Here is a 72089-nt window from a genome sequence, read left to right as displayed (position 1 = left end):
TAGGACGATTACTTAATTTACGGATGACAAAAGGTTTCATCAGCAACTACAACATCTAAATGAACTCAATAGAGTCACAACCCAATTGAGTTATGTTAGAATAGAATTTGATGAAGAAGTACAACCATTGATACTTTTGTCTTCCCTACTAGAAAGTTAGAATGCTACTGTCACAACTGTGAGTAGCTCATCAGGAGGTAACACGTTAAAATTTAATGATGTTTGTGACTCGGTTCTTAGTGAAGAGATTCGATGAAGAGAGTTAGGTGAATCATCAAACTCTTTAGTTTTGCACACAAAATATGGGAGAAGTTTAATTAAAGGATATAGACATGGTAAATCTAAGGAAATGATATATAGGTCCGAAAACCCTCGTAACTTTCATGACTCAAAGACAATTGAGTGTTGAAATTATGGAAAGATTGAGCATTACAAAAATTAGTTCAAGAAAGAAACAAAGAATCAAGATATGAAGGCAAAGGAAAATCTTGCTTTTGTTGTAACATATCAATATTATATTGCAAAAGTTGGTTTTGGAACGTTAGTTTTATAACGTTGGTTTTGGAACGTTGGGTAGAAACTTTTGCAACATTTAATTCATTTTCTTCAGTGCTCCAATGGTAAAATATTTAATGGTTTTTATTTTCTTTTATTGATTTTATTCTCTCCTAGCTCTATAAATATAGAGCTCTTCCTTCATTCCAAAACACACAAAAAAGCAATCTTCTTTCATTTTCTTTTCTTCTTTTCCTCTTCTAAAAATATTTTGGGTTTATTTTATACTCTTTTTTAGATATCCTTGCTAGTTCTGAGATCCTCAAAGATATTCTGGGAGGTTCCTGTTGTATCTTGGGGGACTTGCACAATACACCACGGATAAGTCCTTAAAGACATTGAATCTACACGCCTCAGGAAATACTGTTTTATCAGCTTTTCTACAACAATCTTAAGGACTTATGACTGACATCAACAACTCAATCCCGAACGATCAAAAACTTTATTTCCAAACCTCAAACGGTATTTATGAAAACACTTACGGACGTGTCAAAAGTCGAGGATCTTCTCTAGGAAGAACTTTCGGAGGCTAGTAAGATGCTCATAGCAACAATGACATCTTATTGCATTTGTAGGGACCGCGAATGAGGATGAAGAAGAGGGATATGAGGCGACAAAACTCTCATGTGTCATTCCTTTGTAATGTTTGAGGAAAGGTGGAGAAGATTGTCTCTCTAGAGAAAGGAAAAGAAATAAGAAGATGCGGTACTTGAGTAATTTTTCGTATACTTTACCTACAAGGAGAGAAGCACAACCAGGTATTTTCTCGTTTACCAATCTTGAAATTACGAGGGTGTAGGTAATTTTACTTAATTACTTCAAGAAATAAATTTGGTACATGCAATGAGATTGTCGCTAGAATTAAATTGTTTCTAGGATTAAAATATGAAATGAAAGACATGGGTAAAGCCAATGTAATTTTAGGTGTTAAAATCATAAGAAAGGGAGATAGTATATTAATATCCCAAGAACAATACACTGAGAAACTTCTTAAGAAGTTTGGGTATTATGATTTCAAACCCATGAGTACCCTTATGATGTTAACTCTAAATTAATGAAAAATAAAGGAGAATTATTATCTCAACCTCAGTATGCCTAGATAAACGGGAGCCTATTTTACTTTATGAGCTTTTCTAGACCTGATATTGTTTATACAGTAGGTAGACTGAGTAGATACACTCAATGTCCAAATCAGGAACATTGAGATGCACTTGCTAGGCTTAAGAGATACTTAAGAGGTTCAATAAATTATGCCATTGAATATAGTGAACTTCCCGTTAAACTATAGAAGGGTGCAATGATGCTAATTGGGTCTCTCCTTCAGATGAGACAAAATCCACTAATGGTTATGTATTCACACTTGAGGGTGGTGCAATTACATGAAGATCAGCCAAACAATTATTGCAAGATCAACAATGAAATCTGAGTTTGTTGCTCTTGAGATGGCTGATAATGAGGCTGAGTGGTTGAAAAACTTCTTAGCGAACATTCCACTAGGAATGAAACCAACCCCATCGGTATCAATACACTGCGATTGCCAATCGGCAATAACTATAGCTAAAAACAAGAATTACAATGGAAAGAATAGACATATACAATTGAGACACAATTTGGTGAAGCAGCGGCTAAAGAATGGAACTATTTCCATTGATTATGTGAAGTCAAAATGGAATCTAGCATATCCTCTGACAAAACCCCTAAGAAGACAAATGATATTAGAAACATTGAGGGGAATGAGACTTAAGCCACTTGCAAACAAACAAGTGATAGTAACCCAACCTTTATGATTGGAGATCCCATGAATAAGGTTCATATGGGTAAAAAAAGTCACTTGTTAGTTCTAATAGCACTAAATTAATTTTAATCAATTATGTCTCTTCCTATGGTGTGTGTGTGTGAAAATGCTAGAGACTGCATTATTGAGAGGCTTAACTTTGTCATTAAAATTCTATATGGTGATAGAATTTTATCTTAAACAAAGTTTTTAATGATTTTCATGTCCCTTATGGGTGGTGTATGATTTGCAGCATACACTTTACTAAATCACCTACATGAGTGTCAAGTGGGGCCGCTTGTATGAGATCTTGGTATGATCTCTAGAGCACTCATGAATACTGGGCACACTCATGGCCTAGTAAGCGCAACACAACAATAACAACAAGGATTGTGGGGTGTATTGTGATTGATAAACCTCTAACCACATGTCAAGTGTCTTTGGTTCATATAGCTTGCTATACCAACTACACTGTGTGTTAATTATCTCAATCTAAGACTGGTTCATATAGCTTGCTATACCATCTCTAATGCATTACATCATATGAGACCCAGGATAAAAGTTTCTTATCTTTCTTTTAATGTTTGAATTAATGACATTTTGTTCTTTGCAACTTTTGCAATATGTGAGGGATTGTTGTAACATATTAATATTATATTGCAAAAGTTGATTTTGGAACGTTGGTTTTGGAACGTTGGGTATAAACTTTTGCAACCTTCAATTCATTTTCTTAAGTGCTCCAATGGTAAAATATTTAATGATTTTTATTTTTTTTATTGATTTTATTCTCTCATAACTCTATAAATAGAGAGTTCGTCCTCCATTCCAAAACACAAAAAAAAAGCAATCTTCTTTCATTCCCTTTTCTTGTTTTCCTCTTCTAAAAATATTCTGGGTTTATTTTATACTCTTTTTAGAGATCATTGCTAGTTATGAGATCATCAAAGATATTCTGGAAAGTTTTTGTTGTATCTTGGGGGACTTGCGCAATACACCGCAGATAAGTCTTTAAGGACAGTGAATCTACACGCCTTAGGAAATACTGTTTTGTCAGCTTTTTACAACAGCTTCTACCTCAAGAGGAAAGGATACATTGATATTTTCTTTAGGTAACAAGAAAGAGTCTCTGGTGTTAAACTTTTGAGCATCCTTTCATGTCACTTCATAAAGAGAATTCTTTGAAAATTATGTCCCTGTAATGCTTGGTAAAGTTTTCCTTGGTAATCAACAATCTTCTGAGGTTGTTGGTAAAGGTGTAGTAAATATTAAGTTAAATGGATCAATATGGGAATTGACGAATGTTAGACATATTCTTGATTTGACAAAAAACTTAATCTCAGTAGGCTAGTTGGCCGATGAAGGTTATACAACAGTATTCCATATAGATCATTGAAAGATTTCAAATGGTGCAATAAGTATTGCTCGTGGTAAAAAGAGTGGTAATGTTTACAAGACTACTAAAGCATGTCATTTGATTGTAGTTGAAACAAATGAAAATTTTAATCTATGTACCAAAGATTAGGCCATGAGTGAGAAAGGGATGAAGATCATGCACTTAAAAGATAAATTACTAGGTTTTCAATTAGTAGAATTTGACTTGTGTGAAGATTGTATACTTGAAAAGTAGAAAAGAGTTAGTTTTTAGACAAGTAGAAGAAACTTAAAGAAAGATAAACTTGAGCTTGTCTACTTTGTTGTCTGGGGGCCAACGACTTCCCCTTGGTGGGAAACAATACTTTGTGACTTTTATAGATGACCACTCTAGAAAGGTATGAGTTTACTTTTTGACACACAAGTGTGAAGAGTATTTGAGGCTTTCAAGATTTGGAAAGCGATGTTAGAAAATGAGACAAGATTGAAGATCAAAAAGCTTGGAACAAACAATAATGATGAATATGAAGACAATAAATTTAAAAAGTTTTGCTATGACCACATGATCAAAATGGATAGGTTTGTGTTGGGTATGCCTCAACACAATGATGTAACGAAACATATGAATTGAACATTGACTGAAAGAGATAGATGCTTGTATTTGTAGTTAGGCTTACCAAAGCAGTTATGGGCGGAACAACACAACAAGTTACTTAATCAATCAAGGTCCATCCATACCATTGGAGCATAAGATATGAAAAGAGGTATAAGTGGAAAAGAGGTAAACATCGAAAAAGTGCACTTTCACCAGTTATGGTGAAGATGAGTTTGGCTATTATTATGGAATAATGAAAACAAAAAGATTATTCGTAGTATAGATGTGATCTTTAATGTACAAGAATAGGGACAACACATACACTAAAAACTTAGAAAAAAGCAGTCCAATGTATGTAGAGGTAGATGATGTTCCATAAACTTTTGTAATTGATATTCCTTAGTCAAAGGAATCAATAAAAAATAACAATGACAAACAAATTGATACAAAAAAGCCTTATACTCTAATTCATGTTTTGATAGGGTCTTCTCGACCTCATAAACCTAACAAGAAAAATTGAAATTATATATTATTTATTGATGTTAGGGAGCCTAAAAACTACGAGGAATCATGTTAGACTTTAGATGCTAATGAGTGGAAGTTTGTTATTAAAGATGAGATGAAGTCTTTAATATCTAATCAAGCATGAAAACTAATAGAGTTGCATATGAAGAAAAATGCACTTCACAACAAATGGGTGTATCAAGTAGAGGAGGAGCATAACGACTCCAAGAGATACAAAGCCTGATTAGTTGTCACATGATTTCAACAAAAGGAAGGAATTGACTACACAAAAGTCTTTGCTCCAGTAATTAAACTTAATGTCATTGAGATAGTCTTAAGTATTTTTGCTTATGAAGGGCTCTTTACATTGAGCAATTAGATGTAAAGACCAAATTTCTTCATGGAGACTTAGATAAAGAAATTTACATGCATCAACCCGAAGGTTTCTAAAAATAAAGGAAAATTAACATGGTATGTAGATTAAAAAAGAGCTTGTATGATTTGAAACAATCTCAAAAATAATGATAAAAGAAGTTTGAAAGCTTCACGCACAAGGAAGGTTTTCAGAAGTGCAATGTTGACCGTTGTTGTTTCTTAAAGATGAATCTAGTTATATCATTTTGTTATTTTATGTTGATGATATGCTAGTAGCAAGTTCGTATATGGTGAAATTAAAAACCTGAAGATAAAATTGTCAAAAGAACTTGACATGAAGGACTTAGTTCTTGCAAAGAAGCCTTAGAATGAAAATCACACAAGATAAGCAAAAGGAAATTTTGTAGTTATCTCAAGCAGAATACATCCACCGTGTTTTACATATATTTAACATGGGGAATACCAAAAACAGTCAGCTCACCTTTGGCTAGTCATTTTCGTTTATCCAAGGACCAATAATCTTAAACAAACGAAGAACGATAATTCATGGCTAAAACACTTTCAACTTTTTAACCATAATATTGTTATTGATGGTTCAACAAACAACCCTTAACTAAGAAGATCTAGTCGAAAATTCTTTATTCATTTAAATTTAAATAATTTATTTTGGACTGATTAGTAATAACTTGAATTGGATGGTGGGTTGTGAAATTACAAAAGTACATAATCATTAATTGTTAAAGGATATGAAAGTTGTTCAATGATGTTTGATTGGTTGAAATTTAAGGTGTTGCTACAAATTAAAAAAAAATTGTAACATATTGGATTGATTTGATTTTAGGAGCTATATGATCATATTTTGAATAATAGATAGAATTGTTATTTTTTGATACATCTAATTGTCTTACATCCATTAAGAGTACGCAAATATAATCATACACAATAGATGATTACACGATGAAATCGTTATAAATCACGCAATAAAAAAATAATTGCACTACATAAATTTAATCTCATGATTTATATACGTGAATACTCATCAAAAAATAATATTATTCAACATACACAATCATTTTTTAAAAATAAATTTTTTTATAATATATAATTATAATAACAATTATTTAATAAACTTTTCATTTTTATAATAATTTTCTTCTATTTTCTTTTATAGACCAATTTGTCCGTAAAAACATCCAGAATTTTAGCTTCCTATATGTATTATTGCATATTATTATTTTACAATAAATTTTAGCTTCCTATAATGTCATATGTATTATTGCGTTTTTATTATTTTTAATTTTACAAGTAGTCTTTTCTTACTACCAGTTTACATAAAGCATCAATAATTTGTGGACCCAACACTTGTAAGGTATTTACCTGTAAGAAAAATTCTTTAGGTTAGTTTTAGAATTCAACAGTTACACTAATTTAAAGGGATTTAAATCTAACAGAGGTGACTTTTTCCTAATATTCTTGTTTCCACTCTCTATGCATAACTAAAATCCTATAATTTAGGTTTAATCAACATGACTTTTACAACATAGTTTGGGTTGTATTTCTTACATAATTTGAATTTTGCATTTTGTTAGTTATCTTTGTAATTTGAATTTTATAGTTATGGAGATTAATCATTGGTGAACAAACTTAAAAAATTAGGTGTTATAAAAGAGTTTTTAAAATTTGAGTTTAAGAATTTAATCATCCGTAATATATAATTCAAGTGTAAAAAATAACTAAACACAACCTTTCGATCTTAAATTCTTCGGAGATTCTGGGTGCCATAGTCTAAATAACTCAAATTTTAAACATTATAGTGAATTGAACATATTCAAATCAATTATGTAAGTTCTACTTTATTTAAATTATATGCAATTCACTTGAGAACACATTTAATTATAAAATACATGAAAAAAGAACTACGTTTCTAACTTAAAAAGAAAAGGAAGATTCCTTGCACTTTTTTTAAATATATAGTATTAATAAGTAACAGAAAATAAATTTATCCTAAATCATAATTCCCTTTTTCAGATTCTGTTAGCATAATTAAATATGAGAATCCATTTTCAAATATTTATTGTGATTAAAACATTCATACAATAAACCAATAACAGAATCCATGAAAAATAATAACTGAAATCAAAACTAGATTACTGACATAACAAATATGAAGATTCCCTGAAAAATGTAATAATAATTTAGCACAATCAATCAGCATGTATACATAACAATATAGTCTTAGGCAGCAGATAAGATAGGTTGTCAGAATCACTCAAAACTTACCTTGCAAATTGAAATAATAAAGGTATAAAATAAATAATAATAATAATAACAATAATAATAATTTGGATAATGTCATCATTGTCATGATCCAAAAGTATAGAGAGGGCCCCACTTTCACGGTCATTGTGAGATTTGAGGAACAAGTCAAGTGTTGTCAGTGTCTTACAAGGGTAGGGCTCAGCTCAGCCATTCTATCTACACGCCGCTCCTTCACACTCTCACTCTCTCTTTCACAACTTTCGCCTTACTCTCTGGTATTCTTCTTCTTCCTCTTATTCTTTTTCTTCTTCTTCTTCGTAATCTCATCTCACCTTTCCATCGTCCTGTGATCCATGTACCATTATTTCAGTCTGAGCTTTTATGTTTGGAAATGAAGGATCTTAACTTGTGGTTGATATGTTGTTATTTTGGGTGATCATCAATGTAAAATATAAGGGTCCACGTCTCACCCATCTTAATTTAATTCGAAAGGGATACTGGTTGGTCAGATTTGAATGAAAAAAATAATAAAGGCTTCTTAGTTTAGTTAAGGTTCTATTGATGCTGATGTGGGTAGGGTTGTGGTGTGTTTATTGATTTGGTTTCTCGGGGACTGTTTTTGTGAGCTTTTATATATTTACATCCAATATTCATCCCTTGGCGATCTAAGAAAGAAATCTGAACAGAAAGGAGAGGTGAGAGTGTGACTCAACTTTTTGTGTCCGTATGGGGATTGGATCTGCAAATTCTGCATGTTTCACTGTTTTTTGTTTTTTTCTGTAAATATTTTGACATATTTTCAGCTTCTGATAGGTGTGATTTTTTTTCTTCTAACATGTCTCGACTTTCCCGTTTGAGATTCTTCTATGGATATAGAAGATAAGTAAATCAAATGATTCCTCTGATTTGAGCCAACTATTTGTTAATTGGACACGAGGGTTATTCTGTTCTCGGAACACAGATCCTGGATCTAATTGGAGTAATGATTTCTGTGACTCCAAAACTAGTTCTATAGAATCTCCCGATTTGCATGTAGTTTGTTCTTGTACGGTTCTTTTCGGAGTGCGATTTTCATTGGTTAATTTTTTCAAAATCTGTGCATGGATATACTTGAGACTAATTAAACTGCAAAATCGAAAATTTCTAAGATGTTCTATCTGGTTGTTAGACAGCTAAAATGCAAGGAGGATTAAGAACATTTTTGTCCAACGGGAATGTCATTAAAAATGCTGTTCTGCAACGGGTTCGCATGGTGAATCCCCTGTTGCAACCAATCGCCTCCTCACGGTTTGAATCTGTTACACCTGCTCGCATTGAGGAACATGGTTTTGAGAGCACAACAATTGCAGACATCATGAAAGACAAAGGCAAGGGTGCAGATGGATCCTGGCTCTGGTGCACCACAGATGATACTGTTTATGATGCTGTTAAATCGGTAATATGTATTTGATTTTATTGCAATTGTTTTTGGAATAAATCTGGGAGTTTACAATGGGTTGATGTATGTTCTTACATTGACATCCATTGCAGATGACCCAAAACAATGTTGGGGCTCTGGTTGTTGTGAAACCTGATGCGAATAAGGCAATTGCAGGGATTATTACCGAAAGAGGTATCCGATTGGCTTAATGAGTTCTGTGATAAGTTGTCTAATGGATGATTTAGTTTTCTTTAGAAAACGATGGCTTATGTCTGATGCAATTCTTTACGCTAATGTCTCGATAAAATTGTTTGGAAATGCAAAGTAGTGAACTTAGATTTTCTATATTATAGAAACAAAGAAAGAGGAGGGAAAAGCTCTTCATCTGTTTCTCCCTATCCGTGACATATGAGATCCTAAAATTCTATTTAGTTTTGGGGCAAGATTTTTGGTAAGAATAGTTCAGTTCTATATGTTCTGCATGTTTTATATGTTAAGCCATTGAGCATCATATGCATAATTGCCTAACTGAACAAGAAAAAATGAGATTGGTATGCTTGACACACTTGGCACCCTGTAAAAACTAAAAAGGGTTGTATTGTATTCACTCGATGGTGCTTTTGGCTTTCAAGATTCTGTGTATCATATGCTGTAAGTAGTAAATACCTGCATGTACTCTGATGAGAATGCAAAATGATTTATATTGGAGAAGGAAAATGTCTAATTGGCTAACGAGCTAATAATCCAGGAAAAGCCTTTGCATAGTATGGTCTTTTTATCAATATATTTTTCGACACAGTTAAATAGTCTTAATTATCTACAGCCTGTTTGTTTATCCCTTGGTCATTTGTGTTAACTATTTGCTCCTCTCGTCATTCAGATTACCTGAGAAAGATCATCGTGCAGGGAAGATCTTCCAAGTCTACCAAGGTTGGAGATATTATGACTGAGGAGGTATGTGTATTATGGTACTTCTTGTGTTTACTTCAACTTGGAGAAATATTTTATTATTTCTGCTAAATTGCAGAAAGAGCTTTTGAGAAATAAACTACCGTTTTTCCAAAATTAAGCTTGCCAAACATACTGTTATTCTATAGTGAACCTGCAATTTGTGTTATGTTATGTGTTCAGAGAATTAAACTGTTCCCCTTGTTAGTGGTGTTCCAGATAACTAAACTAAAATTCTATCGTTGTGACTGCAGAACAAACTTATCACAGTCACTCCCAATACCAGAGTTCTACAGGCTATGCAACTGATGACTGGTATGTATGAGCTTTGAAACATTGTTTTAAGCTGTCAACTAATAAAAAAATCATCTTTAATCATAGTTTGTAATTGGATATTATTATAACAGGACCAAAATTCACACTGTTACTACATGTATATATTATTGTTCATTCGGAAAGATATCATATAGGTTTATGATTACATAAGCTTGTAAATCATGTTTGTGATCTTATTCTGCATTTTGTTACAGATAACAGAATCAGGCACATTCCTGTGATTGATGAGAAGGGGATGATTGGAATGGTGTCTATTGGAGATGTGGTTCGTGCTGTGGTGCGTGAGCACCGTCAAGAGGTTGAGCGTTTGAATGCTTTCATACAAGGGGGTTATTAGATGATGGTGATGATGATGATGAAAATCCCTGAAGAGCATTCAAGCTAATTTGGATTAAGTAATAAGCCTGAGTGCTTGTAAATATGTTTGTGATTTCAGTTCTATGAACATTAACCCCAATGGTGTAGCAGCTTGTTAATAATAACAACTGGATGCAGTTTGAATCTGTTTTCAACTTTCGAAAACATGTTTCACTGATGATTGAGTGCAAGTTCAAATCTGCACTCTGCAGATGGTAACTTTTCTTTTTGCCTTATCATGGATGCCACAGTTTAATATGTTACTTTTATACGTAATATTTTCAAATAAGTGCTTGAAAATAATTAAGAAAATAAAAAAAAAAGAACTCCATTTATTTAGAGAAATTATGTATATAAGTTATCTGACCACTTTCTTTCAAAGAGAATAGGTTATATATTGATAGGATAATGTACTGTCGTCTAGGTATATATTATTTCATATGATATTTACTTTTTTATCCTTGAAAAAATAAAATTTTAATTCGTAACTGTTAAATAAATTTATGAATAAAAGAAAATTATGATGTAGTATTAGATAATACATTTATTTTAAAAATAACTTGTATTTGATACATTTATTTTAAAAATCATAAAATATGACGTGATATTTATGTATTTTTAAAATATGACGTGATATTTATGTATTGAAACAATGTATAGTAATTTTTAAAAATATGATAATATATAATTATTATTGTATGAATCTAAATTAAAGTTATATGTAATAAAATTGTTAACATAAAATATTGTACGTTATTATCATTATAAAAATATTTTTATTATTTTATAGATTAGATATTTTATTAATAGTAGAAAAAATTCAAAATTTTAAATTTTGCACCTAAATATTAAATAAAAACGTTTTATTTCGTCATTTATTGATGTGTTGTATCATTAAGTTTTAGGTTGTACGTTGACTTGAGTAAAAACAACTTTTTACGTTCATAAAAATGGAAAATTTTAGATTAACACTCTTCATTTTCTCTGTACTTATAAATCATCTAATAAAATAATAATTCTTTTAATTTTAGAGGTAACCTTTTCTAAATTATTTTATATTTTAAAATAAAAAGATATTATCATTAATGTTGGGTAGATATATGGAATAGGATTTCTGTGATGAGATTTCTAAAATAGGATTTCCGAAACATATGTATGAAATATATTTTGAAACAAGTTTTCGAGAATATGATTTCTGAAATAAGTTTTCTAAAATGTATATAATACTTTTCGAAATAAACTTTCCAAAATAAACATTCTCAAGCAAGCTTTCCAAAACCCATGAAATATATTTTAAAAGGAATTTTTCAAAACGAGCTTTTTTCTGCAACACGTTCTCTCTTTTCTTCTGCAGTCACAGTGATGCAACATCGGCAGCAGTGGTGTAGTACAGTGGAGGAGAGTATTTTAGTTTTTTAGGTAGTATGCGTTGCAGTCATAAATGATGGGGTGCAGGAACCAAAAGTTTAAAACAAGAGCATGGGCTCAAACTTATACATGTAGGCCCACATTTTTTTTATTTGGGATGTTGTTCCTGCACCTCTAAGTGTCATTCTTCCATCTCTAAATTTCACTATGAGAAATTTAACTTTTGAAATATATATATATATATATATATAGTATATAAATTAGATAAACAGTAATTTTTAATTACCAAACATATTTAGTATCCCAAGTTTATATTGACGTGTTTTCTCTAGTCTGTTTCAGCTTTATTTTCCGTTCAACGTAAAACTTGTGGTTTTATTTCGTTTATCCTTCTCATCTCCTTCATTTTCCTTTTCATTCATCTTTCAAGTAAACGTATTATTCATTTTTATTGGTTAAGTTTTTTTTAATTTAATATTTATTTTTATTATATTTTAAATTACATAATTTCGAAATCTAATTTAGAAAACTTGTCGAATTTTCTTGTTTAGAAAACTCAAATTTTGAAATTCTTTTAAGAAACTCATTTTATTTTGAAATTCAATTTCAGAATTTACTGGATTTCGAAATTTGGTTGACATTTCTTTTAGATTTTGAAATCTAGTGAACACTTTTCTTAAATTTCAAAATCTGGTATTAACTATTTTTTATTTTTTTTTTAAATTTTTATATTTATTTTATTTAATATTTTTGTTTTTTTAAATGTGTTTTACCTGTTTTGTTTTGATAACTTTCTAATCTTTAATTATGTTATAGGGGTATGTGTTGTTATACTTTACACTTTACTTATTATGTTTTACCTTTTTCTTTCTTAATAATTTGTTAATCAATTATAAGCTAATATGGACAATTTGATGACTATACTAAACATTGGTTATGTTATTGCTAATCAATATAATATAATGTCATCTTAGTTTGTTTGTTATATTGTCAAAATACTACAATCTTTTCACTCATGCTAATATAAGACAACATGGGTTAATCAATATAAGACATGTTCATAGTTCTTATTTTGTGCAGGTAAAGTGATTATTATTTTCTACCATTTTAAAATAAATTCCATTTACTAATTTTATCTTTATAGGTTCACCTACAAGAAGGTTGACCTTTATCGATGATGGATATCATATTGTCTACCCATGGTTACCCAAAGACGCGGGTGTGATAATCTTTTTATGTTAGTAGGATGCAAACATTTGTAGAGTTGATGGATGTTAATACCAGTTATGTAAACTTGCATAAAGATTTATATTTGTGTTATGTAAACAAATTATTTAAATCAAAATACTAAGTTGTTTAATCATATAAAAATGAAGTTGTTTAATTACAAATATTACTTAGAAGTTCAAAACAATCAAACACATAATAAAAAATGTTGTTAGCTAGATGATGAACGTTTGCCACATACATTGTGACCTCCTCTATTGTTGGGAGCATGTTCTTCAAACGTAGCACGTAGCACAAACTATTTATAATGTCTTATTAGTCTAGTGTCAGGCCATAATGTCCTCACTCACTTCACGACAATCAATCATTGTTTATATGATTCTCAAAACGCGTTTGATAAAGGTCTACAATAATAGTAAAAACAAATTATTTAGTATTCTTTAATAACATAAACACACAAACTTATAAACATTGTATGGTTACGTACCAACAAACCAGATTCTGACTTTGATCCCCTAGAAACTAGAAGGTCATACAGGAGATGTCGACAAAGTTGAGGTACAAGACTTGGCTGGTCATCCTCAACATTAAGAATAACATAAGGATGTGATACCCTTCTAAACCACTAGAGGTATCCCTCAACACATGTAGATGAAGATGATGTCGTCATGAGATTCATTAACACATGCTCGGCAAAGCCCAAGCAACAATTATCAATGGTTGTTATGTCAGCCTCTAGAACAACCTTTGGCTACTGCAAGATCAACTACTCATAACCAAATTCCCTTAACAAGCATTCAGACAAAGTCGGTGTACAATCACGCCCACTTTGATCTAACCAAAGTACATACTGATTGTCTAATGCAGACAACTAATCCAATGTGATTCATATGGGGCCAGATCACCCCATCATATGTCAATACATTAAATTGTGCCCTAATCTTTGGTAGGTTGAAAATTTGTCTCCAAATCAACACTAAATCCCTAAATTTGTATCCTTAAATCCCTAACTTATGTCCTAATAGGTTCATCTACATAATTTTGACTATACTAAACATTTACAAAGAAATGTAAATGAAAGAAACGTAAACAAATGTGTACCTTCGAGTGGTTGCTTGAAAGTTGAACATGTGTATGAGTTGTGGTAATGAGTAGTGTTGTCAAAACGAGTCACCCGACCTCATCCAGTCGGACCCATCACTGGTTGACCACTTAGTGAATCAACTCAACTCGGCTCATTTATTAGCGAGTCGAAAAAAATCTGAACTTTACCCGACTCACCATGGGTTGGTAGGTTAAACAGGGTGGCTCACTGGTTCACTTAATTACAAGTTTTTTTTAAATCCCAAAAAAATTACAATTCTTTTGTAATTCAAATTTAAATAATTTCACTCTAAAATTATTTTAAACTTCAAAGACAATTCAAAATAAAAAGATTAACATACAAGAGTGAATAAACAAGTTTATAATATTGATAATTTTTGTGTCATTTATCCATTTATAATATTAGAGTTTTAAATGATTAAATTTATAATATTTTGCTCTCTTGAAACATTTTTCATTATTCTCATTTAAAATACAATAAAAATATGTTTACTAATAATATTAAAACAAAAATAATAAATAATTAAATTAAACGTTGATGAGTCAGATTCAACTCGGATAAATCGAGATGAAAATTTGTCTATATAAAAAAATTTCAATTTTTTCAAACCCAATTTAATCTGAATGAGTGGTAATTCTAATAATTTTGATAACACTAGTCGTGAGGGATGTGACGGAGAGAGCGGATAGCAAGAGCACTTCGGGTGTGGGGGCAGTGTGACGCTAGGTTAGAAGAAAGAAAAAAAAATGTTAGAGTCAAAGTGAGCGGATAGGATAATTATAGGAGCTAGTTTTTCTTTACTCATTGTAAAAACAAGTAGTTTAGAAAGAAAAAAAACTTGGTGATAGAAGAATAAAGTCGTTTTATCTTTCTTGCACATTCTGATTCTCCGGTTCCAAAAAAACGTTTTTGTAGTTATAATTGTATTTTCAAAGTTTACTCGTACTTTTTTTCTGTAATTTTTTGGAGATAGACGTGTGAACTATAAACTATTTATTTATTTTATAACCGATCCAATTATAATTTAAAAAGCCAAAGAAAAAACAGTAATTGTTACTATCTTTTATTAAGTTTTGAATAACCGACAACAAATCACGTCAAAGCTTAACATAACGCAAAAGTTACAACCAATAACATGCGTGGCTTGTATAATGGATCAGAGGACACAAGTGAAGCTTCTGCATCAAGAACCCACCATTGCGTCCTCATCTTCACTTCTATATATTATGGTACATAATTGCTACTTATTTGGTGGATTTTATGACTTTTCTGCTTTGAAAATTTTCATAAAACCTACTTTTTAATTCTTGAGAAGATCTTATAGTTGATTTTGTTTGAAGCATTTTAACACATAAAATATTATAATAGATATTTTTATAATAATTTTAATGTTTTGGAATGATAAAGTTATTTACAAATTTATTGTCTTTTAAGTGAGAAACGGTGTCATTCTTTTATATAAATTTGACCAACTCGTATTATTATTAATACATTTTTCCAATGAACTCTCTTTAAAACGCATGATTAACAATGTAAATTTATAATTGATTAAGAATGCAAATAGTCAGTGTATATATATATATTGCTCCAGCTTTAAACATTAAAAGAAGTGTCTTTTTGTCTTTGTCCCACCCAATTCCTATCTCTTTTGGTGGGTTTTGTTTGCTTCCCAAGGAAGTTTGTGAAGTGGGAAAAGCGAAATGGATGGCCATAATGTACTTACGGTGACAAAATTCACACGGGTTTTGGCCTTTCAAAAATGACACAAAAATAATTCACTTACGAATTATTATGGACATGTTTTGTATTTGTTGTGAGGAGAGACTCCTCCAACATCATCATCGTATCTCTTCCTCATAATAGAATATACTTTTCATATCATGTAATGTCTTCGGTGCTGTTTGGTTTGATACAGAAAATCCGAACAAAAGGGCTTCATGGAATTCACTTCTTTTGGTTCATTCTCCTTTTATGAGTATGCTAGTCCAACCAAACTACTGCTATGGCTGGCATCTATCTTCTCTGGCATAATCTTCTGTCTTATTGTAAGTAAACTCAGATTCCTCGTTAGTTGTGTTGTGTGTGAGTTTTATGAGTGGAGTTTCTGTTTGTTCACTCTTCAATTTCTTCTTTTTGTGAAACATATGTTCAGTTTTATCTTAAAGGGGTTAATTCTAAGAATGACTGGTTGTGATGAAGAACTTTTTGTTGGCAATTTTAAAGCCTGATCCTTCTGTTCCTTCTTGAAGGCTTATACATCAACTGCTGTTTTGAGTTCTTTGTTGATCAAGGGATATGGCAAATTGAGCAGTGCAGAGAAAATTGAATGGAATAACAGGTGAAGTGTTTTTGCATAATCCTTCCTGTTTGCATATTAATTAACTGAGTATTAACATAATCTGTAATGCAGGGGATTCTCTACGTTTCATGCTCTCTTTGTATCATCTGCATCTTTCTACCTCATCTTCTTATCAGATGTCTTCAATGCGAATTCACAGGAGGTAGTTATTAATAAATCATCAAGGTTATCAGATACAGTATTGGGGGTAAGTTGAAGACATAAGCAAATTTTAGTTGTTAGTCTCATAACATAATGTCACTTGTTTTGGAACATTGTTGTTAAGATTTTGTCTGTCAGTGAAATTTATATACGAATGTTAACTTGTTCTGTTTTGGGTTTTCATTATACTTCCCTGCACAGATTTCTATTGGTTATTTTCTAACAGATCTGGCTATGATTCTTTGGAACTTTCCAGCTTTAGGGGGTCTTGAATATGTAAGTAGATATAGTCTTTCTTGTTATTGTTCTTAACACATTAACAACAGTATCAATGCACACTATCTGACACAATATTTAGGTTCTACACCACGGGCTATCCATAGGTTCCATTACACTATCCCTGCTAAGTGGTCAAGTTCATATCTACATACTAATGGTTCTTTTCTCTGAGAGCACTACTCCTTTTGTAAATCTTAGATGGTAAATCTCTTGTTCAGAATTTCATTTACCTTCATGTGCTTCTATAACATTACTTATAACAATAGTTCTATATATAGGTACTTGGATATTGCTGGACTTAAGAGTTCCAAACTTTACATTTGGAATGGCATATCATTGTTCCTCGGGTGGTTGGTACTGCTACTGTCTGATAATTATAGTCTTCACCTAACTCCAATTACTCTGCTAAGTTGGTTAAGTATACTGTCTAGAACATTGTAATGATAAAATGTACAGATAAAGTATGTATCAACCAACTAAAACATGGATCTGAAAATGCTGAAGCTATTTGTTTTTCGACAGCAGATGCAGAAATTTAGTCCTTACAATAAATGTTTGTACGAATGTCAAACTTTGTTGTGACTTTTGGTTTTTGTTGGTTGTTATGGAACTACTTTTCTTGGTAGTTCCAGGTGCAAACCAGTCAGACCATAATGAACTTCTTGTGCAGAGTGAATTCAATTCAACCGCTTGAAATTTCTATCCTTAATTATTATCTATTCTGTGGTAGGTTGCAAGGATTTTCTTATTCATGTTCCTTTTTTACCATATATGGACCCATTTGGTTGAGGTTAGCATGTGTTCTATGATCCACTGTGACCCTGTTACATAATTCTTCACAATTTTCCTTCTTTATTGCACTGAAGAAAAACTGTATATGGTTTATTTTAGGTGCAGGAGGCGTTTCTTTTTGGCTTATACACCTTGATTATGGTGCCTTCTGTGTTGGCAGTGATGAACATATTTTGGTTCTGGAAGATTGCAAAGGGCATGGTTAAAACTCTCACTAAAGCAAAACACAACAAGGGAGCATGACAATATACTCTTAACATAGTATCTTGACATGGCCAACAATTGTTTTATAGTACAGTTACAATCAACACTTTTGTTTTAACCTGAAATTTTAAGCTTTACTTGTATATTTTGAAATTTGAAATACTCAATTGAAATTCTTTGTGTCAAAATATGACCTCAATCATTTTCTTAGCTTTTTTTTCTAATGAGCAAGAGTTAAATTAGGTTCTTCCTATTTTTACTGATCAGTTGGTAAGCTAGAAGGATCTAACTTATAGAAAATGCTAGTTATCCATTATGAATGAGAATTTAGTGCTGTTATCTTGTTTTCCTACTAAACTCAATAATCTCATACACAATTTAAATATAATGTTTTTATCCAGTGTTTTTTAATGATAAAACTCTGACGAATAAGGTTTCAAAATGAAAAATACTTCTGATAAATAAATTAGGAAATGATAATAAATATTATTGCCTTATATGGGAATAATGTATGCTTTTTAGAAGATATTTAGTCAAAAGTTATTCTTAGTAGAAAACTTAGTATAATTATAATCTTTACGTAATTAATTCAGTGAAAATTTACTAGAATAGTATGGAAGAAAAGAGTAAATATAACTTTTAATTCTTAACTTTATAATAACTTTATTTTCATTAATAAGATATCGGTATGATGTATTTTAAATAATTAAGAGTAAATAAGTATAGTGTGACTTTTGAAGAAATTACAAAAATGTATTAATATTTTCGCTAAAAAGAATTAAATATCTTTTACTTATAAATTATGACAAACTAAAATACTAAAAAGATTTATAATTCGTATTACAGTTACGTCTAAACGTAAAGATGGATAAATGATTCACAAACATTTTCGAAGGTATCTCTAGTCTTCATGCCATGATCCATCCATAATGTTAAAATATTATTTCGTCCAAACAAGTAAATAAATAAAAAAATAACAGGATAATAATTAATGTTGGGTAAAAAGATAAAATAATGTATATAAGTTTCAAACTTTAATACATGACACATCTCTAGAAAATATTTTTGAAATATTAGTTTAATATGATAATATTTTGAATTAATATTATGCCAATAATTAATAAACAGTAATTAAAATAATATATTAATATAATTTGTTGCACTGAATATTATTCGATTTGTTTTTTTTTCTAGAACTACCATTTCTTTTTCTATTTTGTTTTCTTTTTCTATTTTGTTAGTTGTCAAATAACTCACAATTAAGGTATATAATATTAGAATGTGTGTACCACCCTATGATAGAAAAAAGGGAGAGGAATAAATAGAGAGATACACCACATAAACAACTTAGGAAGAACTAGGAGAGTATTAAAAGCTCATAAGGTATGTCATCTCTGCACTCTTCTTTTTCTCTTTTTAGTGTACATTGAGAATTTTTCTAAAGGTATTATTTTCTACTACACACATAATGTTTTTGGTATATGTTATGTCTCCCGCATCACGTCAATATTTATTTTTTTTTAAAATAAATAATAAATAAACAATTTCAAAAAAAATATTTCTTATTAGATATTTTCTTATAAAAAATAATAAGTCATAAAATAAGTGGCATAGGGTCGGTTTCTTTCCTTTCTTTCCCACCTTTTTTTAAAATAAAATAATACAAAATCATCAAAATAAAAAAAACGGTATCAATTCTAATCGGGTTCACCTTTCAAAAATCTCAAACAATCCATAATAATCTTCAAACAAATTCATAAACTTTTTTCTAGATAAAGAACTACGCGATCCCTAATTGTTCATCATAAAAAATCTTTTGTTTCTTAATAGTTTCTTTATATTATTATTTTTTTTAGGAAAAATTAAATATTTTGAAAAACCATGTCAACTTTATAGATTTAATTAAAGGTACTGTTTTTAGGCAGGCGCAGTAAAGTGCTAATACCTTCCTTACACGTAACCGATTCACGAACCTAAAGTCTAGTTTTCGGAGATCACACTTTTATTTTATGGTTTTACAGAGTTTTTCAATAATAAATTATGGTGAAAATCTTTTCTCAAACCCGTTTATTTTCAGTTCGCTGGTTGCTACAATAGACATTTTATTTAAATGTGTTATTTTGTCATAAAAATTCAGATTTCGATTATAAGAATAAAAAATATTTTTAATTTTAAAAAAATTAAAATGTAAATAAAAAACTACTAAGGTGAGTATTTCATTGAAACAAAAATATTATCAAAACATGGTTTGATAGATAAAATCCATACAAAATAAAATAAAAGATAAATAGCTATTCCACATTTCATCCTGACAATTCTTTTTAAAAATAATATCGTAACTTAAAAAAAAAGAATTTTGTATTTTTTAAAAAATAATAATAAAAGATAAAATTGTGGTTGTAAGATGGATGATTTTTTTATATTAAATATTAAGGAAACATGATCCTGTATTCAGTATCATTCTCTGTTTATGATATAACTTTACTTGAATATTAATATTAATTAGATTCACTTCTGTTATCTATAGTAAAAATAAAGAAATATTCTAATTGTACATATTTCTACTTGTAAAATTACCATCAAATGTTACTTCTTTCCAAAATTATTCTTAATTATTTTTTTCATGGTTTTAACTAAAAGAAGAACTAAATAAAAATAACATGTTATCCAACATTTAAGAGAAATTAAAAAATATATATTAATTATTAACATAAATAAATTTAAAGTTAAACTATAGCTTGTTTAAATCAATATTACAATAAAAGTAGAAATATAAATGGTAACATTTTTTACATTCATCAAAGAAATACTCTCATAATTGTTGGGTCTATCGAGAAAAAATTCTGTTGATTAAGACAATAGTCTTTCATCTTTATATATTGTTCTACCTTCTCATTTCTATCTTAGGATTTGGAGTGCTTACTTGAATTCGCAACAATAATATCATAAACTATTAATATACTTTTACATTTTAATTTTAAATATTAATGCTTGTATCAAAGGAGTGCAATTTATTTTTTGTGGGTATTAAAGTTTTTTTTATTAAAAACAAATTTTGTACGGTTTTTTTTTCGTGTAACCATTACAGTTCTCAGGCACAAAAATAACATTTTGAGGTATATATCACATCCGAAAGCATCACGTTCACCACAAGCAATTTACAAACCTGTACCCAAAAGTCCAAAGAAGAATGAACATTTTAGCCACGAATCCAATTTCGGTTATGCTACACGACACCTAAGGAAAAATTTTAAGAATTGATGAGCATCAACTTTGCTTAAGCCGTGATCTCAGCACTTCTAAAAAAATGAAAAAAATAAATGAAATTCTTCTCAAAAGGTATAAGTGAACAATGCAATAAAAAATATATTTATAAATTAAAATTTATTATTATTTTTCAAACTTTAAAAATAAATAAATATAATTTTTTTAATCTACATATGTTTACAAGAAAATAATTTACATAATTTAACACTTCATTATTAATTAAAAAAATATTTTACGTATCAATTTATTTTAAATAACTAAACTAAAAACCTATATTTATTTAATTTTAAAATTTAAAGATCAAAATATATTAAATTTTTTAAAGTGATTTTCGTATGTTGTAAACATATTCTTAAAAAAAAATATCTTAAAGTACAATACTTTCTCTGCTGAAGACCGTCAACTACCAATCAATTTTGTGGTGTAAGACTGTTAGCTATTCAGACGGAATGTTACGGAAACGGAACACTGATAATTCGTGGTTGTTGCATGTATACGTCTTTTCTTTCTGTACACTTCACAAGCTTTGCCTTTGCTTTCCCGAATTAGGTTTTATTTTCTCTTTTTTTCATTCCGCGATGTCTTTGCCTCTATTTCCTCCCTTCCTCTTCTATTTTGTATTTTTTCATTTTATTTTTGGTAGCAGTAAATGCACACGTTCTATCTTTCTACAAAAGTTCTTATCATTCAAATCTGAGAACTATGATCGGTTGTGGTAACGCTTGATTTTGAGGATGGTGAGTCGTAATTACCGTGCTAGGTAGTGTCTGTTTAGGGTAGATAAAAGTTTGAGCCTTTTTTTTTTGGCGTGTTCAAGATGTGGAGTAGATGGTGGTGTGCCGGTGGTGGAGGATCGATTCTGAGGCAAAGGGTGTCTTTTGTTTTTAGTGGAAGCCATGGTTGTGGGGGAAAGGTTCAGCCTTTTGATCCTTTGAGGGGTTTTGAAGGGGAATGTGGTGGAAGGAGAGGAGGGGTGGCGTTTGTGTTGAGGCAGATGAAGAGCGGTGTCTGTTCCACAGCTTCAGTTTCACACCCTGCTGATGCTGTCAGTGGGAATGGGAATGAGAATAGTAATAATAGTAATAATAATGATAATAGTAAGAGTAATGATGATAATGGGAATGGAAAAAAAGGGTCTATGTCCTTCCGTGAGGCTAAGAAGCTAATGAGATTGGCGAATGTGGAATCGCTAAAGGAGAAGCTTGAAAGGGAGGAGAAGGAGATTATTCCCTACTGTGAGCTTCTTGAAGAGTGTAAGAAAATGGGTGTTGCAAGAGATGCTGAGGAGGCTGCAACATTTGCACATTGTCTTGATGATGCTGGGGTTATTCTCCTCTTCAGAGACAAGGTCTATCTGCATCCTGATAAGGTGACTGCTCTTTATCATGATTCTATCATTCAGTGTTTGATAATTGTTTCTCAGAAAGAAAAAATTGAATCTGTTACCGTGTGGCTTTCTTAAAACATGGCCAAATCAAGCATGTATTCAATGCCAGGAGATACCATTCATTACCCCTTTTCATGGTCCCCTTAGCTTTTAGGCTTTGTTTGGAAGTTTAGAATACTTTGTACTGCGACATTCCTTTTTTTGTTAATTTGTGAGAGTTGCAAATTAACAGATTGTCTCTAGGGGATGAATGGATTGTGTTTGCTGTTAATCTTTGAACTTCACTTTGTGACATGGAAACTCTGTTGTCTGCATTAATGTGAGTTGGTCCAAACTCACCGAAACATGATCTTTCATCAAGTGGAATAATATTGTGTGATCCACGTAGTCAACCTTATTAAATGAGTACAACATTGTTATTGGTACACTCGCTGATAGAAGGCATGGATACTTCAAAACTGTGACTTTGTTAAACACTTTTATCAGCAATTTGTTGAGTACTTCTGTGTTGCTGTTTTAAAATTGGAGTTTTGTTTTACCAACTTATATTGAACTTGTACACAAACCTTTACTATATTAATCATTCAAATAAAACTTACCAAAAAGATTTAGTTTATAAATATACCAAATGTTTCCTTCCATATAAGAAGCCCTGTGTTGTATGATTTGTAGATTGATGATCCCTTTTGTATTGCATGGTGAATATCAGGTGGTGGATATGGTTAGAAGAGCAGTTCCACTGGCACTAACAGAAGATGGTGATCCAATGATGGAGGAGCTAAAGAAGCTGCAAGAGAAGAAGACAGAAATTGACACGTTGGCACACAAGCAGGTTCGGAGAATCCTGTGGTCTGGACTAGGACTTGGTGTGTTTACTGTTGGACTGTTCTTCAGGCTAACATTCTGGGAATTCTCATGGGATGTGATGGAACCTATCACATATTTCACCACTTCCACTGGTTTGGTGGTAGGCTATGCCTACTTCTTGTTCACTTCTAGAGACCCCACTTACCAAGATTTCATGAAGAGACTCTTTCACTCCAGACAGAAGATCCTTCACAGGAACTACAATTTTGATGTTGACAGATTCAATGAGCTCCGATGCATGTGCCATAAACCCTTGAATGCCAAAGCCATTTTCAGAAATCGCTCTGGGGTGGAACAGGATTTGGAGGATGTTTTGCGCAAAGATTAACCGACTAACATTTCTTTTAGTATCGTATTCATACTTATGGTTTCTAAAGATAAAATCTTTACATTAACCGTTGTGAACAAAATAAGAAAAATCTTTCATTATTCATTTATTCCTTTAGTTGTATAAACATTATTTTCATGTCCTTTGTACTTGATGATAATAAGTCACGTACTTTAGTTCTTCATGTATTATTTTAATCTCTTTAATTTTTGTCATCTCATCTCATAGAGATTAAAAGCAGAATGCTTAAAAACTAAAAAAGATTGAGGTTTTTTTCACCATATTAGTGCAACTTTAAACAAAAATTCTACAAATTTTACTGTCACGTCTCATTAATTCAGTACTGAGTCACCTAGCTGCTTACATCAATGCACTCACGTCACTTACTCGGTGCATTAAAAATCCACTTAGTAATCCATGCATCAAAAGCCACGTGTGATAGTAGAAGGTTCTGAAGTCAGTATTGGGAGTACAGGTGTCGGCAGGGGAATGTTCGTCCGTTTGGACATGGATGAAAACAAAAGTAATTTCTGGAAAACCATCCCACTTTTCCTGCACGCACTTTCTTCTTCCCAAAACTCAGATTTCAACTTCCTCCTCCTTCTCTCTAGAACCTTTCATCTTCTCTCTTCTGCAAACTTATCATTTCCTACTCCGATCAACATTCAGGCACCGTGGAAGCATTCACGGAGTTGTAAGCTACGTTTTGAACCGAACAGTTTTGGATTCTGAAACGGGTAAGTTTCACGTTCTCAACTGTTAGTTCTTATCAACATGCAAACCTATCTATGGATTGCATGCACCTCATCTGAACCAATCTTGGTTTTCTGTAATTTTAGCCTGAAGAGTTTGATTGAGCATTAAGGGTAGAAGCGATTTTTACTGGATACTGAATTTTCTGTTTGAAGAGCGAATGCTCGTCTTAAAGGTAAGGGAAGCTTATTAAGTTTAATTCATGTGTATGTGTTGTTCTGTATGAAGTATGTGAAATTATGAAGTATGAAATCTGTATGATTAATCTTTGATGTATGATCTGGATGATGAGATGATATGTGAAATTTATGAAATGTGCTATGATATGAGTAATTAAATGCATGAAAGTTTATACTGAAAAACGAGTTACTGTAAGTGAGAAATTGAATATGAGATGTGTATGATAATGAACATTCGTTATCGAAACGGTCTTTGACCGTTCGGTATTCTCAGTAAATTATTTAAAATAGCAGAACCCTTTCATTTGGAAAGGATTCTATTCGAGGACGAACGCCCTCTTATATATATAGCTTTACGTTTGAGCGTTCGACCAAACGTAGACATCATGAGTGTTGTGTGAGAATTTGAGAAAGCTTGAAAATGTCCCTTTGAACTTTTAGTCAAATTATTAAAACATAAACTTTAAGTATCTCATCCTACATAAATCCCAAATTTCTATGATTTTGAATCAGCAAATAGCCTCGACCTAAAAGCGTACGTCCTAAGTGGCGCTCGGTCTTAGACCGAACGCTCGTCCTAAAATTTGTAAGTGATAAGTAGCGCTCGGTCCTATACCGAACGCCCGTTCTTTTCAGTTATTCCTGAATGAAGAGTTAAACAGCGTTCGTCCAATAGATTTATTAACGTTCGTCCAAGACTTCGGTGACGTTCGTCCAAAACTTCATTAAATGTCTATTTTCGCGCTCGGTCATCGACTGGCGGTTTGTCTCCTGAATTAAATCGTGCTCGGTTTATTTATTTAAACAAATTTGTGATATATATATCCATTTGATTCGCTCTAGCGTTATTGAACTTAAATTATTCTAAGTATTTTTCAGATCGTATTAGAATCAGTTCATCTAACTGATTCAAGTTGTAATGAAGTCCGTATAATAACCTGTGTTGGTTTTACTCTATTCGTTAGCGAGCCTTTCTTGGTATTATCTTAACGTTCGTCCTCTATTACAAAGAGGACTGGACGTTCGTTCTTTTATGAAAGTGGAACTAAGATTGAGAATGTGAATAAGAGGAAAGATTAAGATGTGAGAACGGTATAAGAGATGAAATTATGATTGTGAAATTTGAACAAGCGTTCCAGGGAGGAACGACTCTTGAATGGAAATTTGAGATTTGGTAAAGTATGAACGTGGTAAGCTTAGATGGTGGTTCATCCTGATATTCCGTGAGTGCTCGTTCTCAAGTAGAGAGGAGTATGTCATGTGTGGGAATGGCAGGAGGTCTAGTCCATAACTGTAACTTGGACAGAACAGATTAACCTCAGGTGGTGACTGATGAGCATTCTAGTTAACTCACCTGTGTGCATGAACGCCTTAGCTACACAGGATTCATACAGTCCGGACGGTCGGTCTAGTATCAGGATTTGGAATGAATTAATGAATGAATTGATGTATGTAATGTGATTTATTTGACGTGTATTTAATATGTTATGAACTGTATGTTACTTGAATTAAATGCAATAAGCTTACCCTTGCATTTTCCCATTGTGTTGTCTGTATATGTGGATCCGTCTTGTCCTTGCAATGATCATCCATGTGGATGTGAGCAGATGGAGAGGCTTCTCTGGAGCAAGCGCTTGAAGAAGAATTTATTGCTGAAGAGAATCTGGTAGAGGTTGAAGTGAAGGCCGAACAGTAGGACGTTCGGTGGGATGTTAGTATAGTTAGATTAGCGGACAGTTTTAGAACGAGCACCCCTTTTGATATAGTTGTGTAGATTGGACGTTCGGTATTTGTTTTGTACACCGTTCGTCCTTATTACTTAGTGAACTCTCATAAGTTTGCTTGTGTATAGGTAAGGCCGTTCGGCCACTTGCGAACCCTACCTCTTTTATTATAAGACTGTTTTGTTATATTAATATATGTGAATATTCTATTATATAGTTGCTGACTGTATAATTTTGGGATGTTACATTTACACATATCGATAGCTCGTGTTTGTGTGACACAACTTTATCCTATAGAAGTCATGTTTGTATTGCGAAGAAGTTATGCATGTATAACGATTTCAGACTTTTTTAAGTGAAATTGTATAAAATTGACATAATTTTAGTTCAAATTAAAAAAAAAAACTTAATTGGTCATTTGTTTTCAGAATTTGTTTTTGTTTCGATTAAATTTTAATTTTCAAAAAAATATTCAAATTCAATTAGGTTCTTTTCGTACTATACGTCAAAGACATTTTATGCGGTTTTTATATTAATATTTTTATTAAAATTAAACTTTTAACATATTAAATTGAAATAATTACATATTAAATTACTTTATTGTTATAAAAATAAGAATGATAATAAAAATTTAATTTATAGATATTAATAATTTAAATTATTGTATATTTTTTAATTATATGATAAAAATTGAATTTTTAAATTTTAATATTTTTAAGTCAGTTATTTTAAGTGAGACAATAATTTGTTATTTATCATATAAATATTATTATATTTATTAAATAAATTTGAGTTTCGTTATATAAGTATTTATAACTATTATATTATTAATTTATATTAGTTTATATGATTAAAATAATTTATTTAAATGGTATCCAATAATGTTCTTATAATTAGTTTAAAAACAATTTCAAAATATTTAATACAAAATCCAAAAATATAAATATTTATATAAACATTAATAAAAATAATAAATTTGATTTAAAATGTTCTATTTTAAAAACCACTAAAACTGAATGTAATAAAAAAATCATATATAAAGATTAAATTAAATATAAAAAAATGACACTTGCATTTATACTCACAAATGATACTTACATTGACAAGTAACATTGTGTGTCATGCTAGCATCGTCAATGTCATATTACATTATCAGTGTGCCACGTGACATGTTAACATTGTCAATACTACATATAATGTATGAACCTGATATACATTTTTTTTTATAAAAAATAAATAATTAAAAGCTAAAAAAAATTATTAACTCAAACGAGACGTGTTTTTAACATCCTAATCCTATAGTACTAACCATAATAACCTAATTCGATCAAATTTAAAAAAATTTGAACTTAATTGAAAAAAAAAAATCATGTGAAAGTTTTCAACAAAAATTGAAACTAAATGACAAATTAAGACCAAATAAAGTAACAACATGGAAAAAGTAGTGTAGAATTAGCCCATCTTATTTTGAAGAAATTTAAAGTCGTAACATGTATATATAATTTTTTTCAAGTATGAGGCAAGCATTAGTTACCAATCTCGTAAAGTTTAAACAATTTATCTATTTTCGTAATTTTTATTTTAAATTAAACTAATATAACGATAAGATAATCAAAAAATGATTTATTCGGTTAGTATTAAAAGCTAAAAATTATCCAATTATAATTATAAAATGAGCAATCAAACAAGTGAAGAAAAATTAATTTTTTTAACAAATTGAAATTAATATATGCCCCAACTAAAAGTTAATTTTCTAAAAACTAAATGAAAGAGCTTTTATAAATTAAATTATATATAAAATAATTTCAAGTTATAGAAATTTATCTCTATATAGAAGTGTTTTATAGTTATAAATTTATTCAAACAAATTCATAAATTAGAGCAAAAGTTTCAGTTAAATAACCATTGTGAATTTACATCTCAAAACGATCAGAAGGTAAATACCTTTCAATCACATAATATTTCTAATTTGTTAATCGCATTAATTTTTGTACTTTATATGATAAAGTATTCCTCGAATATACTAGTATTGATCTATCCCTAGACAAATATATGTTGACTACTAAGTTGACATGTACATGACAGACTACTAAGTCGACATGTAATATATGTCGGACTATTAAGTCAACATGTATTCGACCCATATTTACTCAATCCACGTGATATTACACAAGTTACTTATTCACAATACTTTATGACTAACCATGATAATTTAAAAGTTAACTGATATTTGGACCAATGGACTCAATTAACACTAATATAAATAGTACATCTTACAAAATATGTTAAATACGTTAATTAATTATCACATTTACTACTTGTTAAGACACTAGGTTGACTTGCACATCCAACACATCTTCTTCTGTAAACACAACTCATGTTTACTTCAATAAAGAAGAGTACTCAAAAGGAGAACAAATATATTAACAATTGAAATAAAAGTGTTTTATACACATTCAACTCTATAAAAATAACTTTTAAAATTAAAACAATTTTAAAATATAATTTAAAACTACAAGTAATTAGTTCGGATAATATTTTGAATATATATATATATATATATATATATATATATATATATATATATATATAATATTATTCAAATCATTCGAAAGAAATTAATTTTAAAGTTCTTTAAAACGAAAACTTCAGAATGTTAAATATAATTTTTAATTAAATTGAGATATTTCCAGAAAAAAATATATTCCATATAAAAATATATAAACAAAATTCTTCAAACATTTAACATTTCTCTTGAGATTGATATATTAGGTTATGTCCATAATAAAGTATAACCAAACAAAGAAGGGGTCAACTGCGATATGGATTAAGATAAGAATAGAAATCAATGTATTATTATGAATTGGTTTATTCAAAGCTCAATGAATAATTAGTTATCAGAAAAATAAAAAATAAATGTGATGAATAGAATAAATATGTAAAAATAATATCATCCATTTCAAACACTTTAAATTTCATAATTAAATATTTTTAAATCGAAGTGGAAAAACAGAAAAAAAATTAGCTTTTCAGGATTGCGGTGAACGTGGATCGAACACGTGACCTTCAGATCTTCAGTCTGACGCTCTCCCAACTGAGCTATCCCCGCAACTTGTTTACGTGGTTGAATGTTAAATTAATAAATATCAACAAATTAAGGTTCGAATAGCCCAAGTCCATTAAAGCACGACACCGAACGAAGAGCCGAACTGTTTTTGTTTTCTTCAAATTTCGTTTCTTTTCTTTTCCTTTTCGTGGCTGACTTTTGACTTCACATCTAAGCATAAGCAAAGTAGCAAGCGAGAAACGGGAAAAGCGAAACGCAAAAGCGGTTGTTGAATTTGGATGTGGAATTTTCGCGTTCGAATTGGAGGGAGAGAGAGGAAAACAGGATTAGCATAACCGCAGAAGCAGGAGCAGAATCACGTTTCGATGGAGGCGGTGGCCGAGGGTCTATGGGGACTCGCGGAGTACCACGAGACGAGAGGAGAAATTGGGAAAGCAGTGAAGTGCCTGGAAGCCATATGCCAAAGCGAGGTTTCGTTTTTCCCAATCGTTGAGGTCAAGACTCGTCTTCGCATTGCCACACTTCTCCTCCACCATTCGCACAACGTCAACCACGCCAAGTCCCACCTCGAACGTTCCGTTAGTCTTTTTCTCCCTCTCGCTGCTGTTAGTTTCCACTTCTTCAAATTCTTTGCTTATGGTATCTGTTTTGGTTCTTTTTTGCAGCAATTGCTTTTGAAGTCTATTCCGTCTTGCTTCGAATTGAAGTGCAGAGCGTATAGCTTGCTCAGCCAGTGTTACCATCTCCTCGGAGCTATTCCACCGCAGAAACAGGTCTTGCACAAGGGACTTGAGCTCACTGCATCTGTTGGATACGAGTACGTGTTCTCTTTCCTAGATCTTTCTCTCTGGTATTTTGAGTTTAGGTTTTAGTTTAGCTCATCTTAAACTAGTGGTTTGCACTTTGGACTTTGGAGAATGAAACGTAGTTGTAGGTTCAATGTTTGTTATTAGCGTGCTTGCTTCTTACCATAAATGGTTGTTGTCACTGCACTTTATTGTCTGATGATTTGCTTCACAGTTTGGACGATGCCCATCTGTTGTTGCCATTGCATTTGTTTGGACAAACTTCTTCTAGGAGAAGAAAAATGATGAAATGTGCTTATCCATAAATTGAAATTAGCTTGTAGTGATGTGGACTATGCTAGGTTTTGACTATGATGGGATTGCATTGGATGACTATAGGAAAGTTGCGGGTTTGATTATAACTGTTAGAATATTTATCATCATTATATTGTGTGTCTAGGGTTATCTTATTTATCATCGTTACAGGGTTATCTTATTTATCATCGTTACAGGGTTATCTTATTTATCATCGTGACAGGGTTATCTTATTTATCATCGTTACAGGGTTATCTTATTTATCATGGTTACAGGGTTATCTTATTTATCATCATTATATTGTGTTAGGTTATAAGGTTACTCTATTTATCATGTATTTTGTATTAAACTTTCTTATATATACCATGAGAGTGAGATGGATCTTTTCAAGCCCTCTAAAAATATATTTTTCTTTTTCTAATATTAACAATAACAGTCCCTGAAATATAAACTCATTCCTGAATGGATATGGAATTTGTGTCTCATCTCCATCCCCTTTGGATGACAGGTATAATTGGCATCCATTCGTGTGTTTATTAAATATTTTTCTTACAAAAAGTAAGGATTGTAGTAAAAAATGTATTTATTAACAATTCAATGTTAAACTGACACATATTTTCTTTTGTTATAAATAATAAGGAAAAAGTTATAGTTGGATAAGTCTCAAAATAAATAACCAAATTAGCTAATAATGTTTTAGTAATTTAAAAAGAAACAATATATACATACTCATTCTATTTCTACATCCGATTTAAAAAGTTGGGTATTCACCTACCCATACCCGTGCCCATCAATTTGGATATTCTTGTCAACATCTGGATGGGTTTGGACAATACCATGGATATGAATTTATTTGTAATCTCTAATATTGCATGTTTTTGGATGGGAACTTGGTGGCTTTAATTAGTAAAACAAAATGTAGTTGCAAAGTTCAATACCAACGCAAAATTTTGAGCTATGGCATGAGGGGTGAATGATTTCTTATGGTTGAATTTTTTTTGGATAATCCTCAAGTGGAATGTGAAATACCTATAATTCTCTTTTGGGATAATAATAGGATATTTGTATTGCTCACAATTCAGTCCACGATGATACCAAACTCATAGAGATAGACCAATACAACTTCAAAGAAAAACTGGATAATGGTCTTATAACTGATTCCAATATCCCATTAGGGCTTCAAGTAGTAGATTTGTTTACGAAAGGTCTCCTTACAATGCGGTTTTATGATCTTACATTCAAGCTGCAAATGGTAAATATCTGTTCACCAGCTTGAAGGGGTGTTGAGATATGAGGAATTACTATTAATTATTGGGACTATGGAGATATAGTAGGGATGGGATGAATAATTATTAATTATTGTATTTGTTTCAATAATTTATTTCTAGAGTCAATCAGAATTTCTTCCCTATTTTAATCTCTTCCCTTACCTTTTTCAAGTCTGACTAAGGCTGCTACTACAACTACTGTCCCTACTGGTGCTACGTATTCATGGTGTCTAGTTTATTTTTTTGAAGGATTTCAATGAAGTTGTGGTCTTGCAACTTCAATTCACAGCTTGCAAATGCTTTATCTATTGAAGGGGACTACCAGGGTTCAATCTCTGCCTTAGAGTGTGGATATGTCTCTGCTACTGAAGTATGCTTGCCAGAGTTGCAGGTATGCTGTCAAAAAGTTACAAATTTACAACTTACGTGAAAAGACATGTTTTTTCTTCCTTCTCTTCGTTTGCCACCAATTAGTTGGTGAATTTCTATCTCTACTAGGTAGAACCTTCTGGAAGTTTGTTGTCTTTCACATCTATTGTGTGTTCAGCTATTAACTCTCTACTTTGCTAAAACAAAGGGCACTCCATTATGAGTTTAATATAATATTGCCCATCAGGTCTGTTGTGTAATTTCTTGTTTTATGACAATGGAGCAGATGTTTTTTGCCACTTCAATATTGCATGTCCGACTCATGCAATGGGATGATGATAATTTGGTAGAGCAAGCTGTTAATAAATGCAACGAGATTTGGGAGTTAATCGATCTACATAAAGTGAGTGCAAATGTTCTTTCGCTTCTTACTTTTTTAGTTTTCTTTGTGCAGAGAATGCACAACTGTAGAGACTGCATGTTTTTAAGTGAGATATATCATGATTTTTTTATACCTTTGCTCTAATTTATTTTCTCTCTTGCATCCTAATACTTCTCAGCGACGACAATGCCCTGGCTTACTATTTTATAACGAATTACTTCACATATTCTACCGATTGCGACTATGTGATTACAAGAATGCTGCACCTCATGTAGACAATCTGGATGCTGCCATGAAGTTTGATATGCAGCAAACACAGCAAATACAGGAGCTAGTGAAGGAGCTTGAAGTTCTAGATCAAAGTCTCTCACGGTCTGACCTTCACTACAGGGATAGGACAGCATTATCTAGAAAGCAAACAATGATTAAGGAGCAACTCAGCAGCATGACTGGATTGAATTTAATTGGGCAGGAATCACTGCAACCAGTTTATTTTGGGAATGTCAGAAGGACTATAGGAGATAAGCTTCAATTAGCTCCTCCTCCCATTGATGGTGAATGGCTTCCTAAAAGTGCTGTCTATGCATTAGTTGATCTAATAGTTGTTGTATTTGGTCGCCCAAAGGGACTTTTTAAGGAATGTGCTAAACGCATACAATCTGGGATGCATATAATACAAGGTTGTTCAACAGCTTTTTTAGTGAGTTTGTGTGTTTTTTTCATCATCATTTGGGTTTGTTCCAATTTATTGCTTTCTTGAAAGTACATCTGCTACTTCTTTTAAGTACAAAATAATGATTTCTCATGTGAAATCAATTTGTATTTTGCTGTCCAAATAGCCCTGTGATAATTTTTGATGTTGTCTGATTTATGCCCTTTTACTTGCAGTTCCACCATCTCAGTTTTCAACTATTCTATATGTCCAATCAAAACCATAAAATGTCCTCTTTATAGTTTTCTTAGCTAGGATTTAATGTGAAATGTCTTATGAACCATCAACATATTAGAAACATTACTCTGTTGAATTATTTGTTCTGATTGCACGATTGATGAGTTGGGTTGTTTCTGTTATTCAAATGGATTTCCATGTTAGTCGCAGCTGTTTTATGGCCTACTTTAGAGAGTGAAGTTGTAGCCACTTTGAAATTATTTTCCTTATGAAAATAATATATCTTCTTCTGTAATAGTGTCTCACATTGTAAATATTGTAAATAATGTATTTTACAAATTTCTATGCTAATGGTTATTAGTTGTCATACATAAAAGGTTTTATTTTGGAACGGTACTAAAGTATTTAGGTCTATATGTTAAAATGGCCAACATATGTAAAATCATTTAATTATATAAAGTTATTCATATTTTCAAGTACTTCCTTGCAGATGAATTAGTAAAGCTTGGAATTACTGATGGTGTTAGAGGTGAGATTTGTTATTCCTAGCTTGTCTGCTGTGAGATGCTTAGGCTGTCATGCAATGAAGAATTTCTAATGCAATTTTGTTGAACCTTCTTTTTTACCAGAAGTGGATTTACAACACTCTTCTATCTGGATGGCTGGTGTGTACTTAATGCTACTAGTTCAATTTCTTGAAAACAAAGTGGCTATTGAACTCACACGAGCAGAATTTGTTGAAGCACAAGAGGTTGGTTATCTTCCTATGGTATATTTTGTCAGCACCAAGGATGAGAAGACATGATAGTTTGCATTTATTCCATACAATTTCAAAATCGCTACTGATAAATAATAATCCACCTTGTTAACTGGCTTGCTTCTGCTGATATTTTTCTTGTTCCTGTGGATTTATAAGGTGGTATTCCATTACATTCCGGAATTGAAATAGTTAATTAATACCACTGCAATTTTTCAGGCTTTGGTACAGATGAAAAATTGGTTCATGCGGTTTCCAACCATATTACAGGCGTGTGAATGCATCATTGAGATGCTTAGAGGTCAATATGCTCATTCAGTTGGCTGTTACAACGAAGCTGCTTTTCATTATATTGAGGCAGTGAAGGTATATATATATATGCATATGACATCTCTATAACATAGATGGGATATTTTAGTAGTGAACAAGATGTAGTTTCTGCAGTTTTGATAATTTTGACACATATATATGCTGATTTGGCATGCTACATATATATTAATGTTTTTGTCTGTAGGGCTTGTTATAAATTGTTGATGAAGATAACTTCATAGTATCCAAGCAATGACTATATATTTCTGTGTAGCTTACAGACAGCAAATCAATGCAAGCTATGTGCCAAGTTTATGCAGCTGTCTCTTACATCTGCATTGGTGATGCTGAATCTTCTTCACAGGTGGAGAAATGCTTCTAACACAAATTAAATTGGTTCTACATATTTTTGAAGTAGTTTAATTCCAGGAGATTTTTTATTGAATTATATTTTTCCCTCAGGCACTTGATTTGATCGGCCCAGTTTATGGAGTAATGGATTCTTTTGTAGGAGTTAGAGAAAAGACAGGTGTTCTTTTTGCTTATGGTCTTTTATTGATGAAGCAACAGGATCTACAAGAAGCAAGGTAAGTTTTTAAATAACTAATGGAATAACCTGCACAGATGTTGAGCTTACAATCTAGAGTTTAATGTATTTGTTTGTTATTTTTTAATTTAACAGTAAATTTGTTAGTACATATGTTTATAAAAATATTGACAACACCTTGAACTGGTAAATTACAATAAAAAATTAGCAATGAAGAAATATTTAATTTAGCTTATTTTAACTATGCATCCAAATTGGAAAAATGCACTTTACTTGCATTTACTTTATTCATTATTATAATTTTGTTATATATTAAGATCCCCGGTTGAACTATTGACTGGATTACTTCGTTGCGTCAGTTTTTGAAACATGGATATGGGAAGAATTACTATGCCTTCTGTTGGGTTTCATTCATATAAAAGAACCGGTGCTATCAGTTCTACACCTTAGTTGGTGGATGTTTCTTTAAATGATTATGTCATGTAATGTAACGGATTTGACTGTTAAATGGACCTCAAAAGTAAGTAATCTCCAGAATGGAATCTCACTTGCGACTGATCTCTTACCTCCATCTGACATATATAAATTCTACTTCTTCCTTTGTCTAAGTTGCAAATTTGTTGCAGAAATCGCCTGGCAAGGGGATTGCAGCTGACGCATACATATTTGGGAAACCTTCAACTTGTTTCACAGTATTTGACAATCCTAGGCAGTTTGGCCCTTGCATTACGTGACACCGTACAAGCCAGGGAGATATTGAGATCTTCTTTGACTTTAGCAAAGAAACTTTATGATATTCCTACTCAGATTTGGGTGCTATCTGTTTTGACCGGTACTTTTATCTTATCTAAGACTACCTAGTTTGTGAATGCAACAAATCTATTATGACTTTAAGTGCTCCCTAGTTGCATAATTTGTTGAGGAGTACTTAGATTACCATCTGAGTGTCATGCGTTTCTTGCTTATTTATTGTGCTCATTTTTGGTTTGAACTTTTTTATGATAAACCTTGTGTAGATTGGCTGGTATGTAACTGGGATAATAAATTAAATTGTTCAATTTCTGGCATGGTGTCGTGGCTTTATACGGTATATTTAATTGGAGGTTGCTGGTTCAAATCCTAGAATCAGTTTCTCCATTGGCAGGTGTATGGCTGTGCCCATCGTACCTTTCCCAAACCCCATCAAGTGGGAGCATCATGCACTAAGTGCTCTCCCACTTTCTATTTATATATTTATCATATCATCTCTCTCTCTATATATATAATATTGGAAGTCTTACATCGACTAGAGATAAGACCAATTTATAATATATATAAGTGGGTGCAAACCTCACCTTACAAGCCGGTTTTGTAGGGTTGAGTTAGACTTAAAGTCTACTTATCATGGTATCAGAGCTAGGTTAAAACCTCTTAGTGAGATTTGTGTGGACATATTGTTCCACATGCTATCGGGCCACTTTCGGACCACCCATTAATGTCTAGTCTCACATTAATATCCACTCGAGATGTATGTACCTCGGCGTGTGTGGAAGGTGTGTTGGAAGTCTCACATCGACTAGAGATACGATCCATTTATAATATATAAGTGGGTGCAACCTCACTTACAAGTCGGTTTTATAGGGTTGAGTTAGGCTTAAAATCTATTTTTTATCATATATATATATATATATATATTCCTGTTTTTAAGATGGTCGTCCTTAATTGTATGTATCTCAACGTTTCTTATTAGGTTTCTTTTATTTAAAAATGTTCAAATATACTTCCTGGTTCTTGTAGCTTTATATAAAGAATTAGGTGAAAGGGGAAACGAAATGGAGAATGTGGAGTATCAGGCAAAAAAAACAGAAGATTTGCAGAGGAGGCTTGCTGATGCACATGCCTCCATTTATCATATTGAAATAGTAAGTTCATCTCGACAAAGAATCGGTATGCGGTATGTCTTTTGGATTTAGTTATTTATTGTTTATTTCACCACATTGATCAACAGATTGACAAAATAAGACTTCAAGTCCACCAATTAAACGATTTGGACATCAAGCGTGCAATGACAGACCCAGCTCTGGGAGTCAATCTTGATATCCCAGAATCTATTGGTCTGTCGGCAGCCATGCCTGCTCCTTCATCGTCAAGATTTGTTGATATAGACACCAGAAGACGTGGAAAACGGAGACTTTAGTGTGTTCCTTGTGCAGGCAAAACCATTATAATTTTTGTGAATTAGTTGCAAGCTATTGGTCCAAGGTCCAAGTGGGTTGAAGAGTTTAGCAGATAGGGTTTCTAGCAAGCCCTCTTTTCACGCGCATCACTGTAAAAGATTCTGTACAGTTAATTAGAATGTTTTGCATAAGTTATAGATGGAATAGATATTAGAAGTTACCAATTAACATTTAGAATAGATGTTTATTTCTATTTTATTCTTTTTGTACCGAAAGAGAAAAAAAAAGTAGAATAGGTTTTTTAAGGCAGGTCCTTAGGATTGTGTTTGTTCAGCTGTTTATAGCATTTTTCAATTCAAAGAAGTCAGTATGCTTTCTTATTTGAAGATGTTATATGTAAATTAATTGCAATGGTTTTACTGAAATAGAAATTCATGTACACTACATCAAGATGAAATGTTTTGTTCTTTGTCAAAATTAATCATATCTACTTGTTTACAAAAGGAACTTCATTTGCTTTGGTCTTTTTGCAGTTGTTGTTCATGGTTATTCAGTACAGAATGTTCGAAGCTTAAATGTGTATATTTGATTGTTCGAATGTTGTAAAAATTGGCTTCAATTATCCACTTGGTCATCTCAGAGTGTGACAGTGCTTCTGACCTGCTATCTACTTTTGTGGGTTGTGGGAATACTACCTTGTTGTGGAGTGAGTTGACAATATTCTGGTGTTAAACTGGAGTAATAGTCATCGTTGTTAACAAAAGGCAAGCTAGACATTGAATTAGGAAAATTAGCTTTTGTAAAATGTGTGGAAAAAAAAGGACTAAGTTTCAAGGGACGTAACCGAACTGCAAGTGTATAGTTTGAGATTGTGCAATTTTCTTGAATGAGACAGGAAAATGTAATCTTATATATCTGGTAATAATATTTTGCTTGGAAGTTTAATAATGTGTTATATTTTACTTGGAAGTTTAAAAATGTGTTATATTTATCTAAATTTGTTATGCCATGCTGTTTTTTTAGAAATGAAAGTTGTCCATAAAATAAATCTATAAATGTTATATGCATTCAATAAAAAAAAGTGTACAATGAGATCAATTAAATTATAATAAGAACTTAGATCCAAGTATTTATGACACCGTCATTATTTAACTTATATTTATAGTTTTTTAAAGTATAATTGTTTCAATATTAAACCTTAATTATACTTATTTAAGTAATGTATATGAAAATTATATCAGAGTTTGATTTTGCATTGAACATTTGAAGCAAAATAATAAAAGTAGTACTTCTCTAGAATATTTTTAAAAAATTATGAACTTACAAATATCTAAATTGTTATTTCTTGTAAAGAGTTATGTTTTTGTAAGAAAAAACTTAAATGAGTTTTAATTTATAAAATTGAAAGTAAGTCTTTTTAATCTAAATTTAAATTTAATAGTATAATAATTTGAAAAATAAATTATGTATTTGTCTTTTTTTACCCAAACAAGGTTAAAACTTCCCTAAGCTGAATGGATTACGATTTAAGTTACTTTTATTTTTATTCGTTACGAGACATCTTATATGAACATGTATATTTCTTTAGTTGTTCATTTGAATAAGACTAATAACATGATTTGATGGTTCGAAACACTTTTTCCCTTGAAATTGTAAAAAAAAACCTCAAAATTAATTTTAAATTTAGAGGATAAAAGTATATATTTAAGTTTTTTTAAAATAACTTTTACATAAAATTTAGATAAATGAAAACCATGGTTTGTTGTAGATTACCCAAAAAGACTACTAGCTTGTGTTGAAATTAATTGAGATACCACAAATATTTTTAATTTTTTCATTAAATCGAATTTAGGTAAAACTAAAACCATATTTTTCCTCTTAAAAAAACATAATTTTTAAATTCTCTCCATGGTTTTCAGACTTTAAAGCGGAGAAACCTATAGCAATTGACTATGTTTCATTTTCCAGTTTATTCCGTGGGGGAATGAATGATGTGTGCACTAACTTCATACCAAAAATCTACACTTTCGAATCCTTATGTTTTTCAAATTCCTACAGGAATGTCTCCCCTTCCTTTTTCATCTAACATTCTTCTATTCGAATCCCATTAGGGTTTTCTCTGAACTTCCCAAATCGGTCAAACTCTAGAAAGTTCCGACCTTTGGTTTGGACCTATTTGCGGAAGGAAAGGAAACACAAACAAGCTTCAAACTTGTTCTAAAATGCTTGCTGCTGCTGCTTCAGCTTCTCGACACCTTCTTCAACGCGATGCCAGCATCGGTGCTTGCAGTGGCAGTGGCAATCGAGTTCGCTCTCTTTTTACAGTTTCTGTGATCTCCACAACCTACCCAAGTCGCACTAAAACATGTTATAGTCATGGTTATGGAATCAGTTTCAATACCCCTAAACACAGAGCGTGCCCAGGTTTGCTTTTTGCTGTAAAGGGGTTCCTCTCTGATTCATCAAATTCTAATTCTCCACATGGCAGAGTTTCCAGACCTCACTTACCACATCCTGTTAGTCCAATTACCTACTTTTTTCTTTGGGGGCAAAACTTGGTGCAGTTTCTTAGATGCTCTTGCTGCTGTTCTTCGATTATACTTGAAGTTTCACCTCATATGCATACTAAAGGATTACCTTAATGATCAACATTGGTTATCGAAGTGAAAATTCGATTTTGATTGGAGAGCACCACCAAAAGTATCTAAAAAAATGCATATAAGTTTTGTCGTTTTCCCTCTTGGTTCTCTTGAATGAATGCCTGTGATCAGTTATTGCATGACTTCGATACTGATCGTGGTTGTTGAATTGTGTGGATTAGAGTTCAAGTGTGGATGGGCGAGCATTGTTCTCAACTTCAGCTAAAGATGATGGAAGCCGAAGCCAAAAGGCTGCTTCTTCCACCATTCCTAAACCACCACCATCACTTCCTAATGGGCAAGTTGCTGATGTGAGGATCCTTCGCACACTTGCCAGTTACCTTTGGATGAAAGATAATCTTGAATTCCGGGTTCGGGTTATTGCCGCATTGGGCTTACTTATTGGGGCTAAGGTTCGTGACCTGGTTGCTTACTGTTCATGGTTTATGCTAGGGCTAACTTGCTTATGGTGATTAATGACACTTGCTTTTTGTTGGAACTTTGTGTTCAGGTTTTGAATGTTCAGGTCCCGTTCTTGTTCAAGCTTGCAGTTGATTCGTTGACGACGGCTTCGGGGAATGCTGCTGCTCTTGCTTCGAGTTCAAGTGGGTCGGCTCTTTTTGCAACCCCAGTGGCAGTGTTGGTTGGATATGGGATTGCGCGTTCAGGAGCTTCTGCTTTCAACGGTATTTATGCACTTGTTTTATCTTCCTTCTAAACCTGCTCTTATCTATGAGAGTGGCATTGGCATGCTTTACAATTCTAAATTCGTAAGTCTAGGATTCTCAAACGAAACAACTTTTTTAAGTTATGGTTTATGCTGGTTGGACTTGGAGCTATATTTATGTTAGAGAGGTAACTAGATTAGGAGCGAGGAGGTATATCCTTATGAAAGCCGAAATGAGCTTATCTAAAGCACAAAAGCAAACTTAAAACTGGTGAATAGGAGTAGAGCAGGGTTGCCCAATCCGTCTGCATATTGACAAGGAAAAATCAATACCGGAGAGAGTTTGATAACATATCCCCATCCCAAAGCAAATTGAGGGGAAAATTTGAAACAGCTATATGCACTTTTAGAGATGCTGATCTCTTAGCAAATTGAATATTAAGTACAACCCCACAAGAATAACTAATACAATTCTCATTTGATAATAACTATATTTTAACCCAGGCAATGCTCATATTATTATTAAGTTTGCACATACCACATGATTAGAAAACTCCAGCGTAAATCCTTAAACCTCATCCTTTCTTCTTCAAATCCAATTTTTGTAATGGTGCCGACCCTTTATGCTGATTAATCTGAATATTTTCCATTTAAGTGAAGGGTGAAGCCCTGATCAGAGGCCTATGTCCCTCCATCTCTCTCTCTCTCTCTCTCTCTGTCTCTTTCTCTCTCTCTTCCAGGCCTATGCCGTGGTCTCTCTACTACACCCACTGCTGCTATCTGGTTTCACTTTATATGCAACCTGCATCTGTATGGCTGAAAGAACTTTTGAAATCCTTTTCTTTCTGATATTTCTCTTCTTGATTGTTCAAATGTTGTGAAGGAAGTCTCATGTTTTATTTAATCTCGTAGCTAATAATTGATTTTTGTTTTGAGCCCACAGTAAGGAAGCGGAAGTTACTGATTTCACCAACTCCATTTTTGTCCTCTATGGTGAACTTGGGCTCCTCATATATGCGGATCCATTTTTTCCACATATTAATAGTTCATTTTCAAACAGGTCAAGTTTGTGGGAATGGCTGAGAAGATGACACTTGTCAAAACTTGTCATTTGTGCTCCCTTAATTTGTTTAGAGTACCGTGCATGCACATGCACACACATACATACATACATAAATTGATAGATAGATAGGTAGATTTAGGCTTCATAACTAATTAATAATGACTTTAATGTCAAGGTATGATTTTTAAACACTTGAGAACATACTTCAAGCCCAATAATAATCAAAGGCATGATTTACCCAAAAGAAAATAAAATGATACAGAAATTACATTATAAAAAATTGCTCATAAGGGTTTGTACTTTGAAGCATATCCAACCAGAGTTATGAATCTCTGACTACACGGACTGGGTTAACAAATGAAGCAACTAGGTAATTTGCTCGGGTTGACACATAAGATGAGAAATGCATAACTTGGTATACACTTTTGTGACTTAGTGGGTTTCTAAAAGAATTGGTGAACTGATAAGGTTGTATAGATAGGATGAGTCGAGCTTTTTTAAAGTGCAAACCTGCAAAATAAAGTCTAGTGCTTCTTATTAGAAAGTGGATTTTAAGCCTAACTCATCCCCACAAAATCGGCTTGTAAGGTGAGGTTTGCACCCCACTTATATATTATAATTTGGTCTTATCTCTAGTCGACGTGGAACTTCCAACACACCCCCTTCATGCCGAGGTATAGACATCTGGAACGTGATAGTAGAATTAATGGGGTGGTCCAATAATGGCCCGACAACAGGTGAAAACAAAAATGCTCAGATAAAACTCGCTAGGATAGGCTCTAACCAGACTCTGATACCATATTAGAAAGTGAATTTTAATCTTAACTCATCCCCACTGTTAGATATATTATATCTTTTATCTTTTAGTTAGTTTGTTATTATTTCTCATTTGTATTTTGGGCTTAGCCCATATTTCTTCTATTATAAATAGAGAACCCTATGTGTGTATTTTACACAAGGGAGATTAATCTAAATATAGTTTTTCACGATATTCAACATGGTATCAGAGCAAGTTCTCTGATCCTCTTCGGGTGGTCTCTGCTGTCTGCCGGCGGCCGGCCGCCATGGCCGCCGGCAGCCCCTAAAATTTCAGTGGGCAACCCTTCTCTCTTTCTTTTTCTCTTAAATCTGTGCCACAGTCAGTCCCGTGCAGTCAGATCTCTCCACCGTCGCCGCCGCTTCTTTCCGGCCAGTCCGTCGCCGCCTCCGGCCACCGCCGCCGCCGCCGGAGTTCCAGAATCGACCGGCGACCACACCATCGGAATCGTCTCGACCGGGCGACCACCGTGGTATGAAGATCGCGGCGAACGGACCTCTCACGCGCCTTCACGCGCCGCCGCAAGAGTCACCGCTGCCGGCGTTGCCGGCGCGCGTGCCGGCGCGTCGCCGGAGCTTTCCGCCGCCGATCAGCACTGCCGTGATCGCCTCTTCGCCCTCTTTCTGGATCTGTGGTCGTTGCATCAATCGGAGTACTTTGAATTTTTTAGGGTTTCTCCCTCTCCATGGCTGCCCAACTTGATGATCGGAGTCGGTCTCGCCAACTAGACCATCGCCGCTGTCCCCGCGCCGTTTGCTGCTGTCCACGCGCCGTTTCCCGCTGTCCAGGCGCCGTTTCCCGCTGTCCAGGCGCCGTTTCCCGCTGTCCGCGCCGTTTGACCACTGTCCAGCCACTATTGATCGCTGTCCAGGTGCCGTTTACGCTGTCCGGCGCCGTTTAGTTTGCCGCTGTTCGGCACTGTTTGCCACTTTTCGGTGCTAGAGTTAGCCCGATGTTTGGCCCTGTTTGCCGCTGTTCAGTGCTAGAGTTAGCACTGTTTGCTGCTGTTTGGTGCTAGAGTTAGCACTGTTTGCCGTTGTTCGATGCTAGAGTTTAGCCCGATCTTCTTGTGATACACGGCTGAGTATCACCACTTGGGAGTTGTCCAGCAAAGAATCTTGGACCTCCAACATATCTTGATGTCTTTGTTTCAGCATTGTAGCTTAATATTTTGTTTTGTTTTAGTGGTTCAGCAACTGTGATCTTTCACATTTCCACCTTCACACTAAGGGGGAGTACGTTTCCAAGACACTGCAAGTCACATAAATATGGGTGTAGTCCCTGCAGTTTTGTAGATTTCAGCTACTACTGTTGATCCCGTCACCCGTCCATCATTGATGAGGATTTAGTGTAGTCCCTGCAGTTTTGTAGCTCTTAGCTTTCAGCTACTACTGTTGATCCCGTCACTCATCCATCATTGATTGGGAATCAGTCCTTGCAGTTTATCATTGTCCACACGGCTCTCCTTCATCCACTTTTGAAGTTGAAGTTTCACAAGCTGCTGTTAGTCCATCTATGTTTGCCTCACACTCTTGAAGACAAATCATCTAGTTCAACACTGAGTTCATCTATTTCAAGCTTAGTTCATACAATTTGTATGCTCCAGCTTGAGGGGGAGTGTTAGATATATTATATCTTTTATCTTTTAATTAGTTTGTTATTATTTCTCATTTGTATTTTGGGCTTAGCCCATATTTCTTCTATTATAAATAGAGAACCCTATGTGTGTATTTTACACAAGGGAGATTAATCTAAATATAGTTTTTCACGATATTCAACACCCACAAAACCGGCTTGTAAGGTGAGGTTTGCACCCCACTTATATATTATAATTTGGCCTTATCTCTAGTCAATGTGGGACTTCCAACACTTCTTTACTGCCAGTGACCTGATCAATTTTTGGCCTTTTGTTTGTTCACAACAGGGACAGATTCGTCAATGTTCTTTCTGTTCTCATCATAGTTGACCCTAACTGTCAACATAATGGGGACTAGAAAATAGAAGGCGGTGCTTCAAATTTCAAAATTAATATTTAAATATATTATAAACATTTTATTACCTTTTGCTCCTTGGGGTCATGTGCTAGTTGCTAGTTCCCTTTACATGGCTTAGAGGGTTGGATTGGTCAACTTTATTAAAAAAGCCAAAATAATTGTTTTTGCTATATTTTTTGTTTGTAGTTTTAAAGGAAATAAAGGAAAATACTTATTGTGAATTTTGAAAATTTTCATTTTTAATTGATATTCAGATTAATTATATGCATAATATTGGTATTAAGGATATACCTGCTTTGACAGTTTGACCAATGACTCAATGGCTGAACCAGTAATCTACCTAAGTGAGTCAATGACTTGTCTTACTTTAATAATCTTTTACACACTCATTACTCTTTACTGTTACTGCTAGCGGGGTAGACTATGAAATTAATTTATCTTGGCTGGGCTCAGGGTGGTTCAATGATAATTTGTTCAATAAAAAAATAGCTTATTTTGTTGGCTTGAGCTCAACTAATTATAAACTCACAAGTAACAGCTTAATGAACTTAAAAAATTTGTGTCAACAACATATTACAAGTTCATTCTAAGCATATTAAAGTTAATCTATGCTCATTTACTAGACAGGCCAAAATGTCTAGTGGAGACTCAGTTCATGAATTAATGAGTTTAGTATTTTGGCCTGTTAGCAATGCAAGTCTCAAATAGCTCAGCGTGACTCATTAACAGCCCCAGCAGCTGAGGCTCTCCATCAGGAATATCTGCATGATTTGATTGCTTTTATCTAATCTTCTTTGAGAAAAGGCATGTGTTTTCATTATTTGTTCTGCTAAATTTTTATTTCTTGGGTGCAACTACTTGTGGCAGAATTGCGGACCGCTATATTTTCTAAGGTTGCACTGCGAACAATTCGATTAGTATCAAGGAAGGTATGCATGCTTCTTCTTGGTTTCAATACATCAAATAAGGATATAAGTAGTTTTAATATATCTATTTTTATTTATTTAGGATTTGGTTTTTCTAAAATGATTAAGCAAGAAAATAACAGTTCATCCCTGTTTGTTTTAGAGAGGTTAGTTTTTGTGAGGTACATTCATTTAAATCATGGGTGATACACCCGTTACACTTGTTCACTTTAGGGGAGGCAAATCCAAAGGTTTTAGAGTTAACTCCTCTTTCAAACATCTTCGGCCCCCTGTCTTTGTCAAAATCACACTTTATGTTCTTATATGATGTTAAAAATATTCAAATTACGCTTGTATCTGACTGTTGTAGGTCTTCTCACATTTGCATGACCTTGACCTTCGGTATCATCTAAGGTATGTGTTGTAATATAATTACTAGGATTTACTCCTATTCTTGGGCAGATTTATAATTGCTCAAATTTTATTTGATTTGTGCAGTTCATATTCCCTTAATTTTGGTTAGATAGAGTTTGTATATATGATATGTAATCACACTCTTTTATGAGAGGACCTAATCCTTGGCGGGTTTTACTTTTGTCTAAACACTAGCTGGTTTCATTGTGTCCTTAGTACCCTAGCTACCATCATTGCTGCCAGTCCTGCATTGCATTAATTGCACCCACAGCCCCTATTTCCAGCGCTCAGGTTCTTCCTCTTTAGCTGCGAATTGATGTTAGTTGGAAAGTGCTTTGATCAGATGAGAGCACTACATCTGTATTTGCAATGCCTAGATTAGACTAGTCCCTTAACATCTCCACGACAAAGCCATCCACATACTACCTTCCAGGCCATGGTTTGGTGTGCTGCTGCCACAAACCTTGTTGCTGACATCCTCTCTTCCTGTTCCAGGGGTCAGTTAGCCTTATTTTTTAGCAATTTTGCTGTTTGAAGCACTCCATCACTGGTTGTTTGTTCTGTTTGACATCCTCTCTTTGTTCTGATTAATGCCTTACCTTGTGTGTTCCTCTGCTGCTTGACACATATTCACCATTTCTGAAGAGAGAATAGCCTTGGTTAAACTCTTAGCTTATATTCATGTTCCCATGTTGCTGGGCTCATATCATCTTGGTTTACGAAACTTTTGATCTATGTGTGATATATCTTTCGGATATCATGTGATATTTATTTCTAGGATGTCATGGATGTTTCTCTTTAGGATATCGTGGTATATTTGTTTCCCTTTTTTTTGTTATTTACTTTTTTAATTTTTACCTTGTGATCGGAACTTCATAATAAATAGAACTTTTTGAAGGTTTGATTGAAAATGAAATTATAGTTTCACCATGGAATGCATTGGGAGTTCTTGGTTGCTTTTCTAATAGGCTTTGCCGAGTTATTTGTGAATAGTTTCCAAAGGAGCATTTTTCCTTGATCTCTGAATTAGTTTTCTGGTTATATTAGTTTCTTCTTAGCTCTCTCTTTTCCTAAAGAAATTCTTGAATATTATTAGTTAAGATCTGATTTTTATATAGTGGTCTGTATTTGATTTGGACTTTCTACACCAAAAAAGTACTGTTTGGAATTTAAGAAGGCTTTGTGGTTGAAGCAGAACTAGGTCAACCATTCAACTGGGCTCGAGCATTGAACATCTTCTCTTCTAATTCATGATTCATGACTTATTTTGTTACTCTTGTGAACACCTACCAGTAACTATTTAGGACTGCAAGTAAATTTCTTCTGCAGTCTGCTTGCGTGAATTGTGTTTATTCACACATTTTAGAACAGCAACATTTAAATGATTTAGATGTGAATTATTATTAACTAAATCATCGAAGTCACAAAATATTCACCTCTATTTGTGCTTGTCTTTTGTTTTTTGTTTGTTTGTCTATTGTTTAATTGAGTACCCCATTCACCTAGTTATTGTTATTTCCAGCCGAGAAACGGGTGCATTAAGTAGAATAATTGATCGTGGTAGTCGTGGAATAAATTTCATTCTCTACTCTATGGTGTTCAATGTGGTACCTACCATGATAGAGGTACGCCTCGGTTGTTCCCTTGTTGCTTAGCTCAATGATGTATTCTCCCAATGTTGCTCACATTTAAACATAGAAAATAATTAGCAGGAACCGTATTTTAATTGTGGCTTCCTGTTCTCTTTGAGGTTTCTTTAATGATCTTCGAAAATTATTGTCATTCCAACTCTTGCTTGTGGTTTTTTAACAACTTCAACAGATTTAACATGTATCCATCCAGATATCTATGGTAGCAGGTATACTGGCCTACAAATTTGGAGCTCCCTTTGCGCTTATTACTTCCTTATCAGTTGCTGCTTATGTTATTTTCACTCTGTCTATCACACAGGTATCATGCCTTGAACCAATCTAATTATGCAATGTAGTTAAGCTTGAAAATGTTTGGTACTCTCTTGTATTTCTTTCTGGTCTTGTTATATATGTTAATGACATTGTGGCAACATTGTACACTGATACTGTAATTTGTTTTATATATCTGACACCAATACTCTAGGATACTTCATTGGTGCGTTTGATGAAGTATCCAAACCTATGAAGAACAAATACTTTTATGATGACAATGCTTTATACTTTTTTATTTTGGAAATGTTTTAGAAATGTGATTTTAAGTTGGATCTGCATAATTGTCGTTATATATTTATTAGTGTTATCGTTACCAAGATAATGGAAAATATTGGAGACCCCAAAAATCCTTTATGAAAATATATCTGAAGCCATAATGGGTTATTGGACGTTAAAAAAAATACAATATATACATGTAGACAATAGATAATTTAATACAAATGGAGAAATATAATTACAATACAAAAGTAAAAGACAACCATAATTAATTATAATATCATGTTTAGAAATTCAAATTACAATAAAATCAAATCAAAACATCCCCAAAAAAGGGGTGGGTTGCACTGAATAGAAAGAAATTTGAAAGAAAAGAAAAGGACTTGCATTTAACGTCTGCCGAGACAGCGGGAACGCACTATAATGAAGGAGGCTGTTGGTTCAACATGGGTAGGGTGGGCTAGGTTAACATTCTGCTGTAATGTTTGGTACGCTCCAGGTTGTATGGCCCAACTCCTTTTTTTTCAAGGGGAAAATAACACTTGGGATGACTAGGTTTATAACTTGGTAGGAAAATAAAAAGAAAAGAGAAAAGATTAGGGCTTTGCTGGCTCGAGTGGGGTCACGCAGACCTGAGGCTTCTCCTCATTTGTTTTGCATGGCACCGTGCTGCCACTTTGCAACTTCTGCCACATCTCTTCTGTGATGCTACTTTGTGACACCCAAAGCAACTGTGGTGGGCTGCCATGGAAAACCCACATCCCCACTACCATTTTTTGGCGACAAGCTATAACTGTATCACGGATTTCTGCCACGATGCCACTATTGCTAATTTTTAAAACATCAATTTATTATATTTTAAGAATTTTTATACAATTTTAAATAGGCATGACATATAGTATGCACTTATCTTTTAAATAAGCATATTGCTGTATCGGACATGCATCATATATGATACCGGGCCAATGAAACCTACGTAAAGTGGTGAGCGTTATGCTCCTAGAAATAGCACTTGGTAGTAGCTTGGATTACACATTGCCATAAAAGTTTAGCCCATTTATAGCTACCAAAATCACATACCTTGTGTTAGAACAGGAAATTTTACAATTTTTAGAAAATTTAAATACATCGAGTTTGAATTGCTTATATTTCTATCTGTTTATTTTTTTAAATGTTTTGTTTGGATAAAACAGTTCAAATTTATTGAATTTTACTTTTCTTGTTTAGGTATCATTCTTGACCTTGATTGAAAAAAATTCCTACCAAATAACATTATTGATGTTGATTACAGAAAATGCTGCTAACATGGAAAGAAAATAGCTACTACAAACTTGAAACGATAAAATGTCTTACATCCACTGAAAGATAGCTCCACCAATATTGGTTGAGAAAATCCTAACAAACATCAACCAAAAATAACCTTGACCGACATTGGTGAATTAATAATTCCAACAATGACAACTTGGAAGTAACTCCTTTTAATGTCAACTAAAAAGCTGACTTACATCAGCTGAAAGATATTTTCATTGGCATTGATGAAAATCCAATCCGACATCCACAAGAAAGAGAAACAGTCCTATGAGTGTTGGTTGAGAAAACCCTAATTAACATCATTGGTTGATAAATAATCTGACTGATGCACTTGTTGATGTTCGTCGCACACAACCTTGTCCGACTTCAACTAAAAGTAATATTTGTTGACATTAACCTAGAAGGTTGTGTATCACATCATTTGAAAAACCCTGTTGATATTGACAGAAAACTGTTACTAGTGTCAATTGAGAAATAATGCTGACCTATATCAGCAAAATACAACCTTGATGGTAGTGACCAAAAGTAACTACAAGAAACCGATGATGTCCTTTACCAAAGCGTAGTTGACATTGTCCTGACTTAGATTGAATCAAAGAGAAAATATGAAGACAAAGAGACATGCTTTTGAGAGAAAAGTTTACAAAAGAATTCAAAATTACACTTTTTACGAAAAAGTTTAGGTAGAATTTAAAATTCTCTAATATTAAGGTACCAAATTATTAGTAAATTTCTGAAATTTCAATTTCTTTTAATATTATCCATGCGAACAACTCTTTTTGTCATAAAACATTTCAAATTTTCTATTAAAATGAATTTCCCTTTAAAAAGTATCCCTCCAAATACATTAATAAACCCCATTTAGTAGTTTTGCGGTTTTCTTTTGTGTGAAATGAAGTTTCAGTTCTCAGTAACATATAATTTGTTTTTATTGGCCAACTAATGACTTGGTGGGGTAAATGGATTTTAGTATGATGCAGTGGATTTGTTGTAAAACTAATTGATTATAGTATTCATCAACTCTCATGTTTTCTGTTTTTTTTCAGTGGAGGACTAAGTTCAGGAAAGCCATGAATAGGGCTGATAATGATGCTAGTACGAGGGTTATTGATTCACTTATTAATTATGAGGTGAGCATTTCAGTCATCAATGCCAGTTTTTGAATGTTATCTTCCTTTTAGTGTTTTTGTTATCACTTCTTTTTTTCTTATTTTACAGACTGTCAAATATTTTAATAATGAAGTTTATGAAGCTGATAATTATGACAAGTACCTAAAGAGTAAGTGATCAATTTTCCTTGTTAAGTTGGGTGTGCAAAATGGCACTAGTTATTTTGTATATTCTAATTGCTCATATATTGTTCTTGGCCTATTTGTATGACCATTATTTCATAGGTCTTATGGGCTCTCTCAGTTAAGCTAGTAATGAGCCTCGGTTAAGCGAGCCTTTAATTTTCCATTGTTGCCCTTAAACTCACTTAAGAGAGAGGATCTAATCTTGCTTAAGTTAGCTTTTGAGTTCCAAGATTTAGGTGCTCTTGACTTTATTTACTTAATTCTTTTTTATAATTGATGTTGCTTGCTTCTCTAGTTTTATTTGTGCTTCTCTTAATTCTTTTTTATAATTGTTGTTGTTTGTCCTGCTGTGGTAATATTATTGTCTAGGATATGAAGATGCTGCTCTGAAAACCCAACGAAGTCTGGCCGTCTTGAATTTTGGTCAAAATATTATATTTAGTACTGCTCTTTCATCAGCAATGGTGCTGTGCTCTCATGGGATCATGGATGGAACGCTGACTGTTGGTGATTTGGTACAAGTTTTCTTAAATTTAGTTCTAGTTTGAGGGTTGAGTAGCTTTGCTCCATTGAAGCTTTTATTTTTTCTTTATGATTATGTTTGCTTTCATAGACAAAGAACTCCTTATCCTACAATCTCTTTGTAATTTTCTTCTTGCTATCATAATAAATATCTTTAATGATTTTGTTTGCTTTCATAGACAAAGAACTCCTTATCCTACAATCTCTTTGTAATTTTCTTCTTGCTATCATAATAAATATCTTCTTTTCTTAAATTAATCTAAACTCAATATGCAGGTAATGGTGAATGGGCTTCTCTTCCAATTATCTCTTCCACTCAATTTCCTTGGTAGTGTTTATCGTGAGACTATACAGAGTTTAGTTGACATGAAATCCATGTTTCAGTTACTCGAGGTATATTCCATGTGGAATTTTAGTAAATTATCTTGAAGTTACTTTTAAATGTGTATTGTTGATTATGAAATTTCTTTATTTCACCTCGTATGAGTTCAAGATACAGATTATTACTAGAACTTTTTGGCATCATAGATAATTATGTAATTTCTTCTTATTGGAGATAGTATTCTTTGTTCCCTGGCTGTTTGTTTATTTCTTTCTTTTGATCGGTTTTCTGGATTCTTGTGAGCATGGTGAAATTGCAAAAGAAACATCTTTGTTATTTTGTCCATAACGTCTGTATTGTTGTTTTTCATTTATTCAAAGATATGTTTAGTTATGTGATCATGCTTACTAGATCTACACCTTTCTGACTTTGTGATAATGCTTATTTGCTTTTTCTATTATTATTATTATTGTTGTTGTTATTATTATTATTATTATTATTATTATTATTACAGGAAAGAGCAGACGTTAGGGATAAAGAAAATGCACAGCCTCTTAGATATAATGGGGGGAGTATCAAATTTGAGAATGTACATTTTAGGTGCGTGATTGTCTCTTTACTACGTGATGTTTTACCATTCATATAGATTGACTTTCGGCTAATATATATGATAATATTAGTAGAGAGAGATTGATGCAGTAGAAAATTAAGAAGCCAGATTTATGTATATTGATGCATTTTATCTCCAGTTACCTCACAGAAAGAAAGATACTAGATGGAATATCGTTTGTTGTGCCAGCTGGTAAAAGTGTTGCAATTGTTGGGACTAGTGGAAGTGGTAAGGTTCAGCATGATAGTTTCTTATTTTCTTAAATTATTTTACATGCGAAGCTGTCCTTAGAAAAATTTTCTTGCTGCCTATTGCCATTTTTACTTTTTACCAACTATTTTGTAAATGTTTTCACTTATTAATTGAGAATGTCTGCGAGTGGTAACTATCTGCTGCCATTCTCCATCACTAATTCACATCACAAAGTGTTTCACTTTTTGCAATGTGAAGTGCTACCAAACTAGCAGCTGGTATTACCACAGAATTCAATCCCGGATAGTGGAGTGGATCAAAGCGGATGATCCTTAAAGTGGGATAGATGTGTGCTGATAGTGGAATGACCGCTATTCTATTATTCAACACATTTATAAAAGTTCAAAAAGGGAAAATAGATAAAAATTCATGCACTAATAAATCATTAATAATAAAAACTTTGTACATAAACAAAACATAAAGTACATCATAGTTGCCAATAGTTTATAGCAGTAGTAGACAGAGCCAGTAAAATTGTTTTGGCCTTATGGGCTAGGCCAAATAGCTGGTTAAATGGGTTTGGTTCGGCTGGAAATATAAGAGTCTAAATTTGAGCGGACCAATTTCGACCTGGTTCATTTATCCTACTGTCCAAATGGGTCTAGGTCGGCTTGACCCATTGGCTTGTTGGTCAGTCTTTTTTTACAATAAAAGTTATAATTTAAAAAATTGAAAATAATATTATTTGATTATAACATATACTTGTGTTTTGTTATAATTTATTATCATATTACGACATCTAAAAATTAAAATTAATATCATTTATGTGACATAAATGATTAGGAGTGCATATTTTTTATATTTAGAATTTACATTTTTTAACTTTCTTTTAGTTTGGAAATGACCCTCATTATTTATTTTTTTGGCTCCATTAAGAATATGGACCGACACAATGTTTCCACTTGGCCAACCAGATTCGCCAGCTCTAGTAGGAGGATGCTCTTGGATTTTTACATAAATATTGTTTGTTATATAACAATATATGTATGTTTGATAATATTGATATTCTTTTTGGAAATCCTTATACATATTGGAAAATGCTATTCAGAATGTATTAAAAAAGCTTCAAAACATATTCTAGAGGATTCTGGAATGCATTCTTACCTATTTCGGAATAAATAATCTGAAATTTATTTTTAACTGTTTGGGGTTACTTGTTCTGAAACACTCCCAAAGAATATTTTTCATCATTGTGGAATAAACTTTCTCGAACATTTAAAATCTGTTCCAGAATTTTTTTTTTCTGGAATAGTCTGAAGAACACGCACACACACTGACACTTTTCCTTCACTGCAAAGCAAAAGAATGTTCTCCAAACTCCCATTCTGAAATCTACTACACAACACAGACAGCTTTACATTTTTCAACCTAATCCAAATTATATTATATGCATGACGAACCTTTATCTCCCACTCTATCTAATTCTGATACATTTCCTTTGTTTATTATCAAATTGTGGCAAAGGAATTGGATGGAATGCTTTTTCTTGGCACATGCTCACTTTAGTCGCACCACTTTGAACATAGCAGTGCAGTGAACAATCCTAGGATTATATGAACAAACAAAGCTCTTGAGGTTCATTGCTTTCTATAGTTGTTCTATACAAGTACTAGTACAATAAATGTTCTTTTTTTTGGTTAATTCTTGGGATCAAATAGAAACAGGGATGATGTTCTCGTGGTACTATCAATTGCAAGGAAGGGTTTTCCACACGAAATGGATGTTAATGCTGCCTTCAAGCACTTGTTTATAATCCGACCGGACAAAGACAAAAATGAAACTAAACATGAAAAAATGAATTTGAAGAAAGCAAAACAAAACAGACTGAGAAGGTTTTCCGAATTGTTTCTTCCATATTGAAGTTTCGGGAATCCTTTGATCTGGGAGTCTTCTTATATAAGCTTGACAAGATAATCATAGTAGAATAAACTTCTTCCCATTCTTTTCTTTATTAAAGGCATGAAATATCAAACACACAATGTTGATGAAAGAGAGTCTAACACCAACAGCAAACTTGACAATTTTTATGAAAAAGTTCTTTCTCTTTTATATGTATTAAAGAAATGAAATATCAAACCACACAAGGTTGAGGAAAGAGAGTCTAGCCTAACAACATGACAATTTTTGGGAAAAAGTTCTTTCTCTTTCATATAACTGTAAGACACATTTGTTCCTTTTCTTTTTATCTGGCTAACTTGAATAAATCAGATGGAGGAAAACCAGTGTATTCAAACTACACTGTTGTGCTTTTTATTGATGTATATATAGGAGTTTCAAACTAAGGCAAGGCACTTACCATAAACCCTAACCCTAGAGGTGGGTACAAACAACAGAAATAATAATGAAATAACATTACATTTTAACAAGCGACTTTGGCATTCGTGCCAATTAGCTAACTTTCTTCTTTCATTGGCTTGTACAAAATTTATAGCTACATCTAATTCACAAATGCAAACATAATATTCAAAAAGATAGACAAATATATGATTGTTGAATCACTTGGCTGTTTTTTGAAAGCAGTTTAAGGTTTTAGCTCTACAAAACACTTTGTCGAAGATTATAATAGAGATAGCATATAACACAATTCTTTATAATTCTTTTTATGAAAAGCGGTTGTGGATGATTTTATTAAAGAGAAACCCCTCAAGGTGCGAACGCTTATGTAGAAAAACATTAAGACAACTTATATTAAGCATATGTGGATGCTTGCATACATAACTCAACTATTTCTGAGTAATCACAATGCAATATGTATGTGCGTTTTATGTACTTTTCTAGTCCAAAAACACTTAAGTCGTGTTGGGAAGTCTCACATTGTCCACCTCAATTCTTGGAGTGTAACTTATATAGTTGCTGGGCAACTTCGCTTAGTGTCAATTGTTTTTAAGATGAAATCTATCATATTAAAGCCAATAGATCTTGGTGAATTGCTCATTGTGATAGGCTCACCTGTTCCTGCGTGCATCTATGGAGGGGGGATTGTTGAGAAGTCCAACATTACCTACTTCAATTCTTGGAATGCAGCTTATAAATATATTTCACATGATGTAAATTTATTTTAAGATGAAATTTGACAAGTCATACTCCTTAAAAAATAAAACTTCTGAGGACTTTAAAATTTATAAACTTTAAAATTTTTATCATAGAATTTTTTAGGGATCAAATGCTTTATATGCGTATGGTTGCAACAATAATTATAATTTTCTCGTCTGCATTAAGTATGGTTAGGACTTAGTCCATGTATGCTATACCTTTCCCAACAAGATTACTGGGTGTATACTCTTTTTGGAATTAACTGGCCATTGGATTTAGAAGGGGCTGATCTGCGTGGCAAGTTTTGGATCCATTTTCCCTAATTGCTACCTTTTTAGGGTGGCCTTCATGGCTTGTAGCCATTTCCTTCCCAGACTAGTTGAATCTTGTATCTGGGATTGCTGTCAAGCATAAGTCTGTATGGTCCTATGGAAAATACCATCTTTCTAAATTTTTGGGGAGGAAGCTTGATAGCAAAATGTGTTTTACATGATTTGAAGATATGGAACCTGAGTCATATATTGATAGGAACAACCAGTATTATAGAACACTCCAAGACATTCTTGATAGATTTTATTAAGAACAGCACTGTCTATGCTAATGTGGTAGAAAACAGTAAGAACCGAACAACTGAAGGGCTTTCGAGAGGTCCTCACCCTCCTCCAACCCCTTACTTTCCAGAATACAATCAACAACCTTTTTCCCTCCCAAAACCCTGACTATTTATAATACTCAGTTACATGAAAAAAATATAAAAACATATATAGGAGGTTATAGCCAACCTCATTTGAACAGAATTTTCTCTTCATAATGGGGTTTCCTATGATATTGAAGCTTAGTACTATTTAGTTTTTATCTGGTATACCTACTCCTAAAACATGGAATGCCTCTGTTCAAATTTAAATATGGTGCTTGTTGCGTTTTCTGGCTTTTGAATATTCTCTGCTTTTTAATAATAATACATGTTCATTTCTGACATGCTTCAAATTTATAATTCTGGACAGGAAAATCAACCATTCTTAGATTGCTATTCAGGTTCTTTGATCCTAATTCTGGAAGTGTAAGATATGAATCAATTGATCTATACTTTCGTGAATTTAAGCTATATTGCCATGATATATGTGACATTCAGTTTCGTCCTTTTCCCATTTGTACCATAAGATGCATGATTTTTAACACCTGTGCTATATAGTTCTAAAGATGTGTGTATAGGCTTCAATAATGAATGAACTATTAATTTGGTTAGTTACTTATCCATGGATACTTGACAAGTAATAAAGCTAGATGTTTTGGTTCTGATGGATGGATTTATATTCCATTATAACGTAAAGAACATCAATCCAAGTTTAGCTTGCTGTAGTTTACAAATAAGTGACCCTTTGCATGGAGCTTATGTTAAAAAAACAGCATAACCTGAATGCAGATGTTGCACCTATCTAATAGGACTTATGCATGAAATTTGAATTCATCAGACTTTTGCCATTTTTATGGTTGGAACTTCTGTTTCTTTTATGAATTTCTAGCCAGTAATAGTGAGTACTACTGATCACTTCTTGCAAGCAGGTTGTCTATATAATTAAGGCTTTTGATAGAGCCCAATGGCAGTTTTTTTATCTGCCATCTTTGTAATTATGCCACAAATTAGTAACTAACATAAAGTTTGGTTGTTGTCTTTTATCGTTAAATTAGACATTGTTTTTCTCTCCTTCTCATTTTTTCTCGTTCCTTACAGATAAAGATAGATAATCAAGATATTCGGGAGGTAACCCTTGAGAGTTTGCGGAAGTCCATTGGTGTTGTTCCACAAGATACTGTAAGTTGAACAAAGCACCTATCTCTAAAATCTCATGCATGTTTCCCCTGCCAGATGTTGCAAATTGTGGAAACCTATGTTATTGTGGACAGGTACTTTTTAATGATACTATATTTCACAACATTCACTATGGTCGGCTTTCTGCAACAGAAGAGGAGGTAACTTTTACTGTAATGCTGTATCTCTGCTTTCTTCTTCAACTTGCAAATTTCCACTGCTTGGTTCCAAGTTTTATTTATTACTATATGGATACAGGTCTATGAAGCTGCTCAACAAGCAGCAATTCATAACACTATCATGAATTTTCCTGATAAATACCAAACTGTTGTCGGAGAGCGAGGGCTCAAGGTGATAGAAATTCCTTCTTTTTTAAAATATACGTTTCTCAGTATTGTTCTTCTGGGTAATAACTTGTTCAGGGTATGGAGGGTTATGGATTGCAAATCTCATATCACTGAAATAAACACCCACAATCTAGATGTATTGAGAAAATCCGATGTTATTAACTTAGAAAAGTACATGACAATTAATTTAAAACGTACATGAATGCATTGTGTAAGGAAATTAGAAAAGAAGTTCTTTAAGTGAGAGGAGATGTGGCCTTTGTTGTGGCTAAATTTCCGCATATCTATTTATGTTTTGCTACAAAAGTCATACCTGACATTTTTTTAGATTAAAGTGTTAAATAATATTAGAGGTATGTACTTAGTTATATTTTTCAAATGATAAAAGTCTACAATGAAAAACTCTTCAATTTTTACTTGTGGCTTGTCTTATTAGTTAAGTGGTGGTGAGAAGCAACGTGTTGCCTTGGCTCGTTCATTCTTAAAAGCGCCTGCAATTCTGTGAGTATTCTAATCATTTTATCTACTCGACACTTTTTGTTGTGTGGCTTTGTATTTTTATGTTTACTACGTTCCAGATGAAAATGATTTGTCTTTATGGACTGAAATTATTTTAATGAATTTGTCTACTTTCTTTCCAAAGATGTAATAAAATAATTTCTATAAAATGTGTTTATTGAATTATCTTTCCTCAAGAAGAAAAAGATTACACTTGAACTAAGTAGGGAAATAAAAAATTATTTTATTGATAACAATCACACCAATTACATTATCATCAGCTTTATTTTTTAACAATTAAACTCTTTAAAATAAGGAAATAAATGTTAAAATGAATAAGAAAATTCTAAATATATTTTTTCCTAATCACTATGGGGATATTCTTATCCTAATAATTCCCTATTTAATCCTCTCCCTCTCAAGTTGGAAAAGACTGTAGATCATTTTCAACTTAATTACAAGATTTTGTAATCTACCCTGAGGAAGCCCTTGGTGGAAATGTCTGCTATCTGAAGTCAGGGACATAGGTTGTTGTAACCACAAGAACTTTGTCAATTTCAATATGTTTGGTCTTATCATGTGTACTGGATTATGGGTAATGTTCATGGTTGACTTGTTATCTATCTTTATTTTAAGGTCATTTAGTGTAATTTTTATCCAGAGTCCTTCACACACGAGCCTCGAAATTCAGCTTTTGCATTGGAATGAGATACTGTCATGTTTTTTTATTTTTCCATGTTACCAGACTTTCTCTAAGAAGCAACACAGTATACGGAAGTTGATTTTCTTAGTAACAGAACCTATATAGTCTACATCAGTGTATACTTCTGAGATTCAAGTGTCTTCTTTCCTGAACAATAGCCCCTTTCCTGCACTTGACGGGAAGTACTAAAGAATTTTGTCAACTGTTTGGATGTGTTTTATTCTTGGATCATGCAGAAATGGGTTTACCACGCTAACTGCATTACTGTCTGGTCTTGTGTGGGGTAGATAAATGAGTTTTTCTGTCAATCTTTGATATTGGGTCTTTTCTATAGGAGAGCTATATTAACTTCTAATTTTATGATTCTGTTCAATAGAAACTCCTTAAGTTGTACTTCCCAACTTATCTGTATCATTGAGATCAAGTACACATTTTTTCTTTTGGAGATGAAAATCTCTTGTTGGGATAGGCAACCTCTATTCCAAGGAAATACTTGAATTTTCCCTGGTATTTCATTTCAAATTGGCCTGTCAATTATTCCTTTTAACCCCATTTCTTTGTTTCATTCTCTTGAAATAATCATATCATTCACGGAGACCAACAATATAGTAATTTACCTATAATAGTGTTTTATGAATAAAGTATGAACTCATTGGCTTTGTTTTTACCCTAAGGAAATATTTTATTTTCTTCTAAATATCCTAAATCATGCCCTTGGAGATTGCTTAAAACTATATAAGACCTTTAAGAGGCATACTTTAATCCTTCCACTGAGTTTTAGATCTTGAAAGAGTCATCATGTCCACTTCTTATTTTAAAGCTCCATGAAGAAAGTCATTCTTCATACCCAAATGGTGTGTATACACCAAAACTAATTGAGTTGTTAGAGCGATAACAACTGAAATTGTATTCATCTTTGCTACTGGAGCAAATGTCTTAGTCAATTCCATATATTTGAATGCATCCCTTTCCAATTAATCTAGCTTTATATTTCTCTTTCATCCCATCTAGTTTGTATCTCACAATAAATATCCATTTGCACCTTACAACCCTTTTGTCTTTCCATGTTTAGTTTCTTTCTAATATATTCATTTCCTCTCTCATGGCTTGAGTCAAATGTTCACTTTTTCTTGTACTGAGGTAAGAATTTCTGTGACTCAATGGCAGCAGTAAAACTTCTGTTTATTAGAGAGATTGTCCGTACAAACATATCACACGGTGTTTTTTCCTTTCTCAAGATGTATCTACACAATTGTGTATGTTGATGCCATTGTTAATACTTGTAGTGATCACCATGGCATCTCCTAGTTAGAGTAGCACATGTGTGACCTTTTTTAAAGCAAAATATCTTTCTAGACTTTGTATTTCTTAGAAATATAGGAAAGGACAATCCAAGAGAAGTAGTGTCATCTTGGAGGAAACTAGATTGATGAATGACAAACTTGTTCACACTTTTTATTGATTTCAATTCCAAACTTCTAAAAGGTAAAGGCAGCAAACCATTTTAGATCTGGAAAGGTACAAGGGACTGGTAAGGAAATTGAATTATTTCACTATCATTCGTCCATACATAGTTTCTTGACTTTTTGAACAGGATATTGGGATGTAGTAATTGTATTTTGAAATATATCAAAGAATCTCTTATAAAAGGCCTTTCATATGAAGACAAATTTTGGCACTGGTCTCATTCCTTTCAATTTCTACAACACGAGATATGCATAAAATAAAACATCGCACTTGTGTCAAACTAATTAAACTTCAACTATCCTAATTATCAAGCTAATGAATTTTAGTCCACATATTATCAAGCTAATGAATTTCATCGGGACAGAAATAAAAATTAGATATTTTGCAGATGAAGGAACCAATACATTACGCGTAAAAAGCCTTGTAACAATGAAATGAATAAAATACTCAGCAAATGTGGAAGAGAAAATTGCTTTTTACGCAGTAAAATTACTCAAGCAATAAAGGGTACACAATGATGGGGTAAATTTCCTTAAAAGTGTCAAGCACTACCCCTAAAACATAATAGAAGTAAATATCTTTCTACTGCAAACCTGTTGAGGAAACCTCCTTGAAGAAACCATATGTGGATATCCTAACAGGTATCAAGACCTACTAAAAAAGGTTGGAAAATTAGAGAAAGGGTTTTTAAGTATTAATATGGTATAAGACTTAACAAATTAAGTTAAGCATTTACTTCAGCAACCTTACCATTAGAATGAATTTTTGTGTGGAATGCTTAAATCTATGTGGCACTGTAAGATCCAGAAAATTAAGATAAGCAACCATACACTGTGAATGTTCTGCATCTACAAGGGAATGTTGAAATTGTGACTTTTGGCTTATTTTGATTAAAAATTGCCTCTTATTGTGATGTATTATCTTTATCAAATTATAATCATAGTATGATTATGGTAAATAAATAACCTATAGGTCCCCACTGAGATATTGTGGTCATGCTGCATTACTGATTTTGCAATCTGATAGAAATTATTAGATATACTTTGCCACTCTTCAATCATGGGAGATCCCTGTGATTCAGATAAAGTGAGAAGCGTCAATGTTTGTCAACATAGAATAAATAAATGTTAGTAATGTTTGTTCTAATTTCTTCCCTTTGCCCTTGTCCTGTCTCACTACTAGGTTGTGTGATGAAGCTACAAGTGCTCTTGACAGCACAACAGAAGCAGAAATTTTAAGTGCATTAAAGTCCGTAGCAAAAAATCGGACTTCCATATTCATTGCTCACAGGCTTACCACTGCAATGCAGTGTGATGAGGTAATCTCTATCTACTTTTTGTGTCCTTAAACAGTACTTGGTTCCTATATTATGTGTTTCTTAATTTTCACCTATTATAACAAACTTTAAGCCTACATAGATTGCTCCAGAACAGTTACTAATTTTTTTTTTCTAATAGTAATAATATGTATGTGGAAGTTGGACCATCTTTACATTAAGCCAAGACATCATAAAAAAAGCACATTTCATAGCAGTAGATATATGATGAACCCTAAAGAAAATCTGTGTTCTTTGAAGAGTACATTATTTACATCAAAAAGCTTTATTTGCCATTGTTCAGATTATTGTTCTGGAAAATGGGAAGGTGATTGAGCAAGGACCACATGAAGAGCTCTTATCAAAACCAGGAAGATATGCACAACTGTGGGGACAACAAAATAACACAATTGATGCAATTGATACAGCCATTGATGTGGGAGCATAAAAAGTTATAGAAAGCTTCTCCCTTCCTCTCGGTGAGAGAAAAAGACATTGTGCAATGTTAATAGTCCATGACTTCATTACAATTTTGAAGTTTTGGGATACCTAAGTCTGTTGTAAGCCTTTCTTAGCCTCTGTAGTACATTTTATATTTGTTTAGCTAGGTCAATTCTTGCAGCAGGGAATATCATGTCATTTCATGGTATATCAATTCTTTGTACCGACATACGAGAGTTTTTGGTCTTCAAAGGCAACACTTGTATACATCAGTTCAAGATGATTGAAGGTCTTATGAGCTTTCTGCTGACAGCAAAAGTTTGTATTATTGGATTTGAATAATAGATTGTGGGGTATCTATTGTTGCATAAATTAAAGCACTTTCGACTAAATAAAAGTGATTTCTTGTAAATCAAGCTCCTGTCTAAACTGTAACAGGAACAGCTTTTGGTGTAGTTGATTTTCCCATTATGGAAAAGAGGTGTAATTTAAAAACCCATGCTTTTTAGGCATTTATTGTAATGAAAAAATGGTTTTCTGCACAAGTAATTTATGCATGGAATAATTTTTAGTAACGGTTGAAAAGGTATGTTTCGACATTCAACATAGTGGACAAGAATATTAATCATTCTGTTGTCCTACTATAATATAACATGGAGACTAATACATTCTGTGTTTAATTTATAAGTTTTTCTATTCTTTGGTTAATGTAAGTTAATATAATAAAATATGTTGCTTACCATTTTCTAAAGATTATATCTTTTTCCTACAAAATTATGTATTTTTCTTCAGAAATAAAATTTGTAAATTTGCATTAGAGGGGGTTTGGTTTACAAATTTTGTTCTAATAATAAAGTCTTTTAAGAACCAACATTTTCATGCTTTTACATCTTTAAAAATTATGAACCTTGTATTTTAAAACATAATATCTTATAATATTCAATTTGCAATTTTAATAACCCACTATATCACCTCAATTTGCTCTAATAAAAACTTCTATAAGACTTAATTCCCAAATTTAATAACCTCCTTAATGCCTTTAAGTTCTATTTAGTCTTACAAGATACACTACAAAATTTACTTTCTATTCTATATTTAGACAAGAACACAACAAAAACTATTTTCATCAACAATTAAAAGAAACATTTGGAGAGGTGCGAAGAGTGAAAAGGGTTTGTGCAAATAACATCATCCTTGTTATATATATATATATGGGTTTGTTAATTTATGTAAAAAAAATTTTAGTTGATACATTTTAGCAAAGTGTAACAAATTTTAATGGATAAAAAAATCCCATTCAAAGAAAAACATACTTTAAACCCAAGGATATTTTAATAATTTTAATATTTAATTTAAAATAAAAAAATAAAAGTTAGTTATTTACCATCCATGATTTAGTGACTATCTTTTATTTTTTTATTTTAAAAAAAATCTCTAAACCCTAAACTTTAAATCATAAATTCTAGACTGTAAAACCTAAACTCTAAATCCTAAACTTTAAACCCTATCATCCATTATTACTGTCATGTAGTTATTTATCATCTATGATTGTTGTTAGGTGTATTGGTAATTATTAGTTTTTTTTAAATAAAAAAATAAAAGGTAGTTATTAAGTCATGGATTGTAAATGACTAACTTTTATTTTTTTTATTTTAAATTAAATATTAAAATTATTAAAATAATGTTTTTCTTTGAATACAGATTTTTTTGTCCATTAAAACTTGGTACACTTGTTAAAATATACTAACTACAAAAAGACCTTATGTAAATTAGCAAACCCCATATATATAATATATTTATATTTAAATTTTTATGTTGTCAAATTTAGATTTTATCATAATCATGGGATCTATTATGAGTTTTGGCTGGAGTTGTTTTCAGATAATATTTATCCTCACTCCTAATATTAACATCTCAGGATACTTTCTTCTAACATTTTTTTTTTCTCTACTATTATGGTGTGAATCAATAAAACAATTATTTATGAATAAGAGCATACAGAGAAGAGAAGTAGCTGCGGAATAATTGCCATGTGAAAAAAATTAAGGAAGGAAAGGCAAAATGTGAAGATCAAACCAGCCAACCCTAATAGAAACAAAAAAAAAAATATTCAAGAACGAATGCATAATAAAGATAGTTATATAAATTAAATTATGATTTATAACAGTGAATAATTTATTCAGTCACATTTATCTGCTCAAGAATGTTTATTGTGAGTATCATTTTTTCTATTTATTTTTTTGTCATCTACACAATCTAAAACATTTCATACTGTACAGACACTTTTTATATTTTTTTCCAAATATTTATACTTATATAAAGAAATTTTTTGTAGTTAGTATCCAAATTTATTTTTAATTTTAATTTTTAAATAAATAATTTTTTTGAAATTAAAATAATTATTCTATCAATTTTAATTTTTAATTGATCATTTCTTTAAGTTTAACCGTTTTTCTAAACTTAATATTATTCTTAATCATAAAACTACATACAATATAAATAAAAACAATTAATAATAAAATTATAAAAACAATTTTAGTTTTATAATATTATAAGAACCACAATAATAATTTTATTATTTTTTATTATAATTAAGAAAATAAATGTGAACACTGCGTAGTTGCTTCTAGTATGCATGACTTTGCACAAAGGATGTTAATCCCACGAACACAAGATGCTTGAAAAAATGAAAATAATCATCACTTTTTTCGTGGTGAAATTATACTTGTATAGTCTTCACAGAAGGTTTTTGAAGATGTTCCGACCCTTAACATTTTCAGGAAGAACTTTCGAGAAGGGGAAGAACGCACAGAACCGCAGCAGAGGATGCAAATTCCTAAATTTGCTGGTAAGGAATTCTGGTGTATACTTAACCTTCATATGTAGTTTCTATTTTATGTTATTAGGCTCCATCTCCTGACAAAAAATGTCTCATGGTTTCTCAGTTTCAGAAGCATGGACACCTCAAAATAGTCTCTGTGTTATATGTTATTTTTCCTGAATTATTATTTTACTAATGCTGAAGCAAAATGTAATAGCTAGTTATTTGTACAGAATCAGTTATCTTATTATTTCTGTCACTTACAACATAACATTACCATGTTAGTAACTAAAATACTAATATATAACCCACTAAAATTCTATAATGATAGATTTAGATCATTTGTACCTAATAAAATAATTAATTAAATTGTACCAAGTTTGACCTTCTAATCAAATTTATGCCATTATTAAAAAACTAAACTAAACTAGAGATCCAATAAACTACGACACAAAACTGGATAAGTGTATCTTTAGCTAATTGAATTTCTGTAACGAATTCAAGATTTGTGATGTTTGCTGCCTTAGTTTTTCAATTGAAGTGTTTGCTAAATTCTTGCAGTTTCTTTGTTAAAGAATCCATGATCATACAATTAACTAAAATGTTTTTTAACACTATCTCTATGTTTGAATGATTAAGTGCAACTAATTTTATTTTCTATCCTTGATACTGAAAACAAAGATATGAGACACTTGAGGAAGAACATGGAAACAATTCACTGTATGGGACATAAATGTTCCCGAAAGAAACTCTACTACTCTCGTAAGTGTCCTAAATGTGTTGAGATATGTTCATTTTATGGGACTGCTAAAAATCAAGATATAGAACTAGTAGAAAACATCCTTGTTCGGTCCAGATTTTGAAAGACATGATAGAAACTTACCAAACTCATTCTAGATGTATATTTTACACTCTAACATGCACTTGATCTACTAGCTTCTATAAACTATTGCATAAGTTGTAGAATTATATATATATAAATATGAAGTGATTGAAATTTCAATAATTATTTTTAAGTGCTCTTTAATTAAACTTTTATTTTATATATCATTTGTAAAAATGCAAACAGGGGTGAAATACATGCTGTATCCATTTTGCTGCTTGTGTAATTTTATTTTCTGTACCTTTTTAATAAACTTCCAATTTCCGATATTTTAAAACTAGTTATAAAAACCAACATAACTATTCCTCACATGGCATGCTGATTTTGCAGTCAAATATCAAAGAGGATCTTCAGTGTCGGCAGAAAAGTCAGGAAGCAGCAACACATCTCAAGTTTTGGAGGGAAGAACTCCATCACCACCCATTACTGAGAAGACAAAATTGGGAGATGCTAAGGCTAAGAGAGTAGGCAAAGGTAATATGTCTGTATATTCATCCATAACTGCTCAAACCTCTTGCTTTCTGAATCTGGAAACTCCTCAGCAGGCTCTACTCTTCATTTTATTGTTTCAATGAAACTAGACCCATCTGTACATGGAAATTCGGAATAAATGTTTGGTCCAAACATCAACCAGTCACAAGTTTCCAACCATGTACAAGTATTGAATGTGACACAGCCATAATTAGGCTAACTATGCTCAAGAGATTTATTTGGTGCTTAGACTGACTTTGGCTTTGCTGTTTTATTGAACACAGTTTTATGGATCTTGCCAAAACTTATTTCTATTATGGAAAATGACACTTGAACAACCATTTTTGACAACATTTAGACACGCGCACACGTGTCAAAATCTGAGTGGTCCAGTTGGAAAAATTAAATGAAAATGGACCACTCAGATTTTGACACGTGTGCGCGTGTCTAAATGTTGTCAAAAATGGTTGTTCAAGTATCATTTTCCTTCTATTATATCCAAATCTTTTGCTTGCTTATGGTTGCTAAACTTAATATAATTATATATATTTTTTTAAAATCTCATGTTAAGTATTATTGTGTATTTTTACATTTTAGTTACTTTGACACCCTTATTAAAAATAAATATAAGCATGGAGAAAGAAATCAAACCCATATAAGCAAATAAAACTTTTAAAAATATTATACAATTCTGAACCTAAGATGATATCCATTATAGAAAAAACCTAAGCTTATACCTGGTTGTAAACTATAATACTAAGTATAATATTTTCTATTCACTAAAGAATCAATTTTATCTGGAGAAGAATGATTATCCTTCCAAAAATTATGAAAAACTCAAAATTACGTAAGCATCTTCTGCATCTTTCTCTCAACTCCCAATACACAACTAAAATAGAAGAAAAAGTTAAAATACACCAAAAAGAAAAGTTCAAGAAATTAAAACACGCATATACTCTACCACCAAAATTACCCATCAACTCTTCATGACTGGTTATAGTTTGAACTCTTCATATTTGGATAAAGAATGAATGTGTTCTGCCTTATCTTCATAGGATTTGTTTTCAACAGGTATACTTTCACATTATTTAGAGTTATGATTCATTATACAAATTCAATCATGGTTATACTATTAAAAGAGATTAAGGTGTGATTGGATAAAGATTGCTATTTTCCTGTGACATAAAAAGTGAATGGATTCACCGTTTCCTATTATCTATTCATGTTGAATCCGATATTTAAGTTAGAAAAAAGACAATAATAATAATTTTCAATTGTACAATTTTATTCATTACTTCTTCTACACACATTTAGACTATGATTTTATGAACATTATCAAAAATACATTGTTAATAACTTAACTCGAATAATCTCATCAATTTTTTGAAAGAAAAAAAAAACAGTACAAGAATTTCTTTTATATGTAGACAGACTCTAATTTATGAAAAACATACATACTTTATCTATTAGGAGTTCTTACATTTATTCAAATAAAATCTAAACATTTCAAACTTCATTATATAATAAAGACACGTGATTCACAAGTAATGCTTAGATGTATTTTAGACCTGAAAGAGGAAGATAAAAATTCCATTGTTAACTAGCAGTATAAAACCAATGCATGATTTAAACTATATGTTTAATGTAGCAAAAACGATATATTATGGAAGCAGATTGCCAGTGAAAGATTCAAGTTGTCCCCTATTAATAATTAAACATTAATTATTCAAGTTCCATAAATGAGTTCATTTGATAGGAGGAAGGAGTAGTGTGCAGCTAAGAGGTTAACTGCATACAAGACAGAAAGTATAATTCTAGTGACATCCACCTTAGCAAAATAAATTCTGAAGCCATGTTGTCTAGATTTTTGTTGTCTAGATTCTCCGAAGTTGATTGGAAAATGATACTTGAACAACCATTTTTTGACAACATTTAGACACGTGCACACGTGTCTAAATTTGAGTGGTCCAGTTGGAAAAATTAAATGAAAATGGACCACTCAAATTTAGACACGTGTGCGCATGTCTAAATGTTGTCAAAAATGGTTGTTCAAGTGTCATTTTCCTTTAGAATAAACATAAGCTTTCAGAGACTATACAGTAGCAGTGACAAGGACAGCTCAAAAACACTAGTTGAAGGTTTAATATATTATAAATTTAAAACCTAAAAAAGAGTATAATCCAAGTGAATAACTTCCCTTGCCCTTTTACCATATTTATGCATCATTGATGGCCCAGCTGCCATCACACTCAGCAGGACCACACCACCACAGGTGAAACCCCACACTTCAGTATTTAATGTACTGGCACTTGGACTGAGAGTGGTGTCACCATCCTCAAGTCTCTTCGTGAAAAACGAGGACTCGGGCCATGTTAGATTCATGGACTCAGACAAAATCTTCAAAATATTACAGATTATTATGAGTTAAGACTCATGAAGAACATCATGTGACTTCACAATCCAGTGTTCTTTCTAAATGGACTCATATTCTGACTACTATCAGCATTAACCCTGCTCTTACTAATGGTGCTTCTGAAGGCCTTAAACCCAAAAGCACACACAACACTAGGATATATATTAAGCACTTCAGAAGAAGAGAGATGCGATAGTGGGTCATGATAGTTCAGTCATCATCATCAAGCCCTTTATTGGCTTAAACCCTTATATCATTTGAGAAGAACTCTAGAAAATTAGCAGTGAAAACAAACCACTGTTCATGGCACATGCAATGTACTCCATAATGGGCTTTTTATTTATGTTATACTCTATTATACTTATTGCTTTTCTTTGTCCTTGTTCCCTTATTGTTTGTCCTATGGAATGCAAAACCCTCTCCACCAACCTTGTTGGTTGGCTTTTCAAGCTCAGCTTTCTCAGATAAATCTTTAGTGATTGGAAAAGCTTTCTGAGACCATGCACCCCACTTGCATATGTACCAGAAAACTTGTTTCACCATCTCTCTTTCAAGAATTCCAGCATGCATATGATGCCAGACATGCACTCATCATGTGAAGATTCAACATCGCTCACTATGCAGCAGGAATATACAATAAACATCATTCGTTCTTACTTTGGACCACTCTTGATGGAGGGTTAGTGTGAGGAGCTGCATAATTAAAGTATTTACAAAAAGCCGTACCACAATGGAGACAAGTGCCACTTTTGTATTATTATTAAAAGAATTAAAAACCTTTAACCAATATAAACTCTTAAAAATCAAATTATCAAATGGTTTTTCAACACGTGACATGAAATTGATTATAAAAAAATAATGTATGGGGATTCTAACGTATGGACAAAAGGGAATAGGAGGAAAATCCACTTCAGATTTAAGAGCACTTCATGACTTTTAACACATCACATGCCCATTTTATCAAGATATCTATTATTAAATGAATAGATAAAAAAGTAAGAGATTCAGTTCAATTGTACTTTCATCTCGATCTCCTCAAGTAACTAGCCTAGTTTTAGTCCAGTTATACACATGCAAGCCTATATAATAATAACATGTCCTTTTGGAAGTATCCAGGAATACACAGTTTATCATTTCTTAATATGAAGCTCCTAAGTATATGAAACTCCTGAGCTGGGGTTTAAGATGATACTGATACTGTACTGTGACATTATCCTCAAAAACACATTATAAGTAATGTAAACAAACATGAAACATGGTTAAAACTTCTGTCAACGTTTCCACTGGCCCAGATTTTATACAAACATGAAACATCAGAATAGTGTAATACTATTAGATAGAAATATTTCCACTGGCCTATATTTTATACACTTTAAAGAAAAATAAATTGAAAGTAACAAGCGTATCAACAGTGCACGATATTTTAAGAGAAAATTAAAAAAAAAATCTTCCGAATGTCAAACAAACTAGAAGGTCCTAGCTCCAAGTTCCAATCAGTAGCTAGAGTGCTAGACCCAGCCTAGTGAACAGTAACGATACACAAAAGGCAGGGTCTGTGGCGCCGATTGCACGGCTCATATTTAATCATATTTAATTAATTTCAGGCACTGCAAAACTGGTCAGAGTACAGAAGATTGATCAGTTATGCAATTATTATTACAACAACGTTACTCCAAGAAGAAAATATGAAAAAAGAGCATGACACAGATGTAGATTGTCAGTCTATAAACAGCTATATAACAGCCTCTTTCTCATGTAGTAATATCATCACATAGTATAAATTAGTAATTTATAAGATTTTTTCTAAATATTATAGATTATTTGAGTTGTTTCCTTCATCTTTTATGACAGTTTTCTGGTAAAAGCACTACCTGATAAATGACACATAAATATGTAGTCCCCTGTAAGCAGAATCATCACCATTAACTTGCCATCACGACAATGACACATTGTTTGCCTTCAAGAGCCTCCTCCTATGAGATAAATGCATGAAAAGGCAAATCTGTTTCGTGTGACCAATGCAATGTTTTCATTTGTTTAGTCATTTGGGAATAAAGTGAGATTCACTGCAATTAATGTTGGCATGTTTCTAAGATAAATTTGAGAGTTCACAGCCTGCAAACTAAACCAAGTGACCCAACCAAAATGAATGTTCAAAGGAGAGATGTATAATGAATGATAATGCACCTCCTATTCTCACTTTTTCAATTTCTAGTAAAAATATTAGTGTGTTTTACAAGTAAAACTCTTTCTCTGTAAATACATCCAATCAGTATTTTCCCTTGATAAAAACAAATTAACTATAATCTATAATATAATTTAATGGTATACAGTCTACCATTTTCTCCACCTTTGACGTAATTTATAAAATACTTACAAAAACCAATGAACTGATGTTAAGTTTTTCTACTCACTCTCAATATGTCAAAAATACATAAATTGTTTTTTCGATTAACAATTGTCCAACTACCCCATAAAAAATCCATCCCTTAGGTGTTTTCCCGTGTTCTGTTTAGTAGAAGTAAAAGAAAAAAATATATAAATAAATAATTAAATGAATGAAAATTAAAGATGCTCAGCAAAACAAAATTCATAAAAATAAGTTAAAACTAGTAAGTAGTTGAATTTAAGTCCAGAGTTTAAGTCAAGAGCTTTGTTTAATTATATTGCATATATAAGACGAAAAATAAACGTAAAAGATGTCAATTTCACAAGTAAAAATTCACTTTGTAGGCAGGCAGCTATTTAACCACCATATAAAAAATATCCCATAAGTAATGTGTTAAACTTATAATCCAAAAGAAACATAGATAAAATTTCCAACACAAAATGAAGTGTAAGGATTAGATTAGTAAAATGCATGCAACAATAACCAGGAAAACAAAAAACAAAATACCAAGGTTGCAGCCCTGCCAAAAATTTGCTAGAAAATAAATTACTAACAAAAACAAATTAATTAAATGATTATTTGTACAATGAGAAATTCGATTACGGTTTAGAATGAGACTGAAAACATCTTCCAGAAGCAAGATTATGTCAGGTGAAAATATATATTCATATATTTAAGATTATAAGGAGAAAGAAGAGAAACTATCCACAAGATATCATTATAAACTTATAAACAGTTAGAGGGAGCTCCCTTCAGTCCAAGCACAGACAAGAAAAGGAAGAAATTTACCTCCTGCATCATTCAAACATTCACAATAGCATACCATGATGTCAGATCTATTGTGTTTGAATGAATGAGTCAGCAGCTAATTCAAACCCCTCACCCATCCATGAGTGGACTGAAGGAAGCTCTCTTCAACCATTTCTAATAATAGGTCCATCTTAAACATTTATCTAATAGCAACTTTAATAGCATATGTACACAGTCTATCTAACAACATAAAACTTATCAATACTGTTAAAATATTTTAGAATACACAAAATCAAAACACAGCCATGGATGATGAGTTAATTTTCAACCACAACTTTGTAGAATATATTTAGACTTCAAAACACCATGGATAAAAAGTTAGATCTTTACTAAATAAGTGAAATTAATCACACTTGTCACTGACACAACAACAAAAATA

General features: G+C 32.3%; 5 protein-coding genes and 1 non-coding gene across 10 annotated transcripts; 5 read left to right on the top strand and 1 right to left on the bottom strand.

Moving 5' to 3' along the window:
* Positions 1-7537: 7537 nt before the first annotated feature.
* CBSX3 (Cystathionine beta-synthase (CBS) family protein) lies at positions 7538-10730 on the top strand. 3 transcript variants are annotated; one of them, XM_088092450.1, is made up of 6 exons: positions 7538-7708; positions 8602-8868; positions 8964-9045; positions 9734-9807; positions 10056-10116; positions 10332-10730. In XM_088092450.1, exons 1-6 carry the CDS (start codon positions 7538-7540, stop codon positions 10472-10474), a joined length of 798 nt encoding a protein of 265 aa, XP_087948576.1. In that variant the 3' UTR covers positions 10475-10730. The 3 variants fall into 3 exon arrangements, with proteins under 3 accessions (XP_087948576.1, XP_087948578.1, XP_087948582.1); XM_088092452.1 differs by having other exon boundaries at positions 7580-7708; positions 8606-8868; XM_088092456.1 differs by lacking the exon at positions 7538-7708 and adding an exon at positions 7793-8128.
* Positions 10731-15927: 5197 nt separating this feature from the next.
* On the top strand, positions 15928-18179 carry LOC124829637 (uncharacterized). 3 transcript variants are annotated; one of them, XM_088092443.1, is made up of 8 exons: positions 15929-16239; positions 16444-16532; positions 16605-16740; positions 16896-16970; positions 17053-17174; positions 17252-17323; positions 17704-17763; positions 17865-18179. In XM_088092443.1, exons 1-8 carry the CDS (start codon positions 16132-16134, stop codon positions 17899-17901), a joined length of 699 nt encoding a protein of 232 aa, XP_087948569.1. In that variant the 5' UTR covers positions 15929-16131; the 3' UTR covers positions 17902-18179. The 3 variants fall into 3 exon arrangements, with proteins under 3 accessions (XP_087948568.1, XP_087948569.1, XP_087948563.1); XM_088092437.1 differs by having other exon boundaries at positions 15932-16239; positions 17252-17327; XM_088092442.1 differs by lacking the exon at positions 17704-17763 and having other exon boundaries at positions 15928-16239; positions 17252-17327.
* Positions 18180-21668: 3489 nt separating this feature from the next.
* Positions 21669-24002, top strand: LOC124829639 (calcium uniporter protein 1, mitochondrial-like). The gene is made up of 2 exons (XM_088092431.1): positions 21669-22605; positions 23333-24002. Exons 1-2 carry the CDS (start codon positions 22054-22056, stop codon positions 23816-23818), a joined length of 1038 nt encoding a protein of 345 aa, XP_087948557.1. The 5' UTR covers positions 21669-22053; the 3' UTR covers positions 23819-24002.
* Positions 24003-29510: 5508 nt separating this feature from the next.
* On the bottom strand, positions 29511-29583 carry TRNAF-GAA (transfer RNA phenylalanine (anticodon GAA)). The gene has a single exon. It is a non-coding gene; the product is annotated as a tRNA-Phe (tRNA).
* Positions 29584-29690: 107 nt separating this feature from the next.
* On the top strand, positions 29691-37762 carry LOC124829640 (Tetratricopeptide repeat (TPR)-like superfamily protein). Its single transcript, XM_047303193.2, has 13 exons — positions 29691-30119; positions 30207-30358; positions 32159-32300; positions 32565-32681; positions 32839-33340; positions 34040-34078; positions 34179-34300; positions 34526-34672; positions 34890-34979; positions 35078-35202; positions 35789-35994; positions 36939-37063; positions 37150-37762. Exons 1-13 carry the CDS (start codon positions 29907-29909, stop codon positions 37336-37338), a joined length of 2169 nt encoding a protein of 722 aa, XP_047159149.2. The 5' UTR covers positions 29691-29906; the 3' UTR covers positions 37339-37762.
* Positions 37763-39270: 1508 nt separating this feature from the next.
* ABCB25 (ABC transporter of the mitochondrion 3) lies at positions 39271-62335 on the top strand. Its single transcript, XM_088092418.1, has 20 exons — positions 39271-39834; positions 40140-40370; positions 40469-40643; positions 45366-45427; positions 45774-45817; positions 47340-47442; positions 47660-47767; positions 50355-50438; positions 50527-50587; positions 50973-51118; positions 51402-51518; positions 51962-52047; positions 52197-52285; positions 56347-56402; positions 57075-57155; positions 57248-57313; positions 57411-57503; positions 57936-58000; positions 61350-61485; positions 61787-62335. The coding sequence occupies exons 1-20, from the start codon at positions 39541-39543 to the stop codon at positions 61928-61930; spliced, it is 2241 nt and encodes a 746-aa protein (XP_087948544.1). The 5' UTR covers positions 39271-39540; the 3' UTR covers positions 61931-62335.
* Positions 62336-72089: the final 9754 nt, after the last annotated feature.

The sequence above is a fragment of the Vigna umbellata genome, chromosome 1 (assembly GCF_029865625.1).
Source record: "Vigna umbellata cultivar VRB3 chromosome 1, Vumbellata_1.0, whole genome shotgun sequence".
NCBI classification, from domain to species: Eukaryota; Viridiplantae; Streptophyta; class Magnoliopsida; order Fabales; family Fabaceae; genus Vigna; species Vigna umbellata.
Note: the sequence above shows the minus strand (reverse complement) of the source record. Positions and strands in the feature narration are given on the sequence as shown.

What these genes read in the sequence shown, in the direction of transcription:
- CBSX3 (XM_088092450.1), top strand. Translation starts at nt 7,538, where the DNA reads ATGATCCAAAAGTATAGAGAGGGCCCCACTTTCACGGTCATTGTGAGA. An exon ending in AACTTTCGCCTTACTCTCTG is followed by an intron (nt 7,709 to 8,601) that starts GTATTCTTCTTC and finishes TCTGGTTGTTAG; the next exon opens with ACAGCTAAAATGCAAGGAGG. An exon ending in GAGATATTATGACTGAGGAG is followed by an intron (nt 9,808 to 10,055) that starts GTATGTGTATTA and finishes TTGTGACTGCAG; the next exon opens with AACAAACTTATCACAGTCAC.
- LOC124829640 (XM_047303193.2), top strand. Translation starts at nt 29,907, where the DNA reads ATGGAGGCGGTGGCCGAGGGTCTATGGGGACTCGCGGAGTACCACGAG. An exon ending in ACTGCATCTGTTGGATACGA is followed by an intron (nt 30,359 to 32,158) that starts GTACGTGTTCTC and finishes ATTTTTTTGAAG; the next exon opens with GATTTCAATGAAGTTGTGGT. An exon ending in TGGGATGCATATAATACAAG is followed by an intron (nt 33,341 to 34,039) that starts GTTGTTCAACAG and finishes ACTTCCTTGCAG; the next exon opens with ATGAATTAGTAAAGCTTGGA.
- ABCB25 (XM_088092418.1), top strand. Translation starts at nt 39,541, where the DNA reads ATGCTTGCTGCTGCTGCTTCAGCTTCTCGACACCTTCTTCAACGCGAT. An exon ending in TTCGATTAGTATCAAGGAAG is followed by an intron (nt 45,428 to 45,773) that starts GTATGCATGCTT and finishes TGACTGTTGTAG; the next exon opens with GTCTTCTCACATTTGCATGA. An exon ending in TTTGAGAATGTACATTTTAG is followed by an intron (nt 52,048 to 52,196) that starts GTGCGTGATTGT and finishes TTTTATCTCCAG; the next exon opens with TTACCTCACAGAAAGAAAGA.
- LOC124829639 (XM_088092431.1), top strand. Translation starts at nt 22,054, where the DNA reads ATGTGGAGTAGATGGTGGTGTGCCGGTGGTGGAGGATCGATTCTGAGG. An exon ending in TCTATCTGCATCCTGATAAG is followed by an intron (nt 22,606 to 23,332) that starts GTGACTGCTCTT and finishes GGTGAATATCAG; the next exon opens with GTGGTGGATATGGTTAGAAG.
- LOC124829637 (XM_088092437.1), top strand. Translation starts at nt 16,132, where the DNA reads ATGGAATTCACTTCTTTTGGTTCATTCTCCTTTTATGAGTATGCTAGT. An exon ending in CTTTAGGGGGTCTTGAATAT is followed by an intron (nt 16,971 to 17,052) that starts GTAAGTAGATAT and finishes CACAATATTTAG; the next exon opens with GTTCTACACCACGGGCTATC. An exon ending in CCTTTTGTAAATCTTAGATG is followed by an intron (nt 17,175 to 17,251) that starts GTAAATCTCTTG and finishes TTCTATATATAG; the next exon opens with GTACTTGGATATTGCTGGAC.